The sequence below is a fragment of the Acartia tonsa genome, chromosome 1, assembly GCF_053477335.1.
Source record: "Acartia tonsa isolate MP-2025a chromosome 1, ASM5347733v1, whole genome shotgun sequence".
Taxonomy (NCBI): Eukaryota; Metazoa; Arthropoda; class Copepoda; order Calanoida; family Acartiidae; genus Acartia; species Acartia tonsa.
This window is the reverse complement of record NC_137260.1, coordinates 33,639,850-33,699,557: the sequence shown is the minus strand read 5'-3', so window position 1 is coordinate 33,699,557 and position 59,708 is coordinate 33,639,850. Positions and strand designations below refer to the sequence as shown.

The 59,708-nt window shown below is 31.0% G+C and overlaps 4 protein-coding genes across 4 annotated transcripts; 3 read left to right on the top strand and 1 right to left on the bottom strand.

Annotated features, from left to right (window-relative positions):
- The first annotated feature begins 6,517 nt into the window (after positions 1-6,517).
- LOC145317471 (acyl-coenzyme A thioesterase MBLAC2-like) lies at positions 6,518-15,154 on the top strand. Its single transcript, XM_080158569.1, has 12 exons — positions 6,518-6,604; positions 7,364-7,423; positions 8,298-8,356; positions 9,176-9,248; positions 9,529-9,653; positions 9,946-10,023; positions 10,317-10,352; positions 10,547-10,650; positions 13,557-13,620; positions 14,267-14,345; positions 14,476-14,540; positions 14,882-15,154. The coding sequence occupies exons 1-12, from the start codon at positions 6,545-6,547 to the stop codon at positions 14,982-14,984; spliced, it is 906 nt and encodes a 301-aa protein (XP_080014695.1). The 5' UTR covers positions 6,518-6,544; the 3' UTR covers positions 14,985-15,154.
- An 11,303-nt stretch (positions 15,155-26,457) lies between these two features.
- Positions 26,458-50,542, top strand: LOC145317441 (uncharacterized). The gene is made up of 31 exons (XM_080158540.1): positions 26,458-26,562; positions 26,757-26,796; positions 27,089-27,149; positions 27,334-27,383; positions 28,037-28,110; positions 28,511-28,553; positions 28,816-28,920; positions 29,149-29,237; positions 29,666-29,774; positions 30,007-30,086; positions 30,576-30,651; positions 31,114-31,244; positions 31,532-31,566; positions 31,768-31,833; positions 32,091-32,184; positions 32,763-32,916; positions 41,326-41,416; positions 41,837-41,915; positions 42,357-42,437; positions 43,011-43,079; positions 43,224-43,267; positions 44,275-44,407; positions 44,801-44,922; positions 45,378-45,457; positions 45,779-45,900; positions 46,146-46,246; positions 46,489-46,642; positions 47,429-47,479; positions 49,308-49,490; positions 49,745-49,837; positions 50,411-50,542. Exons 1-31 carry the CDS (start codon positions 26,483-26,485, stop codon positions 50,475-50,477), a joined length of 2,757 nt encoding a protein of 918 aa, XP_080014666.1. The 5' UTR covers positions 26,458-26,482; the 3' UTR covers positions 50,478-50,542.
- A 4,935-nt stretch (positions 50,543-55,477) lies between these two features.
- On the bottom strand, positions 55,478-56,884 carry LOC145317434 (uncharacterized). The gene is made up of 2 exons (XM_080158529.1): positions 56,053-56,884; positions 55,478-55,700 (listed from the first exon to the last, which is right to left on the bottom strand). The coding sequence occupies exon 1, from the start codon at positions 56,847-56,849 to the stop codon at positions 56,142-56,144; it is 708 nt and encodes a 235-aa protein (XP_080014655.1). The 5' UTR covers positions 56,850-56,884; the 3' UTR covers positions 55,478-55,700; positions 56,053-56,141.
- A 1,780-nt stretch (positions 56,885-58,664) lies between these two features.
- LOC145317427 (uncharacterized) lies at positions 58,665-59,457 on the top strand. The gene has a single exon (XM_080158515.1). It carries the CDS (start codon positions 58,704-58,706, stop codon positions 59,304-59,306), a length of 603 nt encoding a protein of 200 aa, XP_080014641.1. The 5' UTR covers positions 58,665-58,703; the 3' UTR covers positions 59,307-59,457.
- The last annotated feature ends 251 nt before the right edge of the window (positions 59,458-59,708 follow it).

The following is a 59,708-nucleotide window of genomic DNA, read 5'->3' as shown; positions in this document are numbered from 1 at the left end:
ATAAGGAAAATTTGCTCTCTTTAATGAAAACAATAGCTTTATAATCTAAAAATGTTTTATCTTGTAATCATTGGATCTGTGGAGTTTCCCTCTCTATAGAATCAGCCTCAAGGCTAGGGCGAAGCCGAAAATTTTCATACAACAATAGAAAATTTGATCTCTTTTGAAATACAATCTTTTTACATAAATATTAATTGTACATTTATGAATAAACAACCTCTTATATCTATTTAAAGGATATAAATGCGGAACAATCTATCCTAAAAAAACTTCAAAATTAAATATAATTGTTTAAACTACTTAAGTTTTACCTTCCCCAAAGAAAATTGCTTTAGAACCTTGGCATGGTTAGCTTGAATGTACATTCCTGAAAAGCACAGTCTTACCGGTTTGGCGGTGACTGGAAACTAAAGCTCTCTACGGATAGACAGACAAACAGATGTTGTTTTACTTTGTATTATATTTTTTAGAATGGTGTATTTATCTTTATATCAAAATATAAAAATCTCTGACATCCAAATTTCAAAGATCAAAATAGAAAAAGGTGTAAACTTAACAAGGATGACAACATCCATAAGTAGCGAAGCACAAAATCTATAATAAAATAGACAAACAGACAAAGTAATTTATAGAGCTGATTAACTGTTATCATAACAAAGAAAAGAAGGAGATAAATATGCAAAATCTTAAAATCATGAAACTTAGGGTTTATATCCATGTTGATGGAAATGTTGACAATAAATTTCAGCCTTTTCTCATTTACAGGAGCCAAGAAAATCAGTTTTGAAAATTAAAAGCGGCTAAAAAGCTGCTTAAAAGCAGTCTGACCGCTATTGATGTTTTATACTTAATAATGCTTCATATCAATAAGATTGTTGACAAGAAGTTTCAGCCTTCTCTCTTTTACAAGTGCCGACCAAATCAGTTTTGAAAAATAAAAGCGGCCAAAAAGCTGCTTAAAAGCAGTCCAACCGGTATTGATGTTTTATACATAATTATGCTCCATGTTGATGGAAATGTTGACAATAAATTTCAGCCTTTTATCATTTACAGAAGCCAAGAAAATCAGTTTTGAAAATTAAAAGCGGCTAAAAAACTGCTTAAAAGCAGTCTAACCGCTAACGATGTTGTATACTTAATTATGCTCCTTATTGATGGGAATGTTGACAAAAAATTTCAGCCTTCTATCTTTTGTAGGAGCTGAGAAAATCGTTTCAGACAGACATACATACATACATACAGACGGACATTTCAAATTATAGAGTAGCTTCGCTACTAAAAATGAAGTTAATACAAACACGGAGGAAATACCTAAAGACGAATATTTACTACCATAAGTAGCGAAGCTTATACAATTGATAATTATCAAAATCAATCTTAAGCAGTCAAGAAAGCAAAAATCTTCAACAAAACATAACGAATGGACTGACGAACTAACTATATGTAATATCAGCGAAACAAAAAAAAATGCGCTAATATCATATCATATGTCAAAAATCTACATTTGGCTACAATAATCGTAAATTCGCAAAGTTATAAGTGACAAGTGTCAAAACATGCATTCTTTCTGTAACAAGGAGGCATCGATAGATTCTATCGGTTGGTCGTCCGTCGGTCGGTATTTTACTTTACAGTCTTGTATGACTCGTAAAACACTAAAGGTATGGAAACACGACATTCTAGTGTATGTAAAGAAGTAAAAAAAAACTTCTTAGTGCCCGCTAACCATGAACAAAGTTGTAGCTCTAGAAAAAATAAATGAGCTTACAAAGTTCTATAGTTGGAATTTGGATTTATGATTTTTAAAAAGGAAAACAATTTTAAGAAAAGATCTATATAGGCTCTTTAGTCTGATTTCTTCTATTTTAAAGTTTATCAATCCGAGAGTAAAATATAAAAAAAACACTCAAAAAAATGTTTTGAAAGCTTCGCAGCAATTTTAGAAACTAATCTTAGATAATCTTTTGCGGTTGACAATCCCAGTCGCATGTATTGTTCAAAACATTGTTTATAAGTTTACATTTTTCATAAGGACAAATTGCACTTTCTTTTTATTTAATATCACTTTCAAATTATTTAATATCATGTAGCAGGCAGACGTTATTAAATAATCATTACAAAATTTTAACAATATCCTTATAGTATATTTAAAATGGATAATTTTACAAAATTTTACCTTTTTGGGTGTTTTTTTGTAATAAAACCTTAACCAAACATGTTTTTTTTTCATATCAACATTTAAAGAGTAACTTTATAGAAAATTAGTAATGGTAAAGAAATATTGCAGAGATGGATAAGTAAAAAAATATTAAAAATTATATCAGTGCCGTGCGAAAGACGGGTGTAGGGGCTGCCCCCCCCCCCTTAAATTTGAAATTGGAAAGGCCTTCGTTCACTTTATCATTCCCTACAGATTTCACATACCACTAGTTAATTATCTCTTATTAATTTTACACAAAAAATGGGTGCTTTATAAAAAAAGTTTTATTTAAAATACTTAGGATTGTAGGTTTTATACGTAAGCCATTGTATGTAAATTCTAATTATAAAACAGAAACATTAAAACTATAAGGTGCGATAAAGCATTATTATTAAAGTTGAGTTGTACTTTTTTTGTAAACTAATTAAATTGCATCTTAGTGCTAAGGGTATGTACGGTAATATATGACATAAACCACCCCAGAAACTAGGTAAAGCTTTCTTAAAATGAAGTTCTTGAACGGTGCAGTGGTTAGCTAGATTTTAAAGGATAAAGTGTTCAATATTTTATTCATTAAGACTTAAACAAATGTTAACAAAGGAACTGCATAAATAAAGGGGGGTGTTGTCAACCCCCCCCCCCCCTCCCCCATTCACAAGCTTGTTCAAAACTTTCACTGAAAATACTCATTTTAATTTATCACTGTCATGTTTGTATCACATTACATAATGTTAAACTGATCACAAAACCAACTAAAAAACCATTTGAAAACATTACATAAACACACAAACGTAAAAATTTTACTACCGAAAACCTTTTCAAATCTGCCCCATCCCCACAAATCCATCCTTCCCACCTCTTCTTTATTTTGTGTCTCCCTACTACTCCATCGTTTTTCTAATCACCGCACAACTATTATGGCCACTTTAACCCATGGGTTTGCCTACTAAATAACCAATGGATAAATCACAATCATTATTGAAACTAACATTGACTATATATTACTAGTCATCTCCATTGAATATATGTATATTATATAGTCCCTCAAAAAAATACCTGAACAAAAATCAATATTTATATTAACAGCAGATATGATATCTTAAGAAGATGTTCTGACTTTATTGTAATTTGGGCTAATAAACAACTTTTTTGTCAAGAAAGGTTGTTTTCTACAATTTTGTAATAACACCAAATTAAAACTTGTTGCCTTGCAGCTAAACAAGTTCATTTTATAATTTTGAAAGCCTGGTTTATCATTTGTCATGAATATAGGGACGGGAAAACAGAAAATACATTATTTATGCATAAATTGAGTAAAAACTCTTACGTTATAACAATATGACTAATTTTATTTACTAATAATGATTGTCATAACTATCATTTACCTTACCCTTTATTTCTGATTTTTTTTGTAGTATATCAAATTCCTTTTTAAAAATGTACAGTATATAATTGTTTTGTCGATGTCTTTTTACGCAATACTTTATTCCTTAAAATTCAACTATTTATTATGGTTGTCCTAAAAAATTTGACGAAGAAGGAAAATATGCTCAAGTAAATTTAAAGATACTGTTTTTGGTTATACTTTCATTTTAAGGACTTAGTTATAGAGATGCTTCGCTTTTAATATTGTACCTTGCTTTCCTAGGAATCATTACTCTAATAATCAGATAAATAGGATAGTTGTATAAAGCAAAAAAAATGGCGTTGCTACAAAAGACCTACTCTACTAAAGACTTACCCCTACAAAAGGTCTACTCTACAAAATACCTACCCCTACAAAAGACCAACTCTACAAAATACCTACCCCTACATAAGACCTACTCTACAAAAGACCTACGAATATATATTGTTATATAAACATCAAATTTATTAATAAAGGAATACATAATCAATACATGGCCGCAGCGCTCGGCCCCCTGGCCTGCCTAGCCGCGGGCACTCGGCCCCCTTGCCTATAACCTAACCTAAACTTACCTAAATATTGTAAAAAAAAATATTAAAATTTGAAAAAAATCTACCAACCACTTTTTGTAAATCAACGAAATTCTAAAATATAATTAAGTTAATGTACGATAAACATTCATACATTATTACATATAAGTTAGGTTAGGTTAGGTTAGGTTAGGTTATAGGCAAGGGGGCCGAGCGCCCGCGGCTAGGCAGGCCAGGGGGCCGAGCTCTGCGGCCATGACCTTCTAGCATTACGATTTTTTGTAGAGTAGGTCTTTTGTAGGCGTAGGTCTTTTGGAGAGTAGGTCTTTTGTAGAACCGACGAGTAGGTCTTTTGTAGGGGTAGGTCTTTTGTAGAGTAGGTCTTTTGTAGCAACGCCAAAAAAATTGCCAAAAAAGTAAAACATCAGCATGTTTAGAATGGACGTCTAGACCTGTTGACAAATAATTCGTAACTTATTGTTAAAGTTAAGATAATTTTAATACGCCCAAATCATTAATAAGAGTTATTCGATATTCGTTACAGACTTACGAACGGACAGACAGACGGTAGGACGGACTCAAGGACCTACCCTGATTAAAAAGAAAAATTTTCTTGAACTGGTTGCTCCACACCTAGCATCTAGGGGCTCTGTAATCAAAGATTGAAAAATAAAATAGCCTAAAACCAATTAAGGACCCAAATTGGAGAAGTCAGTCGATAAAGAAATCGCAGAAATCACAAGCTGCTTCAGACAAAAAAATATTTTGTTTTATAGCCAACAAATAGTATAAGATTGAATGCACTAGATACTACGTGAAATTCTAACCATATTTCCTTTTCTTTTTTGATAAGGTGTTAATAGTAGAAATTTTATCTGAAGTATTTAAATTAATAAGAGAAATATCTCATCAAAGATTAGTGTAATAAACGAAAAGTCTGCTATTGAATTGCACAAGCATGATTAGATAGGATAAAATTTAGATAATACAAAAATAATTATTTTTAAATAAACTAACCGCTCTTTAAAAACAAATATATTGCAAAAAAATTTAATTATGTAAAATATATTATAAACTGAAATTAGAAAACGTTTAAAAGTATTGAAATAAATGAGCACATCACATTTGTATTTGTTCAAGATATGATTTTTAAACACCTAGTGGTAATATTTTTAACTAAAAATATGAAATTTGGTCTCTGTGTAGATAGTTTCGAGCGTATGCTGCATATAATATTGATTAGATAGAAAAAATTTTATATAGGTGATATCCTTATACTAAAGTAACAGGATGTTTTTATGTGTGTCTGTGTATCTGTGTGTCTGTCTGTACCGAAGGATCTCGCTAACCGCTGAACCGATCAGGTTCTCCTTCTAACCCCCAACCCCCCCCCCCCCAAAAAAAAAAATCCCCCCCCAAAAAAAAAAAAATTTTTTTTATTTTTTAACTAAAATTAAAAATGAGGGGGGGGGGTATTTGAAAATTGTAAGGGATGTTATGTTACATAAAAAACTAATATAGTTTTGGCTCTAAGGGTACTTTAACGCCATTTACTCTAATATCTTTATACAACATATCTTAGTCAGGAAGGGAAGCAGAATCTTAATTATAGAGATGCTACTCATCTAATGATTTAAAATGTATCTTTTGAGAATGACGACATTTATAATAATAATCCAAATCTCAAATGGTTGTAAATCTCGATGTTTTATCTTTATTAAAAAATACTGGTAATTCTAAATGTGTCATGTGAGCCGGTACAATTAAATGAGAAAAATCTGGTTGTTTAGTCTATTAATGCTGTGTTATCACACAACATTTCTTACATAACCAAACACAAAAATCTTATTGTGAAGACATGATATTATACTACTATAGAAACCAATCTAGATAGATAAGAAGAGTTCAGTAAAGAAAGATTTGTGATGAGTTTAAGTTTTTAAACATTGATTCTTCTTTAAAATTTCAAGTTATATATCCATAATATAAACAATAACATAAACCTTGATACAGAAAAGTATAATAAAGAACAACCTGTTTTGATAATAACTAAACAGATAATTATTTAGATTAAAAATCGTCGTTCACTTAAAATGCAAGATGCTCAGCTTGTAACCTTGTTTCTGAAATTATCAATTCTACTATTAAATTGTTAGGGTGATTACTTTTTCAAAATGCGTATTTAAATATTGAAAACAATCTTCTAATAAGTCTTTTGAAAACGTAGCTATCTGCCTTATTGAAAAATATATTTTTCATTTGACAAATCAAAAATGATATTTCCCCTCATCTGAATATTGTCATCCTTGTCATTATCTTTAAGATAAATTAAAAGATAAGATTAAAAGATAAAAATCTAAATATTTTGAAATTATTTATTAAAATCTTTTAATTCTATAGTGATATAAAATGAGAAATAGATTACTTAGTGTGTTTTCAAGAAAATATTCATCGGCGTCTAATTCTAAGGTACTTAATAAATGTCAGTCACATTTAACCAAACAGCACCAGTGACTTATAGAAAAGATAATTAAAATTTAATATTGCTCTATTGATGAAAAACAAATAGTTATGCTGAAAATTGCAAACCAATTTTAAAAAAAATATTCATGTATAGAGCACACGCATTTAGAATCTATGGTTTTTAGAAGTTACTTCTCCAGTATGGCTCAGGCATAGTGGACAGATTACTATTTTTTTTTTTGGGGGGGGGGAATTTTCATTTTTGGGGGGGTTGGGGGTGTCCCACCCCCAAGAAAATAGCTTAAAACTACCACAGGACCAATAGGTATATACCCTGAAGAGTAGAATCCAATCGGTTCAGTGGTTACCGAGATCTTAAGCTTCAGACGGACAGACGGACGGACAGACGGACGGACGGACGGACGGACGGACGGACGGACGGACGGACGGACGGACGGACAGACATCAAGCTACTTTGTATTATAGATTGTAATTGTATCCTAAACTTGTATTTTTTATTTTATGACTTTGTTTGAATTCTAATACCAAAATAAATATTTTACGTTTAAAGTTTAAATCGATTAATATCCGCTGGAGTAGACTGAAAATTCATCATTAATAGTATCGTATCAAAGCCAATTTTTCACAAAAAATAAAATAAAAATTATAATCAAAGTGCTCAAATTCCCAGGCGAACAAAATTGGAATTAATCGTAAAATCTTTTTAATTATCCATTAATGCCATAACACACTATTCTAATTTAGGAAGCAATTCATCCCTTGTTTCAACTTACAGAAGTAGATACTAATGTATTCTTTATTCAGGTAAACTTCATTTTTATATCTCGTATCATTTCTTTTGAAGTTTTTTGTTTGAGTTAAGCAAATCTACAATTGTCTGTACTATGTGAAATGTAATTGATATGACTGCTATCAATTGAATACGGCTAAATCTCTTCTTTTCTACTAGCGGCTACGCCCAATAGAGGCCTCGAGGGGCACTTCAGGAGGGGAAAGTTAATTCCCAAAACCCATTTTTTATATTTTATATTTTTTATTATTTATTTTAGTTTTTAAAAACATATTTTTTTTTGAAAAGGGGGGGGTTGAAATTTTTTTTCTATGAGAGATTTCTCTTTTGAGGGTTATAAACCTTCCCGGGACCTATGAGAAGCTACCCCTTTAAGAAGAACCCGGTTGGTTTAGTGGTTAGCAAGATCATTTCGTCACAAACAAACAGACATCCTGTTACTTTAGGGATTTCTTAAAACATTAAGCATACTCTATTAATCACGTTTTCCGTTAGTTTGTGCAACATAGAATATTAATTAAAATATGAAACGTTGGTCACCTTTATTATTGCTATCATCCATACAGATTTTACGAGAACAAGGGTGACAACATCCATAAAAGCGAAGCTCTGGAACGGTAGGATTCTGCCAAAGGACATTCTAAGGAGCTTTTTGTTATGGTTAGATGGACGGACCAACCTTAATTAAAAAGCCTTATTTTCAAAACTATACAAAACCCTCGAAGGTGGCTTAACACGTATATTTCGATCGCCTTCTGATAGGTAAATGGTTCGAATCTTGGCCCAATAACGGTCATGACTAAAGACGTTAAAATGGTTCCTAGTGTTATGTCAGATTCACTTTACTTTGAATTCTAACAACTTAATCTTTATGAGATTTTTTTTTAGGAAAAATATTTTATATCATGGAATCTAGCCAATATTTTTTTCATCAAGGGAAAAGAAAGGTATTTGTTTCTGAATTATTTACGAACGAACAATTCTTTATAGGAGGAGGGGAGCTTCCCAATACCACTTTAATTTAGTTTTTGATAACTTACAAATACTACTTGACTCAAAATTTACAAAATTTAAGTCTAATACTTTAAAAATGTTAATTATTTTTAAAACTAGAGCTTTTTTTAATTTGGGCCGTATTGTACACCTATGCAAGTTAGAGTTTTCTTATTAATTCCAAACCTTAAGGACCAATAATAAAAGCTTCAGGAAACGTAATCAGCTGACTTCTTTTATATAATTAAACATCTTTTATATAATAAGCATCACATAATTTACTAATGATTGCTTGTCCTATTGTGATGTCACTGTTATTGCTTCTGTCATCTATAATACAAAGTAGAACGATGTCTGTCCGTCTGTCTGTCCGTCTGTCCGTCTGTCCGTCTGAAGCTTAAGATCTCGGTAACCACTGAACCGAATGGATTCTACTCTTCAGGGTATATACCTATTGGTCCTGCGGTGGTTTTAAGCTATTTTCTTGGGGGGTGGGACACCCCCAACCCCCCCAAAAACAAAAAAATCCCCCCCATTTTTTTTTTTTTTTTTTTTTTTTTTTTTTTTTTTGGTGAAGAATTCTTTTGTAGAAATATTCTTTTGAAGAAGAATTCTTTTGTAGAAGATTTCTTTTGTAGAAAATTTCTTTTGTAGAAGATTTCTTTAATTCTTCTTATTTTTTTTTTGAATTTTTTGTTGTTGTCATCTCTTGTGGCAAAGCCCCTAGAGGCTAGGGGCGAAGCCGCTAGTCCTTAATAATTTATTAATTCTAGGGATCTATTAATTGATACAGGAGTAGGAATCTACAGTTTACCGGCATATCTACAGTTCTCAAAACTAAGACAGGTAGAATGTGTTTTCTCCCATAACATCCTTTTTCTTGTATCTGTTAAACTTGGAAATCATCTGTTGTTAAGTTAATGGTTAATTGCAGAGTAATTTAGTACCGGTTGGACAACTTTTCTTTTTAAGGAAACTAAAAAACATGTAAATAATCAACAAATATTGAATAAACTATTTAGGAGTCCTTAGAGCACCTAGCTCTTTTTTATGTACATTAATTTGGGTGTATAATATTGGGTGTTTTTAATATAAAAACTTTATTGAATGCATGACTTCTTTCAAGGAACCATCCAAGCCCCTAGATGTGGTGCTTACTCACGCTCATTTTGACCATTCCGGGGGTGCACATCAGTTTGATAAAGTCTTTGTACATCACAAGGAAGCTGACACTGTTAGAAATGGTCACAGGTACCCTTATTTCAGTAGCTAAGCTGCTCTATAATTCGAAATTTCCGTCCGTCTGTCTGTGATCCTTGTTTGTTTATATTTAAAAATTGATATTCATTGTATATAAATAGGAAGTATCATAATAAAATAATTTTTATCATTCTGCTGAATGTATTATATTTGTGTAGAGCTCACACGTGAATCATATAACCATAAAATAAAATAAAATATCCTTGTTCAAGCTACATAACCATACAGAATCATATTCCTGCGGGGCTTTACTTCTCTGAATTAAAACAAAAGAATGATTTAGAAGATTAACTGCTAGCTGGGTGACTGCTAGCGAAGTTATACCCAAACCTAGTCAACCTTGGAACCCTAGGGAATACAGGTATGGACAGCTTCATGGATTTTGGGTTTGAAAAACTGTTTTGTGCCTACAATTTGATATAATTTCGATTGTGAGGTGTATGCTATTAAAGTACTAATGTAAATGCCTAGGCTTATAACAGAAGTAAAATTTTGTCAAATTTGAAACTCCTCGCAAAGTTTGTACTTGTTGATTCTCTTAAGTTGACATTATTATGATTAAAGAGATTGCTTATTAGTATGATTTAAAAAAAATCTATGAAATGAACTAAACTTTAAAAACTATTCCATACTATATTTGTTTTATATCTTTAGAGTGTTGCCTTCCAATGTTCTATCAATTGAGGACGGGTAAGCTATTTACTTTGACAACATGCAATAATAATTAAAATCTTAAAACATAATTATCAAACAACTGTTTTTTACTTATATGTTTAAGGAATTGATGTTTAATCCTGCATAATATGCACATTTCTTTAAATTTGAATACAAAAAATCATAATTCATATAAATGATTAATAAAATGAACACCACTTTCATTTCAGACACTACTTTGATCTTGGTGACAGAAAAGTTAGTGTTGTTCATATACCTGGCCATTCCCCTGGTTCTGTAGCTCTTCTTGACACTAGAGGTGTCCTGGTTACAGGTAGGTAGATCCTCTTGATTCTGTATTCTGGACACTAAGGTGTCTTGGTTACAGGTAGATAGATTCCCCTGGTTCTGTAACTGTTCTGGACACTAGAGGTTTCCTTATTACAGGTAGATATATTCCCCTCGTTCTGTAGCTCTTCTGGACACTGAGGTGGCTTGGTTACAGGTAGATAGATTCCCCTGGTTCTGTAGCACTTCTGGACACTAATGGCTTCCTGGCTACAGGTAGATATATTTCCCTCGTTCTGTAGCTCTTCTGGATAGTAGTGGTTTCCTAGTTACAGGTAGATATATTTCCCTCGTTCTGTAGCTCTTCTGGACACTGAGGTGGCTTGGTTACAGGTAAATAGATTCCCCTGATTCTGTAGCACTTCTTGACCCTTGTAGTTACCTGGTTACAGGTAGATATATTCTGGTTACAGGTAGATAGATTCCCCTGGTTCTGTAGCACTTCTGGACACTAATGGTTTCCTGGCTACAGGTAGATATATTTCCCTCGTTCTGTAGCTCTTCTGGATACTAGTGGTTTCCTAGTTACAGGTAGATATATTTCCCTCGTTCTGTAGCTCTTCTGGACACTGAGGTGGCTTGGTTACAGGTAGATAGATTACCCTGATTCTGTAGCACTTCTTGACACTTGTGGTTACCTGGTTACAGGTAGATATATTCTGGTTACAGGTTGATAGATTGCCCAGGTTCTGTAGCTCTTCTGGACACTAAAGATGTCCTGGTTAGAGGTAGATAGATTACCTAGGTTTGGTAGCTCTTCTGGATACTAGGGGCGTCCTGGTTACAGGTAGATAGATTGCTTAAATTGGGGACACTGTTTATGGAACTTTTTTTTTGTGACTTGATTATAAAGAAATTTGCTTCTGTTATTTTACCTTGTTTTCCAAAGAGTAGTTATTTTAAAATCAGAAGGAATATGTTTATGATATCACAAAGAAACATCTATATATAGGAAGTTAGAAGATTTTTTCTAGGATTACATAAATTAATTTATTACCAAAATATATTACTTTTTTTCTTCTAATCGTTTTAATTTATATGTTGCATGTTGATACACGATATCATTAAAATAACATGGCAATGTTTGCACAAGAATAACTATATCCATAAGTAGAGCAATCATGCCGTCCACGCTTGTCTTATTGAAATATTTACGTTTCAAGTTAGATTTTTTTGATAAAGCTAACTTTCGGAAAATTTCGTATAATTAGGATGAAACATATGTGACTAAACAAAAACAAATATTTTCTTCTGGTAAAACTCCTTTTTTAATTGTATGAATCATATGTTCCAACAGTTAATCTATTGTATAAACATTTCATAATTAATTGAATTAATTTTCAAGTAGTCTTAATTCGATTAACATTTTACCATAGACTTAGTGTTTAGTTTGTAAATACAGATCAATTTTATAATCGTTGCTACTCTATAATTGGGGTGTAATGTTCCTCACACATTTAAGTTATTTAACCCTTAACTGTCAGGCACCTTGCCTAACCAGGGCTAAAAATTTTGTGCATGTTTCCTGTTTGATAATGAATTTCCGACTATAAATGAGTCAAAGTCAATTTTCGTTTCCTTCACCCTTTTATTTAATAACCTTTGTTTTAGGGTCCTTTTTTACCTAAAAATTTCAAAAGGCTGTCATTTTCATATTTTTGAAGCTAGAAATTTTTTTTTCATAAAATGTTTATCTTTATGTAGATTTTATATAAGAAATCTCAAAACATAAATTTTGGCGGCCGCAGCTTTACTTAGCAATCAGTGGATCTTTATGGAATTTTTATACGTTATGTAGGAAAGCTTAAATTTTAAAGTCTCTATGTCAAAAATTGCAATCACAGGAGGCTTTTAAAGATTTATGGAGACCTGGAGGATCAGGACCTGCAGGATCATACCTGGAACCTAAAATTGACTTAAACACCTATATTTTATATAGGGATTTACTACTAGAGAATATTTGAATATTTTGTTTAGATAAAATGCTTTGTTTAAGTCAAAATAAAATTTTGCTCTTTACCTGCATGACCCTGCCAGGTTTGCTGGCGTCCTGTGCCCGCCAGGATGGATATTTAAAAAATTCCAACTCTCAGTTATGTGTGATATCCTTATTTAAAATGTCATTTAGTTGTAGCCCTCTATCTTTCACACACAGAAAATGAGATAGAAAAAACCGAAGGGATTAAAGATCCTCTAGCTTTCAAAATCTTGCAAAACCTTTTTTTTACTTTTTTATTAATCTGGAGTTTGCGATTTTGTTATTTCACTCAATCATGCCACTTCAGTTTTTTTTAAGCAACGTATTATACATTTTTTTATTTCTTAAAGTTTTTGATGCTTGTTTACCCAAAGTCACAGTTGTTCTTAAAATAGAAATAGAAACTTGGCTAATATTTACTTAATTTAATTTTGGACAAAAAACAAACATCAAACGTTTTTGATTATTCAAATAATATAAAGAAAAAACTTATATAAAATTAAATAAATTACGAAAAAGGTAAATAGTTAATTATAATAAACCAAATAAAAGAAAGAGGTAAATAGTTGATTATAATAAACCAAATAAAAGAAAGAGGTAAATAGTTGATTATAATAAACCAAATAAAAGAAAGGTTACTTCAGTAAATGTTGGTTTATTCTTTCTGTAAACCAATTCTAGATTGATAGAGGAACATTTGTATTTATTAATTCAATCGACGTAATAAATAACATGAACATGGATTTATTGAATTATAATACTTATCAATTGTTGGATTGTAATTTGTATGCATTGATTAGTTCACCTTACTTTATAACATACTCATATTAATTTTTTTTTTTACATAATATGGTACAAGTGGCTTTGGCCCTAGACTTTTTCATATATGTATAATGATAAATTTTATTTTTTAGGAGATACATTATATGCAACTGACCATGGATTAATTGATTGGTATCCACAGAGCAAGTGTTTAAAGTAAGTTTTATAAAAGAAAAATCTCATTTAAAAAAATCTGCTTGCTAATACGAAAGCAAAAAATGCCCTTCCGATTTTTTTTACTTCTGACCGACATTCAATACCCTTACAACTATCTTTATTAAGTAAAGACAATAATGTAATTAAAGTACATATGAATGAAATACTACCTTAAATTGTTAATGAGTCAAGGCTTTATTTATATGTTTATGTCATATGCATGATAAACTAACAGTACATATGGTCTCATTTATTTTGCTCGAATAACTTAGCAAAAATCATTAACATGTCTTTCTAAAGTTAAAGATAAATAAAATTGAAGTAAAAAAACGTTATTTTACTATATAAAATAACTCGAATATATATTTGTGTATAAGTTTACTAAGTCAGCCCAGGGAAAACATAACAGTGCACACTGAACCTAGTAATAGTGTCTAACTTTTTATCTTTGTGACGTAACAAAAATCGAAAGATGAGAGGGGAGGTGGGAAAGGAAACCCCTAAAAAAGAGATGGATTTTTGTTACGTCACAAAGATAAAAAGTTAGACACTATTACTAGGTTCGTGCACACTACAAAACAAATCTGAACACAAAAAAAATCCGCATACAAAATTTTCTATTGTTTGCAACTATAATATGATTTAGAATGAAAGAAAGTGTGGAAAAACTTAAGAAAATTTGTGAAGATAATAAAATCAAAACAATTCTTCCCGGCCATAACCAGGTATAGTACCATTTGAGTCTACCAAAAAATTCTGGCAACTCTGGTCATTAGATTACAAATATAGGTAATTACTTTTTGCCTGAAATAATTTATGAGAATTTAACCTTAAATTAGCTTACTATGATTTTAGGTTTTGACAAGAGAAGAAGGTTTATTGGCCGCTAAGCAGTATTTAGACAATTTTAATAATGCAAGGTAGTTTTTGATTCTAATTCCATTTATCATAATATTAGAAGATTTAAAAATATTTAAGGAGCTTTTAACGATAGACCGATAAATTTATATTCATCCCCAATTATCATAAATTAGAGTCCCCTTTGTGTATATAAAATTATTGGTTTAAAAATTAAACACTTCTAGTTTGAACTAACCAGTAACCAAGATTTATTAAAAGTACTCCAGCTTTTAAAGCAACGAAGGAAAGAACATGTTAATTTAATTTTGGGATCCAATAAAATATCACAAATATGAAATATTCCAACATCATCTTAAGATTGTTTCAGGGTAGGATTAAAGCTAATTTCTAAATATTTTAGGTGTATGAAAAAGATGTTCAGTAGAGCTCGAGCTAACACTTTTCTTTTTGTGAATCAATATTATTCTCTGCCAGAAGCTTGCAGAGAACTTATGGCAAATTAATATTTATGTAGGGCACTTTGCGTTAATCCATTTTTTGTGCTTCTCTAATTGTGAATGTTGTCAAACTTGTTTATAATACTGTTGTGATTGTATTATATGTATTTTATTTACTCATTTTTATTCTAATTGAAATATTTTTGTAATTTTTCAATGTATGTTGCATATATGAATTTTATTTTACTATTTCATTTCTTATTCAAATATATATTATTTGTATTATTTAAGATAAAAACTGACTTATCAAAATCTTATCTTACAATAGAATGCCAATTTTAATTACCGGATTTGAAAAGATGCATGAGAATTTTCATTTGCTATTTGTATAATAATACAAACTTACAGAACGGCTTGAGCATCCATTTCCGCTGGATTAAAATCGGTTTACGGCAATACTAATAAAACATGCTTCGTATCACGTTGTAGATAATAGTCCACAAAATTAGAATTAAAATCAAACTTATATTCATATCCTATTTAGTTAGTCCTGGGTCAGAGTATAAATTCCAGATTTTTTTTACTTTCTCATCCGTGGACAACTGTCTATAAATATGTAAACTTTTATTAGAAATAGCTTTCTATTATTTAATGCAATGGTGTTCAGGGGGGAGGCAGGGGATACTTTAATAATAATCAGTCCATAGACTCATTCCTCACAGAAAAGCTTTAATATCTTTTGTTTGTCAAAAAATCTGTTTTATAGTCTTCATTGAAATTTTAATATTACCTTATTTTTTTTACAATATATGATAAGTATAATGACAAACGGTTACTAAAAAGGAAGCGTACAAACTCTAAATTGTGTTCATGTAAAATTTACAATCTACGCATATTTTAAACACATAAAAAGCGTGTTCTTTAAAGCTTCAGATCCCTCACTATAAATGTTTGTTATTTAATACTTATATTTGCGGGAACTTTTGTTTAATTAAATCTTTCAATTTTTAACATTTACAAAACAGCCTGCTTTATTGCATCAAGATCCATGACAGATCTATATAGAAAATAAATGTCTATATATGAGCTCAAGTTTTCCAAGCGATAAATGTTTTAAACTCATAGTGCTCCAATAATCCGTAATAAACTCTCATTGACCAGAACTATAAGACCCATTATTTTACTGTATGAAAAATAAATTCATTTTTTTATTTCATGTTGCTATTTGAATTATATTGAAGTATTAGATTTCTATCCATAAAATAGAAAATTTAAATTTATAATAAAGCAAATAAAAGAAAACTTAGTTTTAAAATAATTTGATACTAGTGATACGTGCATAATGTGGTCAGATATTGAACTAAAATTAACAGTTAACTAAACATTTTAACTCTTTCAGGATGATAATTTAAAATAAAAAAATATTAAGATCCTAAAATAGTTCAAAGAAAGAAATCGTCAGGGAGAAAATAATGGAAGAATAGGGTTAATAGTCATAGTTCATATAACCAAAAGAAAGTAAATAAAACATTGAATAAACCTAGCCAATAGCGGCTACGCCCATAGAGGCCTCTAGGAACACGTGAAATTGATTCTTTTCAATCTATTTTAAAATCAATTATTTATGAAAGGCAAACAAACAGACAGACACACATCATGTTACTTTATTATAAGGATTTTTTATATGCTTAACATAATACAATAGAAGATTTTTTTAGCAAAGCTTTAACCTAAGAATTATGATTATTTATATTAATCATGCAAAAGAAATGAAAGAACAACTGCCCTTTTTTCACCAAAATCTAACCAATAAAATGGAAACAAACAGACAGACAACATGTCACTTATAATGATACTAACCTAATCATTCTCCCGAGCTTATTCATCCTTGAATAAACACTGGACCATTCCAGACCGAATATTCAACACTAAATACAATCCTTAGTAATATATCCGTAGGCTAAGCTTGCCGGGCGGTAGGGGACATTGGGCTGTAAATTACACTGGTAATAAAATATTATTAATGACGTATTATTCAGATTTCAACTGTAAAGTTACATTTTAAAGCAATCTGCCAATTAATTCATCACAAAAAAATATGTGCTAAATATTTATTCATATTCATATTTGTGTTTTGTTTTCATTGTTTACTTTTCATTAGATCTTTGTGAGTTATAACCGTTTTCAGTCTTGTTTGTAATATGGATGGTGTCATCCTTGCTACATATTTGCATATAAATATAAGGTTAAAGATGTCAAATATGCTTTAAGTATATAGAATAACAAGGATGCCAACATAAGTAAAGAAAAGCTTAACAAATCAGACAAAGGGACAAAACAAAATTTTAGATTCATGAAATCATTGGAATGGTTAAAAAGGGTAATACCTGGTGTCAAAATATAATGTCTAACAGCTCTCCGTTTTTTTATACCCAGTAACACCTTTAAAATTTTCGGTGGCATTTCAAAGATTTGAAAGAAGCATCAGAACTTAAGAGAAGAAGATTATAGAGTTGCTACGGTTTCATAATTGTACGTAACTGCTTTGAATGAACGATATAAGCTATCCGTTTATGAATGATGAACATAAGAACAGACTTACCCTAATATAAAAGCTTCCTTTTAATAATGTTAGTTTTAAAAAATACAATGTAGTCAAAAGGAAATATTCAACAAACAAAAATGTCCAAGTGCATAAATAGCAAAGCTTTTTCTTTCATTTAAAAAAAGTTATCTTTTATTAAAGCTATTTCAAATGATAAAATTATATAGTAGCTACTCTATACTGTAAATATACATTGATCAAGAAGCTTATTGAAATTAAAATATATCTAATCTAGATAAATCAAGAATATTTCAATTACTGTTATATTTATTGTAAAACCGCAAATTATTTGAATAAAAATAGAATTATCAACCATGTTTTTTTTATTAATGCAGCTTCTTTTTATTTGACCGTTCCTTTCATCCTTTGGTAACCATATTATGTAGGTTATTTATAGAAGATTTAAGTATACAAAGGTAGGGATTACCTATGTTAGATAATTGTACTCCTGTAATAGGTATGCATACATACTGTCTATGATATATGGTTCTAGTTATTATGTTTTTGGTCTATTATACGTTGTCTGATATAATGCAACTTTTGAAGTAAATAACGACGGGCCTAGAAGTAATTACCTCTATATTGCACTAAAATAAATTTCTAGTATAGCCTAATACTGTGCTGTCATTAACCTGTCCATAGTGACAATGAAAACAACTATTTCTAAAAGTACATGAGTCAGACGGAAACGTCAAGCTTCAATAACTTTTAAAATGGAAATTTTTCCTGTGCTAAAATGTACTACCAAAATTGTATGGAGAAACTAACCTATCGCGCACTGGTTATCCTGACCAAAATAAAAACAAAACAAAATGTAATTGTGATATATTGAATTTGATATTTTCAGGCAAAATATAACTTTAGCATATGTTATTCTATACGAAGTGACATTGGATTATAAATCTCACTAGTACCCAAAGTTTTATAACCACGATATCTAATACGTTTGCTCAAAATTGATTAGTTGATTCTAAACTTTTCAGCCAATAGATTTATTCCAAAGAAGGAATAGTTTTGTTATCATCATTGAAAATATATATCAATTTATCGTGAATTTTCTTATCCCTTAAGATCCCTACTATGGCAGTTATTATCAATGTTTTACGACAGGGTGGTAAAGAGAACCTTCATGCTTATATGGAAAAATCAATTCATTAATAAAAACCACTTTACACACAAAATTTATTTTTTACTGTGCGTCAATTAATCAAATATTTTTTTATTCGTGAATTATGAGTCCAAATTAAAATCTTGAAGTCTCTTTCTATAACAATTAATATTTACTTTAAGTGTTGAAAGAAATATAATATGTAATTTCATGTCAAGAAAGAAGAAATAGTTGAACCACCCAAATACCTAATGATCTTTTATATTATCAAAAAATCTAATTTCTGTAATGATGGTTCAATAAAAGAAAAGATATTTTAAATCATAGGCGTGCGAGAGGAGGGAAGTAGAGGAGTATGACACCTTCTCCTTTTTTCCCCTTTCAGCCCTCCTGAAAAAAAACCCAGTGCATACATCTGTTTTCGACAATTATCCATGAAAATAAGACGGTCTATCGAAAAAATAATAATCGTTTAATGGGCTGATATCAGGTTAGTTTAAGTTGGACTAATGATAACCCTGCATGGTTAGAACCTGCATGTGTGAGGACTTAGACTTCTATGGATAAAAAAAAACATTCTTTGAAAATTATAAAAATCTTATTTGTGAAGGTTAAAAATATTGTATAGCCAGATCAGTTACTCTTTTTATTTACTATACGTGTATCCAAATGAAAACGTAATCTCAGTTTGTAATTAGGGTGTGCTTCACTACCCGGTTCCCGGAACAGTCGCGCCCTTCAGTCACACTACTATGGCTAAGACGCAGCGCTCTCACCTCCTGTCACGGTCCAAGCTCGATTCAGTGAAACACTAATATCTGTCTGATTAGAAATACCATCCAATGAAATGACTATTTATACTCAAACCAAATCACTAGATAATAGATTACTAAACAGTAGATATATAATTTACCTAAAAACCCTATTCCGAAAATAATGTGTTATCAACGGTTTCAGGAATGTATATCAACGATCATACGTCTATTGGAGATCAAGCTTTTAAGTTATTGATGCCCTATAAAATTCAATTAAATATTTTAGGCCAAGATCTATAGAGTAAGATCCCCCTTGGTCCACGAAAGTGGAGGGTTCACTGACCAACCTGGGACAACGATAGGTTGTCTATGGTGTTATCTTAAAGTCTTGACATAAAATAAATACTCCCTAATATTTTATACTAAGGTTCGTCGAATAAGCCAGATCTATTTACCTTCGAAAAGGTAATCACGAGAGTGCAGACCCGGCTGACCAGCCTCGACAACTTTAGGTCGTCTGAGGTGTTATCTCAGAAACTTAATACAAAGTAATTGAGAAACAAAATTCCGTCCAACCTCAGAGTAAGATTCCCCCTAGTAGAGGTTCACTAACCAGCCTTTGACAACTATAGGTCGTCTTTGGTGTTATCTTATGGTATAGGAATTATACTGCTAAAGAAATAAAACCTGTCAGAGCCTCAGATCCATCAGGCGATTCCGAAATACGGATTCTATTGTGATATCTTAAGGTCCGAACAAATTTTATTCTTTGTACCTAATCTTAATAACTACCTATTAATATTAGCCCATAGGGGCTTAAACCCTATTATTTCCCCCCTATACCTAAAATATAAACAAAGTTTTTAATATCTCAGATTTTTATTTTTAAGGAAACGGAATAATTTTATTTAACAAAATCTATTTTATTTTAGGTATGTTTTTTGGCCAAAAATCTCAGAGAGAAGTTTACTCAAGCTAAGTTCTAGTCAAAGATTTTAACCCGACTTATCCCTTCAGAAATTCGACTGGTGATTTGGCGTGCTATATCACAACTGAGAGTAGAGCCCGAATGGGCTGCATTTTATAGGCCTGACTTCCCAGCTAACTGGGCAGAACCTACTATCCAAGCAAAGTATCACCAAATGCTTCTCCTTTTACTTCTCTTTGAGACATTTGAAAAATCATTGGGTGTTGTTACAAAGTGACAAGATAACACATTAAAAATTATAAAGTGATCACATTTAATTTCTGCACATATTAAAAATGGAATCAGTGATTTCAACGAGTTCTATGCTTGAGAAATTTAAGCCAATAACTGTTCTCGTGGTCTTAAAGAACTATTAAACTTGTATGAGATCCCAAGCAGAGACTTTCCGAAACCAGAAATTTCACACTATTGTTATTGTTATACTAGAAAAGTATTTGACTATTAATTTAAACTATTTCATTGTTTTGTAGGAATAACCATAAAAAGAGTTAAGTTTTGATTCAACGACTAAATGCATAAAGAGAGATCTTGAAAGGGAAGGATATTAATTTGCACATGTGGGTAGAATTATGACATGGGGAAAGGCATATTTTTTCATGTGTTAACTCGTGGAAAACTCTTATGGTGGCCTTCAGCTTATTGAATTCAAACTTAACCAGATGTTTTTATAGATATTTACTTTATTTTAAAAAGGGTTATATTTTGTTCTAAAATAATTTCATCATAAATAAGAAGGCAAAATAATAAGCATATATTATTGGTGGAAAAGTTATAGGCACATAATTGTTAATCATTTTAAACATAACTAGATTTATCTGGATTATTTATTTACTAGATGTTTCTTTGAAGAATAATATAGAAGTTAAATTAGGATCTACTTTTCTCCCTTGCAAGGCTACTCTACAATTTTCTGTATGTTGTAAAATGACTAAGAGGGTGAAATGTTGATCCAGGTGGGTAATTAAAGATCTAGTTTTCTTATAATTATCTTCTTTAAGGTTTTGATTCTGGATAATTATTCTAAAAAGAAAAGAGACTTAACACCAAACAATAGATGTGTTTAAAACAGCACTGAAGAAATTTAGCAGCCAAAGACGTAAAAACTGCAGTTTGAGGACACACCGTGAATTGAGAAAAGTGCCGCTGCTAAAACTGTAAAAGGAAGCATGCATCATTTCTCTGCAATCTTTACAAGTGTTCAATTTAATTTTAACCGTCAATACATTTAATTTATTAAATTTTTAGTCATACAGAAGAGTTTTCTGAAATATAATTATCCTTACTGCTTCGGTGATATACGGGATATCTCTGTTGTGATTGTACCTTTTCAATGAACCTTTCTATATCTAGTTGTAGTTTCCTCTTCGAATTTTTCATATTTTTTTAAATCAATACAGAATTTAGGAAAACAATTTACTATCTATGATAAAATACAGAATATAATATTAAAAAATCTGGAGTTTTTGTTCAGTTTATTTTTACCTTGTTATAGTACTTGTTTTTTTTTGTGACCAAAAAGTAAAGTTATAAAACTAGCATAATATAAAATCGTTAAATTTTAATAAATTTTGATTTTATTGGCTGACAGACAAGTTAGAGGGAAAATTCTTGTGCTCTGTAGTTATTTTGTAAAGTACATTATTCATAAAAAAACACACTCTTAAAAAGTTAAATTGATTTAATATCCTATAATGTATAATTATTAAAGATGTGAGGTCTTCCTCTGAATAAAGTTTTATAATTTATCTTAGAGCACAAATTTTCATAGTTTATATTGTAAGTATTTAGAGTTTTGAATACTTTTAACCGTAAAGTTAAAAATTGAATGAGATATAAAGTTTCATGTTTCTCAAAACAAACAAAAAAAACACAATAGCTAAATAGCGACGCACACCAACTAGATTTTCAGTTAACATTGAGAACAGTGTATCGACAAACAAATTACATAGTTTTTGTCATTTTTTTATTACAAAATTATATCATATTTTGTCTACAGTTCTTTTATGATAATACAATTCTTTTATTAATTTTATCTTAAATTTGTGATTCCTATAGCAATAAGCTACAAATGTATAACTTGGGCATCTCACCAACTGGGTTTTAAAATATCAATAATTTCAAAACAGGACGAATAATATTAAATATAAAACCAAACCTTTTAAAGTTAAGTATTGTTGATTTTTTTTCTTGCTACTGCAAAGAAATGTCATTAATGCATGAAAACCCGTAAAATTTTGCCTCCCTTTACGCCAAAACTCCTGAACTAACAATTGCATGGTTGAAAAGCTCTCAGTTTAGTTTGGTAGCTAGTCCAGTTAACATCTAATTTGCTCACTGTATAGAGCCAGTTCTATAAATATTTAATAATAAAAATTACATCTTTCCATAAGACTTCTACTGTGTTACCAAACTATAGTGATTTTAAGTTTAGAAACCATCTTAAAAAACACACGCACACACAAAATCAAACGCACGGACCAATCTAAGCAATTACAGGGAAAGCAAAAATATATATAACAATCTAAGTATATATAATGTATATTTGGTATTATTTTTACACTCTGGGCTATTTTTGACCGTAATACTATAGAGACACGATATTTTACTACATACAATATATATAGCTTTTGGAAAGTTACATTATAAAAAATGTTTTAATAGTGATAAAACTAATTACAGTGATTTATATAAAAAAAGTGATTTGTGTTTTTGAATTTTCTTTAACTATCCTGAAATTCTATCAAAAGTATAGTGTTGGAACTGTTTGGACACGAGGAAGACTCTGTCCATAAGTAGAGCATTAATAAATACCTAAAAATTATTAAGATAAAAATAAAGTATAATAAAATTCAGTTACAATAGAAGAGTTGAGTTTTTCTTGTCTATTTCCATTTAAAAATCATTATTTAGATTACTTATACATCTAAAGATTCTTTAACCCTAGATCTGAAGGGGGGGGGGGGGAGGTGGCTTGAAGGTCTCCACTCCGGCTGTGTTAGAAGATAGAAGCTATAATTATTGAATTTTAAAATGGGGTTACAAGACACAAAGAAATTAGAATTTTTTTAATTTCACCATCCTAGCATGCAAAGCATAACAGCAAACCTGGCAGGGAAATCAAGGTACAGGGCCAAATTATCATTTTAACTTAAACAAAGCATCAATGATTGTCAAAATACTACACACATCCCCCCCTCTGCCGAGAAGAGTATCCTTTCCAAAATTACTATTTCCATGCAACTTATTTCTTTCTAGTTTTCTATTTGTTCCACGGATGTTGTTATTCTTGTTAGATTTTAATCTTCAAAAAAAAGATCTTTTGTTCCCACTCTCTTTTGATAAAACTAAAATTTCAAAATTTTCCATGAGACATAAAAACAAGGACAACATATTTCATGTAAGCTTACATACTTTAATTTAGTTAAGCAACATAAATAACGTATCATAAAACATAAAACCATAACAATATTTTAGTTATTATTTATTATTTAACAATTATTGTCTCTAAATGAAATGTGTCAACTTATATACCCATCTAGATGTCCAACTCTACATATTCAACATACTTAGTCTTAAAGGTATCTAAAGCGTCCTATGACTGGTAAGTTGACGATCGAAGCGCTTTTTTTTCACGCCGCCATTAAAATTAAGATGGGTGGGACTTTTTTACCTTGACACTCCCCTTGGCTGTTTTAAGGGGTTGTATCATGGGTTTGTATACCCTTGTTAATGGGGTTGTGGTGTGCGGTAGGGGGTAAGAGTAGATTTTCTTCCTCTTCAAGTAAATTAAATATTTAGCAAAAAGATTATCTTTCTATTTGCAAAGTGGTTGTGATTTCACTTCCGCACATGTATCACATTTCAAGTAAATTAAACTGCAAACTATAACAACAGAACAAACTGTCCTTTTTATGTGTAGCTTTAGACACACCCTTTCCCCTCGTATGTATTTGTGAATGTGTCTTTTCGCCTACAATATATTGATTATACTATTTTCATTTTATGATGATATGCGGATGTTAATGAACACTTACATATTGGGTTTGCAATGATAAACTGAATGTTATCCAAAGGTTTTTTACTACCTTATAAATAAGGTATGTCAGTTATTCTTTCTATTTGTAATTAAAACCAGTCTGTGTGATCAGATCAGTAAAGTTATACAATATACATGAATAAATTTACAAAGTACATAATAATGAGAACTCAAAAGTTTATGACCATCGTCATGAAAATTTTGTTATTTAGTGTGCCTTTACTCCCGTAAAAATATCAACAGTTTGCATTTTATTTAAATGCAAATTTCAGAAGCAGAAAAATATTTTTGAAAATCGCTAAATATTATATTTTGTCTAGATACTTGGCTATGTTGATGTATCTACATTTTGCAGTTATTAGACTGTTTGCTAACTTTGTACTGGCCCAAAAAAATATATTATTAATCTATCTTGATTATTAGATGTATATATTTTTGTCTTACCGTAAATATTAAAAATTTGAAATATTGATGTCTGGCTTAGCTAGTCGGATTTGAGCGGTTTTAGTATAATGCTATTTATATGCCAAAGTGATAGCTCACCTGGTTATTTACACTTTCATTTGCTTGCTAATTTTCAATTAAAAAGGTTTCTAGGGCCTTTTCAAACCTAAAAATAAATAATTACCTTGACATAACCGTGAAAATGTGATGTGATTTTAGGTTAGAAATGAACCCAAGGACCTTCCCTAAATGTCAACTGAGTACACAAAACCTTGGTTCATTATAAAAACAATTGAGAATCAAAAAGAACACGGACAATTGTGCATAAAGGCATTAGCTGCGTATAACTTGTAATTCATAATATTGAAGAAAAAAAACATAAAGAAATGTGTTAATGATTTCAACGACAACTAGACTTAACTTTTCTAACGCGTAATTGACATTAGAATAGCTATCTTGTATCGTTGTTTCGAACCAGTCAAGCTGTATTTAAATTTGTGCCACATTGTTAAATTTTCATTAGAGTCTAAAAACGAACAAAAATATGAAGATTCCCTGCATCTGTTCTCATTCTTTATAATGTCATGTTTTTGGCTAAAAAGAAGGAACATCTCATCCAAGTCTAAGAAACCTTGCAATCTTGTGTGACTCATTATTTTCAGATTTTTTTTGGAGTTGTTTTCACACTTTAACTAAATTTATATTTTTATAGCTAACAGTTTAGCTATTTTAGGAATTCTAGCTTCACTGCAAAAAAAACGTTAGATCCACTCCACATACCATTTGATTTTTGTACTATAATAAAAAAAAGGGAAAAACTATTTTTCAAGTTTTAAATTTTTAGAGCCCATTTTTTTAGAAACCACAAATAATATAATTTTGATTTTAACCACCCTACACCTCACCCCATAAAGATGCCCCTGAATTTTTATTATTGAATTGGGTTAAAATTGTTCACTATTTTATGGATTTTAAATGGACACTATTTTACTTTTTTATATGGTTACAATTTACTCATAATGTAACAGGAAACAAGAAAATTTTAATTATAATTATAAAATGCATTTAAATTACCAACTCAAAATCAGTATTTAACAACTTACTAAAATAACATATACTGCAGTTCAGAGCAGACGGATAACTTGAGTTATAAAACAGATTTTCACTTTGCACAAAATCTGGAGCTCTTCTTGAAAAATGGTAGACATATATATAAGATAGCAAACAACGAACCCCTGTTTCTGTCTTAAGTCCATCTCCTCTAACACGAATTATACAAACCAACTGATATTGGAATCTTAAATTGAAATTATTTACACCTAAAACCTGGATAGCGGGACATTTGGAATTAATAGAGCAGCTTTGCTAATATAAAAAAAAATTACTTTCTCTAAAACTGCACAACAACAGCAAAACAAATAAAAAATAAGTACATAAAGTAAACAAATTAAAACCACCTTTTTGCTCAATATAATTGAAAAAGAAAAGAATACAAACATTTTTTCTCGGGTTATTATTATTTTTGGCTTACAGAAAAGCTTGAATTTAATAAAAGCATTGTCTTTCATTATGAACTACATTTAAACACAATAGTTGTTCCACAAGATCATTTTTCAGAATGAATCAAAATGAAAAAGATTCAACAATTATTGAAATCAGATGCAAAAGTAGATTCAACAGTCTTTTCTAGACGCTCAACTTATAACAGGTATTTGGTGGGACGGGCTGCCTCTTTTGTCTTCATGATTTAGCCTCTAAAAAAATAGAGCAATAAAGCTTACTCATAACTGTCTTTAAAGTAGTAAAATACTTACCACTTTTGACTCATTATATGAATGCTTTTCTTCTAAATAATTATAAATTATATTCTAATATTTTTAAAATCTTGAAACCTTTATTTAGAGATGTTGATTCTTGGACGCAACTCGAAAATATTATCCGGGTAAGAACTGTAAATATTTTCAATTATTCTTCATAATGTATAATGTGTACACGTCAATTTTAGGTTCCACGTATGATTCTGCATTCCTTACAGGCGGAAACTTTTTATTTAGCTTGCTGAACATGACCTATTTTAACTCATTGGAACTTTGTCATATTTTCGATCGCCTGTTATATATGTAATTGTAATTTTAGGGGTGAAGGATACAAAAGCTGACTTTGAGGCTCTTTAGTCTTCATATAATAAAAGGGTAAAATATATTGTTAATCAAAACAATGGTATATAAATTTAGAGAGGAGGAAGTTTGATTGACTTGGATGGTTGGAAGGAAAGACTTCTCAATTCTTATAAAGGTAAAATAACAGATGTAATTATTTTGAAAATTTTATGTGTTTTCCTTAATAGTAACAAAATTTTGAGTAGATCGACAAAGAAAATAAACAGTTGTTGTCTCTTGAACATTCAAATTTATTATTATATGCTTTATTTTATGCTTTTTTTCTAATTTACTATAAATTTGTATTAATATCTTCCTAGAAAATGTTGATGAAAATGTTGGTGATTATTTAAAACCTAACACTGATGAGGTAAATGATTTGTTTATTATTGGTCATTATTCATTTGTTATGTGTCTAATACTTAACCATCACAGGGAGGTAGTGGACAATGGACTGTTTATTATACTAGTCCCTAAAGGTTTATATTAACTTTTTCTTATTCGTTGGCTTAACAACTTTGGAGACTTTTATTTAATTTTGATTAATTCATCAAGTTGAGTGTTCAAACGTTTTAACTACTAATTTCAATCTATAGAAGGGATAATTTAGTTTATCATCATCGGTGATGTACATCAATTTATTGTTGATTGTCTTATCCCGTTAGATCCCTGTTACCATCAACATACAATACAACTTCTTATTTCTGTTATTCCTTATTGAGAGTTTCAAATAATAAATTATTAATATTATTTCTCGTATTCATTCGAATCCGGTAAATAGGAACCGGTTCTCATCCATACGAAAAAACTATGTCTAGCATCGTATTATATCCAGTTTTCTTCGAATATAGAAATGTACAATCATAAGATTAAAACCAGTTTTTTTAGCCGGTGCCTCCGGCACCTCGGGGCTAAAAAACTAGTTTTAATCTTATAATTGTACATTCTATATCCGCGGAAAGCCGTTTATAATACGATACGAGAAATAACTATTATGATGTTTCTTATTTAATGATTTTTAAGGTGGATGGTTTGATTGGACGAGAGAATGATTCTAACTTAGAAGATGACTTACTTCAACATCACTTCAATAAAAGGTAAATAAAAAGGATAACATTATCCATAGGTAGCCAGCCACAGAAACAAATCTAATAAAACAATCATACATATATATATATAGGGTTTTAGATATTGTAGAAAGAAATTGTTACAATAAATCTCAGAAACCTAAATCAGCAAAGTAAAGTATATTTTACCTAGATAGGAATAACATTACAGGCGCGGAAGGGGGGAGGGTGGAGTAATAGAGTAACAGAAAATATTTATATATTGGACAGGGAAAACATCTAACAAACATTACAGTAATCTGTCTTAAATAGCAGCCAAGAAAATCGTTTTTGTATAGACATAATTCTTCTAATCAAAAGATTTATTCGCCTAATCACATATATTATTTAATTTTTTATAGAATAATTTAACATATTCGTTTGAACATAGGCTGGGAGAGTTTGGACAAAAGTTTAGTCTCACTGCAATACAGGTAAAACATTTAATCTGAACAAAGTAATATTATTATTAGTAGCAAAGTTACTCCATAACCCTGACATGTCACAACTGTAGCTTAATATATTCAAATGCTCTAGCAAATGATTGAGCCGACTATACCAATGCACAGACACACTACATCTAAAAATTAAATGAGCTAATATAAACTTTTTATTATCTGTTACTTTTTTTCAAAGTTATTATTGCTTCTTTTAGAAATGTCCCTTTTATTAGATTTATTTTTAAAAATCATTTAGTATGCAATAATGGAAAGAAGAGCAGATGTTGTCTCCTTTTTATTAAATCTATTATCTAAAAATGGACTTAATCAAGCCCTGCGGACTATTATGCAACCGGTTAAGGTAAGTGTTTTTTCTAATTAAAGAAAATCACAGTTTAAAACTTCTATCGTTCATGCATTTTACAAACGAATTACCCCTAGCCTTCAGGAGCATTGTACATAGAGGAGTTTTTGGGCAATTCCATACATTTGATTGCCTAAACCCTTAAAATTAAGAGATATCCATGCGAATTGTAGAATCTGCAGTAATATAGTATCTGAGATCTTAATAGAGATAACTTTAATTCAGAAGGAGGAGGCAATATCACCCACCAAGAGAAATCTAAAACTATCCACAATGATAAATCTTGGTGGGGCTGCGGCTGGATTTCCTTTCAGGTAAAAATCACCAACATATGCAGACAGATATTAATTAACTTTGATGCATTGATGTCGTTAAATGAGAAAGACTAAGCTACATAACTTTTGTGTCACTTTTGAGGAAGACGATTCCTGAAAAGAAAAGGGAAGGGGAGAAGAAGATCTCTTTTAAAAAGATGGGAGAAAAGGGAATCGTCTTCCTCAAAGGTGACACAAAAGTAATGTAGTTTAGTCTTTCTCCGCTAAATTACATTAGGTAGAATTTGCCTGAAAATCATCTTAGAATATAAAAAAGGTTTCCAAAGACACATTTTTAAAAATAAGTACGGTAAGGTGTTGGTTAAGGTTCCCGCAAAATTTGTTAACAGTAAGATGAGAAAGAATTTCGTTTTTTTGTAAAGTCTATTTTTCAGACGGACCATTATCGAAATTTCTGTTTATCTTAGGACAGACACACCTGATGCACTACAGACAGGAAGACCAATAGATTGGGAAGATACCATGGAATGGAATTGTCTTCATTTTGCTGTTAAATATCATATCCAGTCTTTAGAGGTATTAAATTTAACAAATATTTTGATTAAAATGAAGAATTTTAGTTTTTACAAAAATATGAACATTGCATGAAAAAAATGGGATAACATAACCCCCCTCCCCCCACTGACAAATCTTGTGCACGCGCCTACCAGCAGGCATCAACATTTTCAGTCTTCAAATTTATCTGTAACTTTTTATGACTATTTAGATTAACTGATTTATTTTGTTTAAATAATTAAATTTTGTTTAGGTTGTGTTAAATGAAATGATAAGCAGACTCGACCGGGCTCAAATCATTGAAATTTTGGATTTCAGAGATTCTAAAGGAAGGTATGCATGTATAATATTTTTAAAATCGAAACTTTTCTAAAATTAGGGTCGGTACGTCCGTCCGTCCGTAACGGATAGCTTTTTTCGTTAATGTAGGCATGTTAGAATTGTCCTATCAATTTCAAACTTTGCATGATGATTCCTGTAGTAGTTAGGTACGATCTAGAAAGCGTAGGAACTCTATAATCGTTACCAGAATGTCCGTACTTTTAACTTTTTAGCAACAATTTTTTATGTGACATAATCATCCGATTGATCTGATTTTTGAAGTACTGATTCCTGGATGTTGTCATCCTTGTTTAACTAGATTTAATTATATTACATGTAACTTCAAGGTTTTGACAGCCAAAAATAATCAATTCGGACTGAAAAAAAGGGTATTATAAATAGGAAGTTTTGACCACTCATTTTCAGCCTCCACCTCTCCCTAAATAAAACCTAAATAAAAAGCGCTATTTTTATCCTTGAATAACTCACAAACCATTTTAGGTGCGTACTTCATCTGGCGGCCAAACAACAAGAGCATCCAGAAGCAGCTAAGATTATCTATGATGCCTACAACATGGTAAGGATTACATTTTCATTACCATTATTTAACATATAATAACTTTAAGTCATATCCTTATTAAAGTTAGGATGTCTGGTGTAAGATTTACAGCAAACAATTTTCATAAACCAAGCTTTTAAATTCTCAGTTTGATTCCCGACTTGATATGGGGTATAAGATTTTTCGGCTGCTATTCAAGATTTACGGCTAAATTTTTAGTGATGATTCCATATACCAATAATGATCATCCATTATATAATGTACTTAGTCCGTCTGTCAGTCATGCTACAAAAATACAAATATTAAAACACATGAAAGTCTTCTTCATATCTATAAATCTATTTTGACGACCAATGAACATTTCTTTTAATCACTTTGTCCGTAATTCCATCAATGATTTTTGCTTTGCTTATATGGATTTTGTCATTCTTAATAAATGTAAAAATGACCTAAAGTAAAATATATATTTAAAATGTTTAGTTAGATGAAGATCCACAAAACCTGGAGGACAATGATGGAATATCACCGCTTCATTTTTCCCTGAAATTTGGGAATGCACAGTTGGTTCAAATGTTCCTAGATCTATCTAATTCGTCTAATAGCAGTAGCAGGTACAAGTCATTATTTTTACATAAAAAAAAAATTAAATCGCATTTGTAGACATTTTTTAGTGATGGTGTTATATGTTGGTTAATTCATTAGTTTTGTTTGATAGTCGATAAGGTACTTGTGAACGCCAAAGGAAGATGAAACGCAATGAATGAAAATTTAAATAAGTGATAAAAGATCATAATTAAATGAAATTATGATTTAAAACTGTCATTACTGCATTTGAAAGTGTAGTGGATTGTTAGAAAGTTAGAATAATTAGATTGTTAATATTATATATATTTTTTAGGGATGATTCCTACCAACAGAGCTTTTTCAGTCTAGGTAAATTTTTAATTTAAAAGGCTAACATTTTCTTAATTTTTAAGAAATTTGTGAGACATAATAATAATAAGAAATATTAAATATAATTTTGATAGACAAGTGCTAATTGTCAAGTACAGAATTCTAGAAGAAAACTAATTTTAAAAAGTTTACTTCTGTACTTACGGATCCTAGTGCACTTTTAAAACAGAATTGTTTTAGATGATACAATAAACCAAAATGGAGAATCAACAAATGGAGTCACTAATAATGGATACGATGTTACAGGTAGAATTTTACAAAAAAAAATGTGTTTCTGGAATTTTCTAATAAAAATCTATTTTACCTGCTTAAGATATTTGTATTATTATTTGAACGAATATATTGACAGGGGAAAATTTGTTGTCAATTTAAAGTGCAAATATGAACTTAGGCGTATCGTTATTTTAGCCATCTGCGAGCATCACTTTAAGAGAATACACGAAAATCTTGTGTAACATCCAAGTAATAAGGTATCGATTATTATATTATTTATTTTATGGTAGATATTGGAATGACAGAAAGTTCTAAAAGCAAAGCCAAGAAGAAAAGAAGTGGAGAGAGTTTACTTCAATTTTGCTCCACTCCTGATATTTGTAGGTATGACCCTTAACATACAAATTAACTTGAGACCTCAGGTGGCTGAAAAAAAGCCGCGTGACGCCATAAAAGGGAGAGATGAGAGGAGAAGTGGGAAAGGAAACCCCTTAAAAAGAAATGGATCTATTGACGTCACACAGCTCATTTTTCAGCCACTTTGTCGAGTCTCAGTGGTAATGCTGAAACAAATTATAAAAGAGATAGTTATGACTAACATTCATAAACAAAATACAGCAAGTTTTGTATTAAAATTGTTAATTTATTTGTGGCAAGCGAGGCACTTGATATAAGGGGGGGGGGGCGGATGGAAGTCGACCCCTGCTCATTTACTATTTTAGTATGTTTAAAGAAAAAGTAAAAGAAAATTTCTAATGGTGATTTCTCTTGGGAGACAGAGACACAGACAGACATCCTGTTACTTTTATATAGGGATAATATAGAGAAGAATGAGGAAAATTCCTAATTAAACCTTACATTTTCAAATATCTACAAAAATTTTAACAGTTGTTGTGGAGAAAAATTATATTTCTTTGAAATCACATTAAATGATTATTATATATATATATTACAATTGTCAGGTTAATGATCCAACGAGGATGTAAACCTGACTTGAATGCTTTCTTGGCTCAATCCAGGGAGGACAACTCGGAAAACCTGGAGATTTTTCTACAAGATTCTCTGGATATCTGTGATAATTTAGTCATTCTAGACTTTTCTCTGGCCATGGAACAAGTAAGTAGAATACTAAATTGGTAAATCTCAAGTATTGAATGGTTGGGCAGAGATTCAAACCTGATAACGGTCCTGTTTATGAAACGTGAAGAATAAAAGTTATCTAAATCTGTCTAAAATCATATTATAACAACTCAATTAAAGTATATTATGGCAGAGAAAAAGTACATTTTTATCTTATACACAATCTTGACTTTAATATGCATTATTATCTTATCTGATTTTAAGGCATAGCAATTTTTATGCATTTATTTTTACATACATATGATCACTATAAAATAAAAAGGACAATAATACCCAAACACAGTTACAAAACAAACTTAAACAGTTAGGGAGTTGAATCCATTTTTATAGAAGCAGAACTATAATCTATGATTATGGTTTGGACCCTCTAAAACTATAAACTACCCTTCCACTTTCCCCTCTCTTGGTGAAGATATCTTCAACGCTGATACGATTTTTGAAATATAAGATTCCACTTTCAATAGGGGCGAAACTGAAATCATACATTCATGTTTACATATCAGCGTATTCATAAACATTGATTTCCTTATTTATATCGACATAATAGTAATGTATCATTCTACTTTCAATAGAGCCAAAACTGGAATAATACATTCAAGATAACATATCATATCTTTGAATCGACATAGTAGAAATGGTACATATTAGTTAGTTTTTTTTTTATATTTTTATTAGTTTGAAGTTTTTAAGAAAAACCTAAAAATAAAGGGTGCTAACACTTAACAATCAGGCCCATTTCCGGACCTTTATCGTTCAACGCTCCATCCCCCCCCCCCCCGTCCCCCCCAACATATCATCTCTGCCCTTATTAGAGTTAGATGGCAAAAAAAATTGTGCCTGTTTCCTGTTTAATACTAAATTTCCGACTTTAAGTGAGACAAATTCATTTTTCGCTTACTTCACCCTTTCATTTAACAACTTTATTTTTTAAGGTTAATTAAAATGTTAAATGGATGTAATTACCTTTTTTTGAAGCTAGAACAATTTTTTAAAGAAAATGTTTATCTTAAAGTAAATTTTATATTAGAAATCTCAAAACATAAATTTTCTTATTCGTTGGCTTAACAACTTTGGGGACTTTTACTGAATTTTGATTGGTTGGTTAACCACTACTATCTATAATACAAAGTAGAACCATGTCTGTCTGTCTGTCTGTCCATCCGTCTGTTGCTTAAGATCTCGGTAACAACTGAACCGAACAGATACTACTCTTCAGGGTATATACCTATTGGTCTTGTTGTGGTTTTAAGCTATTTTCTTGGGGGGTGGGACAATCCCCCCCCCAAAAAATGAAAATTCCTCCCCCCCCAAAAAAAAATTCTGGTGATGCCCATAAATTATGGTTGCAGCACCAGATTTTTTTTTATATCTAGAGGCTAGGGGCGAAGCCGCTAGTACTTAAAAACCTAACCATTCAAAATCCAATAAAAGTCCCCAAAGTTGTTAAGCCAGCCAATAAGAAAACTTTGGGGACTAGTGTAATAAACAGTCCATTGTCCACCTCTCTTTCTGCTAGTTCCCAAAGTTTTATAATAACGTTTTCATTTTTGTTTGCTTAACATCTTTGGGTACTTTTACTGAATTTTAATTGGTTTGTTTATTTAGTATAGTGGCGAAACGTTTCAACCACTGATGGCAAATTACAGTAGGGGTATTTTTGGGAATGTACATCCATTTATCGGCTATTGTCTTATCCCTTTAAATCCCTGGTGGCGATAAACGTGAATTAAAGAACCTAGAGGTTTTGGACCAGCTAAGAAGGTAATTTCAGTCCATTGTTCCCTACCTCCCTGGGTACAATAACAGTTGTCTACAGGGAGGGGAAAATGGACGAAAAATTAAATAAATTCTTTCTATAATAACATGAGAAAACAGAATGAGAAGGACAGTAGCACCCTGTAATCGTTATCAGAAAGTCCTGAATGTCCATTTAAAACATTTTACAAAGTTTTTTATATTAAGAGTTATAACAATATAAATTAATAAGATACATACAAAATGTTATTGATTCTAAGTGACGTTTTCTACAAAAGGGTTGGTAGAAGTCTGTATGTCTAAAAAAATCACTCTTATGGTTTGCAGGTTTCTATAACTATGTCTTTTTAATATGTTCACTCTCAGCAAAATAAGAGAGGGTTTAAATTTCAGTAGTACCCAAAGTTTTATAAACATTTGTTGGATTTATAAATTTGTTTACTTTTATTTAATCTTAATTGGTTGATGAAAACTGGCATTGTCAAAACTAAATAGACAAGATTAATTGTTAATTGCATCTGTTTTCCAGTTTTGTTAGTCCTGAAGGGGCAAAGGCCCAGTCTAACAAAACTGGTGTTCATATTACTACTTTTTAGTTTACTATTTGTAGAAAAATGTCTATAATATAATACAATACATGGTTTCAAGTATGGATTAGACGGGTCTGATCCAGCAGATATTAATTGGTTTCGTAGACATACTGGAAAATCATAAAAAATCATGGACAGAATGACGGACAGGCAGAAAAGTGAATTGTAGAGTACCATTGCATTTTATTCTTTCTTAGTTAGTATTTGTTTCCAGAGAGGGAGGAGACAATTGACTGATTATTACAATAGTACACAAAGTTTTACAATAACGTTTTCTTATTCGTTGGCTTTGATTGGTTGATTAAATTGTGTTTATAAACGTTTGAACCACTAATTTTAATCTACAGAAGGGGTTATTTAGTGCGTCATCATTATGGATGTGCATTAAATCATTAAAGATAAAAAAGGGTGTGTAAAAATGCAGACATTGAAAAAATTCAAACTGCTTGGCTTGTGTGAATAGTAGAAAAATGCTATGTATATGTAATTATATCGTTAGAACCGACATAAGCTCTATTTTTTGAAAATATAAGTACGATTTTTGTGCTATTTTTAGTTTAGAAGCTGTATTGATAAATGTGAGAAAAGTGGAAATTTTTTTTGAGTTTTAAGTCAGTTGGGACATTCCACCACATAGCTCATAAATTAGAGCGCAGTGATATATCAGACATTAAACTGACAATTAAACAGAGAAAATGGAGATGGTTGGGGCACACTCTAAGGAAAGGGCATGATGATATAACCAATCAAGCCTTGACTTGGAACCCCCACATAGGAAAGAGGAAACCAGGTAGACCAAAATCAAAAAATAGACTTCCTAACGGTTCTAACGATATGCGTAACATTTTTCTACTATTAACACAAGCCGCGCAATTTCAATTTCAAAAATGTCTGCATTTTTTTTGCACACCCTTTAGCTTTGCTTAAGTGAAAGCTTTTTATTACATTAAGTTTTAAGTCTTAAGTATGTATTATAACATATAACATAGGCCAAAGTTAAACTTTATCTAAGAGTGATAGGACAATGGCAGATTGGTTATCATACCTTTTTACATAAAAATGAAATGGTTTGGCAAGGATAATTAATATTCCATTGTCCTTTACCATTATCCCAAAGTTAATTTAATCTATAAGGCCTTTGAATCTAATATATTAAGCTATTTGAAATATATCTAAATCTATTTTTACAGTTTTAAAGTCCTGAGATAAGAATTACCTTTACATAAATTCAATCCACCTACAATGAAAGCCAAAATAGACAGGCAAATTTCTGGATTCTATTTTGTACTTCAGTTTGAATTTTCATTGGTTTGAAATAAATGCACATTCCCATATAAACAACCCCTTAAATAGTGGATGTAAATATTCATTTATTTCCCGGGTATGATCATTTATATCCCTGGTATGATTTTAGAAGATTTTTAATTTTTTTTGGAAGATTTTATAATTTTTATTAATTACTAAAAGAAAGAAAAATTATACCAGGAAAATAAATGAAATTTAAAAACCAAAATTAAACCATATTTTACTAGCATAAAAATTAGTTTTTGTTTAAATGAGAATGATATTCCTGTCCAGTTTTTTGTTTAGGAAAAAACTGGACAGGATTTTTTGGTATCTGTGTATATAAAAGGAAACGGCATTATCCTCTTAGGAATTTTTTTTACCAATTTTGAAAATTTGGGTACTCCCCCCCCTCCCCCCTCCTAACAGAGTCTGAATTCAATCTAAGGCAAAGTCTTGGTGAACTAGACTTTCCTTTGACATTTTCTCCCTTGCCCCGTCCAGACATACAGAGGCAAGGGTAATAGTAGGGGGGGATTGAGTGTAAAGGGGAAGAAAAGGGGGAGGCGGAAAATGTTTAAATTTCGAGTGCTGTGGCCAGAGATGTTCGTTGTCGGGTGGGTACTCAAAATTTCATAAAACTATTTTAAGTTAGGTTAGGTTAGGTTATAGGCTTAACTTTTTTGCTTTTTATTTAATTAAGATAGCTAGCCGGTTCTTTTAGTAAGTAATAGATGTAAAATGGTCCATAGAATTTAGATATGCAATCGGTTTTTATGAAGACCTCGTATTTTTGAAGTAATTTAAGTTTAAAAAAAAAAATAATTAACCCATTAGTGCCGAGCGCCACTTTTATGGGCCGATCGAGCTGAAAGTTTTAGGGAAGCTTTATAATGGTCAAAACAAAATTCGTATTTTTTTGTTTTGCTCTAGTGGCGTGCACAGGAAAGTTGCAAAAAAAACCGGTTTGGCTCAGCCATAAATACCAACCAGGCATTATTACCCGTTTTTGGTGCTTTCCCCCGGCGTTAAAACCCAGTTTTGCTGTAAAAACCCGGTTATTTCGACCAAAAATCGAAAAATGTAATTTTTGAACGCCAAAAGTGAGATGAACACTTTTTAGAACTTTGATACGATCCGTAATTGAAAACTACACAACCTCATGTAATCTATAGAGCTACAAGTATAATACAAAGTGATTTATTTCAAATTTAGTGTTTAGCCGGCGATTTCGGGTAAAAAAACCCTGTTTTGTTGTTGTTGTCAAAAAAGATCTATTAGTGAAACCGGGTAATAAAAATTTAAGACTCCAAATGGAAATGCCGAACCGGGCTTATATAGGGCGTAAAAAAACGATAAAAAATCATATAAAAAATAATAATTTAAATAAAACGAATTCACAAATAGATGTACTTGTCAATAAACTTTAGATTTAACGAAAAAAATCAGCAACTTTACTATAAAAACAAAAAAGTTAGATGGGGTATTTTGAATTTTCATGATTTTCAAACTTTGTTGATCTATACCGGCAAACGGAAGTAAGCAAAACTACCTGCTCCAGGGGGAAATGAAAGCCAGGGTAGTAGAGGGAGGATTCATACTGAGAATGATGCAATTATGAAGCCGAAAACCGGTTTTTTTTACATTTTCTGGAACCGGGTTTTAAAACCCGGTTCGGCACTAATGGGTTAAGTCGGTTTTAAGGTACTAAAACGCAACAAAATAAAAGAAGAAAATTGCCAGTATGAACAAAAATAGTAAGATCATTAATTTGACACCTTACTTTTAAAATTCTGTTGAGTAATTATTGAAAAAATCTATTTTTTTAACCTCGGTTTTAATAAAAACTTTAAACCTAAATATTTTCTTAAACAGACAAAAACAATATGGGTTCATATATCAGAAAAATATTACGAATCCATTCTAAGCAAAATTGAAAAAAAGTAAAAAAACTTAGAAAAATAAAAATGGCCTAAAATATTATATTTTTACAGGCAACACTTAATTTTAACTATTAAACTAGCCAATCAAAAATCTCAAAAATTGACGAATCAGGAAGCTTCACCTCAAAACTTAACCAATAGAATTGACAAAAAAAAAGGGTTAATGTAAATACAACATATACAATAGATACAACAATAAAAATATTGATACTTACATAACATGTAAAGAATGAAAAAGTATGAACAAATATGCTTCCGTCTGTTTATAAACTTCAAAACAATGCAGTTAAAAATGCTTTATTGTTTCTTGTGTTAAAAAAATATCTGTTACAGTGTATGTACATTTGTTTAGGTTTTGTTCAAGTCAGCCCTTTAAAGCCAAAATTATGATTCTTAAAATAAACTTATATTTTTTATTATAGTTTTATAAAACTTTTTCAATTTTGCTTAGAATGGATTCGTAATATTTTTCTGATTCTGAAGGTATATATGAACCCATATTTTTTATGTCTGTTGGAGAAAATATTTAGGTTTAAAGTTTTTATTAAACCGAAGTTAAAAAAATAGATTTTTTCAATAATTACTCAACAGAATTTTAAAAGTAAGGTGTCAAATTAAAGATCTTACTATTTTTGTTCATACTGGCAATTTTCTTCTTTTATTTTGTTGCGTTTTAGTACCTTAAAACTGACTTAATTATTTGTTTAAAAAACTTAAATTACTTCAAAAATAAGAGGTCTACTAAAAAAACTGATTGCATATTTGAATTCTATTTTACTTCTATTACTTACTAAAAGAACCGGCTAGCTATCTTAAATAAAAAGCAAAAAAGTTAAGACGCCTTCTTTCAAAAAACTATTTTAGGTTAGGTTAGGTTATAGGTCAGGGAGCCGAGCCCTGCGGCAAGAAATGTTTGTTGTCGGGGGTACTCAAATTTTCAAAATTTCAAAAAACTATTTTAGGTTAGGTTAGGTTAGGTTAGAGGCTAGGGAGCCGAGCGCTGTGGCCAGAGATGATACAACTGATACAAGCAACTTTTACTATAAATGTCTAAGGATTTATTTACTCCATCCACTTTTAACTCACAAATCAGACCAAATTGTTCAGTAATTGATCAGTAATTTACCACAAAAATGCACAATTAAATAAGCAATTAATCTCTTAGTGCTTACTTACACGGTGAGAGATTACTAGGGAAATATTAAGAAGAAATAAATTGAACAAAAAAATTACAAATATATACAATTGAATTAATTAATAAACGACTTTTTAAATTTTGAATACTCATTTGATACCCTTTTTAAAGTATTCTTTTAAAATAAACAAAACATCTTTTATATACGCTCTTTGTATGTTTTGTTTATTTAATTAAGAATATATAACAATGTTTAAATTATATATAAAATCTATGCTTTTTTTCACAATTGACATAATTTTGAAATAGTATGGTACATTTCTATTATGTCGATGTTAAAAAAGGAATGGAAGATTACAGAAACATAGATATTAAAAAAGTAAACCATGATTCCAGTTTCGCCTCTATTGAAAGTGGAATCTTACATTTCAAAAATCGTATCGGCGTTGAAGATATCTTCACCAAGAGAGGCAAAAGTGGAATCTTAAATTTCAAAAATCGTATCGGCGTTGAAGATATCTTCACCAAGAGAGGGGAAAGTGGAAGGGTAGATAACAGTTTTAGAGGGTCCAAACCATAATCATAGATTATAGTTCTGCTTCTATAAAAATGGATTCAACTCCCTAACTGTTAAATATATATTAACCCTTACAGATCGGGCCCCAATTCCCACCTTAATAGATCGGGTCATATTGACCCCCCCCTCTATCTCGGCTCCTGTTACAGATAAAGACGTAAAATTTTTCTGGTGGTTCATGTGTATTTTTAGAGAAAATTACTTTTTCTAGTCATAGCAGTCAGGCCGCTCCTTAGCCGCTTTTTAGCTGCCAGCCGCTAAATTTTAAAACAGCTGTAGAGCGGCTAATTTTGCAGCTAGGATGACCAAATTTTAGGACGAACTTTTATTTTTCATAACAAAAAAATTACTTTTTTTGATCATCGCCAAAAAACGGCAAATAACGGAAACCGCCATTTTCGGCGGTTACGGCGGTAAAATGGCGGTTGGCGCCGCCAATTTATATTTCTATCTGTTTATTGTTGCTCAAGGATTTACCAAAAAAAATTATAGGTCTCTAGCTGTAATAGAAGCCACGATATACATGATATATGTCTGTAGTAAAAGCCGGACAAAAATCGGTCATAATGTCGGTCAGGGAGCGGTCAAACGGTCATAACACCACTTTTCCCAGAAGGTCATTGATATCTAAGTATTCACCAAAAAAAATTTAGGTTTCTACCTTATACACAAAAGTCATAATGTAGAAATTAGGACTTATTTAGAATTTTTTTTCTAATTTTGGTGCTACCCAACCGACTTTGACCGGACGCCACAACCGACACAGACCAGATATCCTTATAAGATCAACTCTTGCCGACGTATAATTACTAAACTTAAAAAGTCATGAAGTCACAACTCTCTATCTTACCTACAAAAAAAATGACATTGAAAAAACTAGAGGGGGGGGGGTCAATATGACCCCCCCCCCCCCAGATCTGTAAGGGTTAATAAAGACTAAAGTCCTTCTTACAAAGTATTTAAGATTCTACCAAGTATATATGCAAATATATCAATCTAAATGAATATATTTCAAATAAAAGTAAAAAAAAGAATGATAGAGATAAGCTAAGTAATCGATCTTATTAAAAATTTGGCATTTACAAAAAAAAATTTGTTTAGGATAGAGACGGTAACCTGAGAACAGATGGTGAATCTTTGTTTTTGCACAGACTTATGAACCATGCAAAATTATTGCAATCTCCAATAGCAGGGATGGTTTCATTTAGTTTCCATAAGATAGCGTAGTTTTCTATCATTTTCATAATAAAATTGTTTATTAAGTGTGTTACCTAATTTTATTCTCGAGAACTTTTTTAAAATTAAAATGAAATTTTAAATTTTATTTGCAACTTTTTTCGTAGTTCAATTGAATCTTTTTATGTGTATTGGTAACAAAAAATACATAGATATTCCTGCATTATGGAAATTTATTATTTATGTTCATAATGCAAAGATAATGTTACTTATAAAGAACAATTCTGTTTCTTACAAAACTCATATTTACATTTTGACATGAACCAAGCCTTTAATATATTTAGCTGCCACTGCACCTGCAGCTTTGCTGGAAGATATCTCTTACCTTACCCATCCTCCCCTTATCATTTATAAATGAACCTGAATATTGGTTTAGAATCTCTCCAATCAATGAAATGGCATGTGTGTAAGAATATTATATTGCTGGATCTTCTTATTTACTTTCTATTCATCAGGATTGTTGACAAAAGTAGAACTTTTAAAATGAATTAGTAGCACAAGTGCTGTATGACTTTGGCATGTCAGAAGGGACGATCATAAACAAAGTTTAGCAAATTCATCTTATTAATCCAGGACGTCTTGTCCAGAGGATATTGGGCTAAGTAAACCCACCAAAAAATTAGGGTGGTGTGGAGACCTCCACGAATAACATAAACTTTTCGACATACATCAGAATGTAATCCAACTCCCCGCCCCCTCTTTATTGAAACACCGAACACCCCCCTTTTTCTGTGCTTCATAATTGTTCTTTTGTAATTTTTTGCAGTTAAAAAACAATACTGATTTTTAAAATAGCTCCAACAAATTTCTGACAAAAGTCTATTCTTGACATGGTTCCAAAATTAAATTATTTCTATTGCAAAACACTACTTTTGATCAACATGAAAATGTTAAAGTTGTCTGACGTTAGTGATCAGTTACAGTACCCCAAACCTGGATGGACCAGATGTGCCACAATTGTCACCGGTGGAAAAAGGAATAATTAATGTTTATTTTTAAGTTTGATTATTATTTGGGTAAATTAAGTAAAGTCCCTATTAAACATGGAACAGCATATTGACATACAATTTGAAGTGGTCAAACTGACAGACATTTTAAGACCATGCTTGTATAATGTCACTAATTGTAGACAAAATGGCTTTTTATACAAGAAGTGATGTATAACATTTATTCAAAGTAACATTATTCAATGCCAGTTAAGACTATAGTATTTTGCTGACAAAATAACAAAATAAAGTTTAACAGGATAGTAAGCTTGTCTTTATAAAGAAGATTCGGGTATATTCCCTTTCGTGACAACGCCTCTTATTTCTAGCCCCTGCGGGGAGCGCTAACCCTGCGTGGCCAATTCCCTAACACTGCGGGGCAATCACCTAGCTTAACTTAACCTAACCTAAAATAACCTATTAAAAGCTACTATAAAAATAACGACTAAACGCCCCTTAAGAGGCGTGGTCACGAAAGCGACTATACCCGAAGATTCTTTCAAATTAAAGTATCAAAATACAAATCCTAAAAAAATACAAAAAAACATGATTCATAAAAAAAGGTCTTATTGACTATGTGATAAACAACTATGGAGATTATCTTGAGTACAAAGGATGGCAGTATATACCAAGGCGGCTTTTCAAATTATCATCAAATTAAAAAATGCGCTAATTTTTCTGTAAGTCAAAAAGCAGTCTTTTTCAATATATTGTGCTACTTTCTTTGCTTTTAACGTTTCTAGAAAAAATAGATTATAATTTAAAAATCTTCTCTAGGAGTACATCAAGTTTATTAGATCCATATATTTATGGGTATTCAGGAAGGGAATTTACACATTTAAATTTGTCTATTCTTTATTGTGAAATTGATTCCTTTATCTAAAAGAAGAGGCAGGATGACTGAGTGTGCTTACATTTACAATATATTCCAAAATATTTCACTAACCGCTGATCGGATTTGAATATCTCTTCAGGGATTGTTAGTGTTATAATAGTATTAGGTCTTTTTAAAAGTGAAGCTTTTCTATAATTAGGGTCGGTCCGTCCGTCCGTAACGGATAGCTTTTTTTGGTAATTTAGGCATGTTAGAATTGTCCTATCGATTTCAAATTTTGCATAATGATTTCTTTAATAGTTAGGTACGATTTAGAAAGCGTAGCAACTAAATAATTATCACCAAAATGTCCGTACGTCCATTTTAAACATGTTGATTTTTTTACTTTTTTAACAACAAATTTTTATGTGATCTAATCATCCGATTGATCTGATTTTTGGTATATTGATTCCTGGGACAACAAAGTATAATGCAATAAGCGAAGCAACTCTATAATCAAGTCCTAAAAATGTAAGTATGTCCATAAACATTATCCTGAGTCAAGCAGTTTATCATCAAATTTACTTACAATTTTGCTTTGACTCTATACATTTATATTATGATAATTCAGTTCTGACACTATACAAGTGTTAATGTCTGTTTGTCCTACCGTTTCAGTGCTTCGCTTTTATGTATGTTGTCATCCTTGTTTATTTATAAATTGGGAGGGATAAAAAATTGTTCCTTGAAAAGTTGGCTCTTTAAGATGCTCAGTGAGGCCTTTTGTGCACAGCCGCTCTAATTATCAAAAAAATCTTTAGTTTGATAGAAAATTAGTAAACTTTTAATCATTGGGATTAAAAAAAAACACTTTATTGGGCTATCTATGCAAATGGCTGCACGTTTTGACCATGTACAGACACGGCAGACATATTACTGAAAAATCACATATTTCCCTAATGACCTAAAATATCAAATAAGCGTAAAATGTGTAAACTGTTAAAAACTTGACAGAAAACAACATAACAGCCACCCTAGTGCCATTGGTTCTAGAAACATCCAGTGAACAAGCAAAGATTGAAGAATTTGATAATTTCTTTATTCTCTACTATTTTACCATCTTTCTGTCTGTCATCTTTGTTCTTAGGTATGTTTTTTATTTAATATTTTGGTAGCTAATTCTAAAAGTTGAAAAACAACCAAAAAAATGACAACACCAATGAATAGTACAGGCTAAACTCCAAAATGAATTACAATTTTAACAAAAGATCAACAAAACGATGGACAAATGAAAATACAAGCTCATACTGCCGCTATGATTACATTTTCTCCCATTAAATCTTGCCTTTTCCATTCACTTTTTGACGGACAGACATTTGGACAAAGTGAGCTAACGTGAAAGAGTGGCGGGCTAAGTCATATTTAATCCACCGAAATCCCATTTATGCCATGACAATTTGAACCTTTAATCAAATCTTATTTTATATAGTTTGTCAGAAAATTAGCTGTGTCCTTTAAATATTTTTTTGTTTTTGTTTAGAGAACTGTTGGAGTTGAAAGCCCAGAGAAGAGATTACTTTAAATCTGTTGAAAATATTTTTGAGATGTTCATTATTTTTCTCACAATTTTGTGTCAGGCCTTTGTGTATTCATATTATCCAGGTAAGTACGTTATATAAATAATGCCGTAGCTACTCTATGATAAGGATATGTACGTTCATACACTTCAAGCTAGAGGCAAAGTAAATCATGTACAATATATAATATTTTTTTTTATAACATTACATTACATTTCCAAAAAGAAGAATTCGTAACCGTAACTGAATTAAGAATTAAGCTAAGCGGCTACGGAAATAATTTTCTCGTATTCATTCGAATCCGGTGGATAGAAACCGGTTCTCATCCATACGAAAAAGCTATGTCTAGCATCGTATTATATCCAGCTTTCTACGAATATGAAAATGTACAATCATAAGATTAAAACCAGTTTTTTAGCCGGTGCCTTCGTCACTTCGGGGCTAAAAAACCTAGTTTTAATCTCATAATTGTACATTCTATATCCGCGGAAAGCCGTTTATAATACGATGTGAGAAATAACTATTATCATCTGTTTTTAGAGAATGTGTATTTCTATGAAATCCTACAAGTTGTAACAGTGTTCTTCAGTTGGCTCGGGCTCACCTTCCATTTTGCTAAGGAATCATAATAGATAATATATTTATCAATATGACTCAAAATTCTTAACTTACCCATCCTAACCTAAATTAACCTATCTTATAGGTAGCAATTTGTCAGGTCAAGCAATTCCGTGAGAATGCAATTCCAAGTTGATCTGTATATGTCCATATACCTATGGAATTTAAAACTTTCCAAAGTATTTAGATTCAAAGTTTATTTTGCATAACAAACTGTTTTATGCACAGATATGTACATTCTTACTCTTAAAATAATTTTACTTACTTTTAATTCCTTAATCCAAAAATTGTAACTAAAATCTGATTTTGATTATCTGTACTAGTTGCCAAGTATTGGAATCTACATAAATCTGGCCATTAAAGTATTCCAGAAGCTAGTTTTATCCCTGCTTATGTTTACAACGATATTATTGGCCTTTGCTTTGTCATTCCATCTGGCTTTGAGGTGAGCTTTTGTTTTACATTTTACTTCAATTCCATGACAAACAAAAGAGGTTTGTTGTTAAAAACAATAATGTTTTTTTCTTTACTGCCAGTTTTACTATTAACAAAATTAACAGTAAAAACTAGGATATCCATTGGTTAACATTAAAAATGTATCTATCTTTTAATTTTTTAAGTATTTTTTTTATTATTTCCTTAAGTAATGTAATGTAGTGTTCTCAAACCTCCCAATAACTTTTTTTTAAGGAAACATGCTGTGTTTGACAACGCCTTTACATCATTCCTGAAAATGATTAATATGATGGCGGGAGAATATAACTTTGATTATAACTTTACATTTGAATCAGGTAAGAATGGGAGTGGAGAAGCATGGGTATAAAAAAATAGGATATATAGAACACAATTTGCTTCTTAAATGAAAGGAATTTCAACAGCTAGGTTGGAAACACAAAAATGAGCTAAAAAACAGAAATTAGTTTGGACATATTCAGTACTTTTTGGTTGTTTAGAATCATAGCTCATAAGCAATGAATTGGTGCAACTTTTGATGTGTTAGATAATTGTTTGTAACAATAACTATTATGTTTAGTGCGTGCTGTAGGAGGAAGTAACGGGGTGGTGCAACTTCTATTAGTTGGATTTATATTTCTTGTGACAATAACTATAGCAAACATGATCATAGCTATTATTATTGCGAATATCAAGGAGTTACAAGAAGAAGCAGAACAAGATCAATTAACCAGGTAATCATTTGAAAGTAACAGGATGTTTGTCTTTTAGTCTATCTATGTGTAACGAAAGATCTCGCTAATGGCTGAAGCAATATGGTTCTATTTTTGGGTATAGTCCTTTCCACGACATCACTCCATAAGGAGCGATTCTTCGTATTTTTCACAGCATCTTTTCTCCTATTTCTAGCCCCTGCGGGGCCAATTACCTAACCCTTTGGGGCAATCACCTAACACAATATAACCTAACCTAACCAAAAATAACCTATAAAAAGCCATTTTAAAAATACAAAGAATCGCTCCTTATGGAGGGATGTCGTGGAAAGGACTATACCCCTACTTTTTTAGTGAAGCTTCTCAAAGAGTCCTGGAAAGGCATATAATTATTATGGCAGAGGGTTCTTACATTCTCTAAAAAGATATCACCCATAGAAAAATTATCCGCCCCCTTATTTTGATAAGTTGAAGGTTAACTCCCCCTCCTTCCCGCAAGTGTACCTAGAAGCCTATAGGAGAGTAATCGCTAGTAATAGATAAATTGTTGGGTCGGTTATAAATAAAAAAAGAAGAAAACATTCATAAATAGCGAAGCTCAAAAAATCATAGATGGATAAACGGACAAAGTAAGTTGTATAGCCTATGTTTAGTTGTCTATCTTAGATAACAGCCGTGAAAATCATTTTTCCTTCATAACATTATGGATAAAACACTTAGAAATTATCAGTTCAATAAGACTTACATATTTAAATACTGGAAAATATAAAACACTTCACACATTATCTTCATTAATTTTTATTTCAGAACAGTGAAAACTCTGTCAACAGTTCATAATGTAAAGCAGACTTTAATCAGGTAGCTTTTTAAATTAAATATTTGAGTGAAATCAAATTAGGAGTCCAAACAAGGCAATTTTTCTCAGTGCAAACTATCTTTGAAAACTTTTGGAAGCTTTCACCGGTGTCCTGGATAGGAAACAGGTTTTTTTTGACATACCTCTCACAAGACCTACGTAGCCATGACCGGGAGACGATGACGGTTCAGTACATGACTTTTGTTAAATCACAGCTGATCATTTTTGTGGATTTTTTTGAAAATTACTTTTTTACCCAAAATTTCATAGTTTTTCCCCAAAAAATCTCAATTTTCTCACATTTGCTGCCTAGTTAGCATAAATTTATGCAAGAAAAGTATTATAAGTAACAGCTGTACTGTAGATTGTGCTATCACCTATAACAAGATCTTTCAAAATCAATGGAAAAAGATTTTTAGTCAGAAATTGAGTAAGAGTTAATTATTTTGAATTAATGTTCAACAATAAATTTGCACGTCAGAACTGCTTCTGGCCTCCATAGGCTTTCACCTGGCTTCAACATGATTCAATCTATCAGACTTTGCCTTTGACTAAGAAACTAAATTTTTTTTGCCCTCAACTTTCTTTCACAAAAAGGTAGGTTCACCTATGAAAACCTTGATAAGACTTTTACTTAATCTAAATAACACAGTTTGAACCACTTGAAACTCTCTTGCTTCAAAGAACAAGAGTGTCTACGACATTTAATAAGTAGTAAAGACAACCAGTGTGTACAAAGGGCAGAGACTCAATCAAGACCATCTATACTAACTTTCTGCAAGCTCTTTTGAACCAGGGACTGGTAGTATTTTTAATTGTAGCCTTGTATAAATGGTATTTATGGACATAAGTTATACCCCAAGCAGATATTGCTTTGATGTTGAGACATTAAATCAGCCAGGAACCAATATTAAGCAGGATAACTTGTTAATATTTCAAGGAAAACTTGGAACAGAATCATTGCTGTTTCTGAAGCATGTTTGTATTAACTTCATGAGTGGAACCACAGAGAGTGGTCTTTTCACAGTCAGAAACTATGTTTTAACAATATATTATGTCATGAGGCATGCAATAGGAACATGAAATATTTTTAAAGATAATTACAAAAGCTGTTTAGACATCAATTCAAATATTAACTTCAAATAACTCTGATTTCATTTCTAGACTACAAATCTTAGATTCTTAAAGATTTTGTTATTGATGATAACACAGTCTTTAGGTTCAGCTGTATTTACCATACTTTTCTTGCGTAAATTTAGGCTAACTAAGCTGCAAATGTGAGAAAATTCATTGATTTTTTTGGGAAAAACTATGAAAATTTGGGTGTAAAAGTATTTTTCAAAAAAATCCACAAAAATGATCAGCTGTGATTTAACGAAAGTCATGTACTGAACCGTCATCGTCTCCTGGTCATGGCTACATAGGTCTTGTGAGACGTATGTCAAAAAAAACCTGTTTCCTATCCAGGACACCGGTGCTTTTTCATCTATTGAGCTCTGTTACACACCCTTATTTCTTTTTGAATAAATTGAAAATAGAGGAGGTTGGTATTTTTTCCCTATGTTGTACCTAGTACCTACCCAATAGACCAAAAACGAAAAGCGGCGGGTTTTTTTTCAATTCCCCCCCCCCCCCCTCCTTTCGACAGCGACAACTATTTTAGGTTAGGTTTTAGGCTAGGGAGCCGAGCGCTGCGGCCAGAGTTGTCGCTGTCAGGGGGGAAGGGGGGCTCAAATTTTCAAAATTGAAAAAAAATTTCTAAGAGAATATTACCCGAAAAGCTATCCCCCTCTTTTTATTTTAATTTGATATTTATAGAATATTTTTTAGAATATTCCCGTGTATGAGAGGAATATTTGCGCCCACGCTGCACGACTTTGTGGGCAAGACGTGTGTGTTGTGTGTACAGATTGACCGACACAGCCCAGCTCTTCCATGGTTCTTCAAGCTACAGAATGCATTGAGTTCATCAACAACCTTCTACCCGGTTTATACTTTTGATAAACAAAAAAGGTACTTTATAAAATACTAGCAGCTGCTGTACTTAGTCGAAGGGAGAGGGTGGGGTGGAAACTAAATGAAGAAGTAAATCGGTTCAATTTTCAGCGGTATCTTGACAGACAAACAAAAAACTTCACTATTGATTTAACAAGCAATCACGATTATGTCTAATAGTTTCGGTATTATTATTGAATCTTGATCACAAATGAAGAAAAAAGACTTTTATCAACCTATATTCAATCTTAATAAAGTATTTTATTTCATAGGAGTCTTGGTCGTGCTACAGGACTTGTTCTACCCCACAAAGTTGTTAATTTGGCTATTAACATTTGTAAGGAAAAACGTCAAAACTCTGTGAGGTAATATTTATTCCCAATTTGCATCAGTGTATTTTTTAAAAATGCTTAGGTACAATAACCATAATAACAACGTTCAATAAGTTGCAATATTTTTAATATTATTTTGTGCAGAAAAAAAATTACAGGTTATAAATTGCCTGAGAACAGGTTGCTCAATATTGAGTTTTTATCTAAGAAATGGTTAATTAGAGATTTAATAATGTACCATATCGTCCATGTATCCATTTAAAGGGTAATTCAGTAATTAACTTTTTGATATAGAATAACTAAAAATCTAAATGAGGTACCTATGGAATTTCTGCCTATAATTACAAAATTTACACACTTTCAAAAAAATACCTAATTTTTACTGGAATCCTTATACAACGGTTGAAATCGTGTAATTTGTCAACATGTATAAATTAATGCTCAGAGACACAGTTAACAATTAGCAGTAGACAGTCGTCCCTAAATCTAGTAACTAAAAATTAAATCCTTGTTGAATAAAATTCTTCACAAAATTATAACTTTTACCATTAAATATAATAATTTTTGTTACTCTACCCTTTTATGAAAATGTTTTATATTTTTTAGGATATCCAAAGATTTGAACAGCTACAGATCTGACTGGCTGCAGAAGAATGCAAAATATTTACCATAAATTTCCTATTTATTAATTTGTACAAGTTTAATTTTAAATTAATATATATTATATACTTATTCCAAATATAATTTTGTTTTTGTTCTGTACTTAAATTTAAATATCCGTCAGTCAGTTTGTCAAATTAATTTGGGAGAAATTATTTTTCATACAGATAAATTATGTTTGGGGGATTACCCTGAGCAATAGCATTCTTTATATCATTCAGTTTATCTGGTGCCCCATAAAATATCCATACTCTGACCTGTAATATAAATTTTAACTAACAAAAAAAAACATTTTAGTAGAGTAGGTACCTAATATTTTCTTGTTTTTTTTTGTTTGAAGAAAAAACTCTTTGAAAATAGCAGTGTTTCGGAGCCGGGAGCAGCAACATTTTTGGTGGAGCCGGATCCAGAGCCGTATTTTTCGTTAAAAACGGCTCCGGCTCCAGATTAGCTAAAAATGATTTTTTTTAAGTAATATTATAATTTGGCAACGGTCTATTTCCATATAATAAACTGAAAAACTATTGCTACTTAACAAATAGACACACATCCTTCTACTTTTATATAGCTTTAATCAAATAAAAGCAAAATATTTTAAATTATTTTTTTATTTTATCAAATTCAATAATGAACAAAAATTGATATATTAATTTTAAGGTATGTAGGATCCGGAGCCGGAGCCGTATTTCCAGATACGGCTCCGCGGATCCGGAGCTTCATCAAAATTAAACGGCTCCGACACCCTGGAAAATAGCCTTAAAACAAACCAGAAATTAGAAAGCCACAAAGGCTCTAGCTACTTATAAAAGCGGGAAGTTTGTAAATATTTTACTCAACACACTAGATCGTTACAATTTTCATGAGAAATACGCATTTTATAAGGCATACAAAACGCTCTAATTTTCGTTCTATTTAACGTAATTTTGTAATTTTTTTTGCTGGTTATTTCATTTTACATATACTTTTATCATTTTATCAAAAAAAAATTTATTTTTTTTCATCATTTTTTGGAGAAATTAATGCTTAAACTAAGGGTATCTTTAAACGCAAAATTGACGCACTTAGAATTAATAATGCGTATTGGGTACAAAGGGGGGATAATTTCAAGACATGCATGTTCCAAAGATATCTTTTTTTCCATAAAATTTTAATGTTTAGTCCACCGGAGATTACCCTGAAAATCATACATCAATTTAGGAAGATAATTTTTGTAGAATAGTTACTGAATTTACAACTTTATGTACTTTAAAAGTATAGTTAAGATCAAAGGCGTGCAAAAGGTTGGTATAGGGGTTGTTTACACCACCCTTGTAAAATTAAGGGGGATGGATACACCTCCCTAGGTGTCCACCCATGTCCACCCTCTTGACAAGAGCCTACACCCTCAGATACACCCCTCTATAAATTCCAAGGGGGTATAAAGGAAATAAATTTACACCCCTTAAAATAAAGTGGGGTTGGGGGTGTTTAAGGAGGGTGTATTTAAGCAAGTCACTGATTCAGATAATTCTATGCTATCTATTTTTAGGCAAATTAATTACCAGACTTTACTAAAAAAATCTTGCAATATTCTGTACAACTGTACTGTACAACTTTTAATTAGTAAATTGAGACATAAGGAAACTCTCATACATATGTAGGGGGGGGGGGAGTTAATGCAACCATCCCATAATCAATTAATCCAAATTTTGTTATGAAAATTGGCATGTGTAATCCTTAGTAGGTCTGTTTTTCAAAATTTAACAAAAAGTTAAGCTTAAGGGGGGGGGGGGGGGGGGGGTTAAGGCAACCATCATGTAATCAATGCACAAATGGCACCAAAAATTCGAATTTCATTACAAAACTTGGCATGAGTAATCCTTGGTAGATCTTTTTTCCAAAAATGGAACAAAAATTTGGAAAAGTAATGGCTAAGGGCTGTTTGCTCAGCTGTTTAGCCAGTTTTGGGCTATTTTCAGGGCAAATCCAGCAATAATTACGTAGGAATCATCCATTAGGGATAGGTTTTAAGGGGTGTTGAGCTGAAAAATACTACCAAAAATAGTGGCAGCTGGGTAATGGCTTATAAGGATATAAAAAATTGAATATTTCCATTGAATTAAACTTTTCTTAATTAACATTATAACTTTATGTCATGGACAAGGACATATTACTAAAAACACTTTTTTAATTTCTAGATTTCGCTGCCAAAAATGGCTGAGAACAGCTGTCAACAGCCAAAAGTATATATTGTAGATTAAATCATCCCACCATGAAAAATTTTTTGCCCCCAGTAAAAATGTGGTTGATTTAAGCAAAAAAATGACCCATGCTAAATATTTTTTTCTGTGATGCAATAATTGTGACCTCACGAGCACTTCAAAGTTTTTGAAATCTGCAAAAAGAATGTTTTTTTAGTTCTTTTGTGTGATCTCAATTTTAAAGATTTTTACAAAATTTCAATTCTAGTATGTCAATATAAACCTGAAATTTACCAAAAAAATGGAGCAGTCTCAATAATAACATATGAAGGTGTAGCAAGAAATCTGCAAAGTCAAATTCCATTTTTGCAGTTTTTCTTACCTAACTTAAAAAAAATTTTAATTTTGTTTTTCTTTTAGATGCAGTAACTACTGGACCAGGTAGTTTAAAAATTTTAGCTCAATATATATTAATTTTGCCCACCCTCCAGCACCAAACCCCCCTTTATTGATAAGAAGACCATTAATTTTATTTTATTAACTTTTAAAATACCACAAAAAAATTCATTTGGCAGCTTGCTAATGGCCGCAGCACAGCTGGGAGCGGCCAAGAGTAGAATGAGTAGATAGGGCTTGTGACGTGTCTCTGGGTAGGTTTTTAACAGTCTGTGTAACAGCCCCAGCTGCCAAATGGATGGACCCCCACTATTTATAGTAGTATTTTTGAGCTCAGTAACAATAAAAACCTACCCCTAGACATGTCACAAGCCCTATATACTCTTCATACTCTTAGCTGCTCCCAGCCAGTTTCAGCCAGTTCTAGCAGCTGGTACAAGAAATTTTAAAAATGGATATTTAAAGCAAAAATGTTTCAAAAAGTTGATTCCTATGCAATTAATGATAGTTTCGCCCTGAATATAGCCCAAAAACGGCTAAATGACTGAGCCGCCAGCTGTTAGCCGTCACTTTTGCAACTTTTTGTTCCATTTTGGGAAAATAGATGTACCAAGGATTACCCATGCCAAATTTTGTAACAAAATTCGAATTCTAAGTGCAATTTGTGCATTGATTACAAGATGGTTGCATTAAGCCCCGCCCCCCTCAAACTTGAGTTAATTCCTTTAATGATCTTGATTGATATATGTTTATAACTTTTAATATATTTTACAATAGTTTTTAAAGTTAATGTTGGGAGGGAGATATATCCCAATCCTCTTTTTATCAAAAAAAAATTTTAAAATGTAATAAATTTCTTATGTAAAGTAGGTTTGGTAAAATCTTAATAAAATCACCCTTGATTTTAGTTAAAGGGGGCTGTTAAAAGTCATAAGTGGGGTGTCAAAAAATTTAGTTGTTAATAAATTAATGGAATATAACCTGATATTATAAATTTGAAACATATTTTTGATGTACAAAGAGAATAAAGTAACATGTATTACACTTTTTTTCATAGAAGAAATTGAATCATTTTTTATTTGTTTTTTTTCAACACAAGGTTATTTGTGTATCTCTTGGTACAAGATACCACTATATTATTAGTTAAATCTAATTTTTTATAAATTAAGTGAATAAGTCTGTTAGACCAAGGGTAGAAACTCAGTAGATAGACAGACAGACGGGCAAGAAGAATTATCAAAATTTTACAAAAATAGACAATTAATTAGATAAAATCCAATAGAGAACCTGTGAATGATCAGACAGACAGAGGGACAGACAGACAGACAGAGGGACAGGTAAATAGTAACAGAGAGTCTTTGAGGCATTAACAAATTACAATTAGGCTATGCTAGATGATTCATTGAAATCCAAAAGAGAGGCAGTTAGACAGATAGACAGACAAGTGTTGGGACAGACAGACAAAAGGACAGACAGACAGAGGGACAGACAGACAAATGGGTATTGCCTAAAACAGTTTGGCTGCTATATGAATCATTAAAACCGACCGTAGAAAAGAAATTTACATTAGTTTCTTATTTCGATACTCAACGCCCCCCCCCCCCCTCAAAGGGGTTTATTATTTCTTAATATCAATAAGTGACTTTTCAGCTTAATAAAATTGAATGTACTTTTTATTTCATCAATTTATCTTAAATAGAACGAAAGTTATAATCATTTTATTGTCTACAAGATATATGCTTTGAGTAAAAATCAACATAATTGTCAGTAAAAACGTCATATTTATGCATATTTACACAGTAAATAAATTTTAAAATTGTATTTTACTGTAATGAATAACTTAAGGGGGTTGTATGAAATATCAAAAACCTAAAAAAAACCTAATTTGGTTAAATTAGTCCAAGTAATGATTGATTTAGTACAGTACGTATGAATAAGTTGTCTATTTCCTACCAGAGTCCTTGTGAAGCAGATACATTTTTATTAGTAACGAAGCTACTTTATAATTCACGTTGACTCTTGGGTCTCTGTAACGCTATAGGGAAAATGTGAATTATTCGGCTGATATTCAATATAGATTCCCTATACCAATCATCATAAATTATACAACTTACTTAAATTGTAAGTCTGTCAGTAATACTACAAATTATGATTACCAAGCATATGAAAACATATATGAAAGATTTATGCTTGATAAACGTAACTTGTCAGCAAAATATTTACTTTCTTCAAATTAGAAGGTGAAACAGATAACATTTAATTTGTATAGGTAGCCCTCCAAAAAATAGCTTTAATCATACTCTAAACAAATACAAAATTGCTAGGTATAAAATAAGATTTTATCAGGCGTGCACTTTTAAATATCTTAAAATAACAGCTGAATAGACTTCCTACTACTTTAATATGTTGCAAATGTGATTTAACGAAGATAAAAACATTGGTTTAAAAATTTATTTTTATTTCATTAGGTAATTTCTTTAAAACTCACAATTTTGGCATATCTTACAATTATTTTGACAATGAAAATTGAAATCAAAATATTTCATCTTTTTATCTGTATTTTGTAATAGTTAGGTAAAGGTAATTTTTTTGACAAATTAGGTTAGTTTAAAAAGTATCACATCTGTTTCAATTCAAAAGATTTATCTATTTACAGAATACTTTTACATTTACGCAGAAATACATAACAAGCCAAGGACGTCCACGTATTGGGGGAGGGGGGGGGGGGGAGGGAAGGTGAAATGGAGGTAACATCCCACAAACCTAATAACAAAATAATAAATTAAGCCTCCTCCGAAATAAAAGAAAAACCTCTGAAACCAAATTTTCTTTTGCGTCATAGCTAAAAGCCATTAGTTTTTATAAATCAGGCAATTTTTTACATTTAAATACAAATTAAATATCTGCCCCCCCCCCCCCCTAAACAAGGGGAAATTTCAAACTCCCCCCCCCCAATAACAAAAAAGATTGATAATAAATAAAAAGCTTGGACGTCCTTAGACAATCATATACCTAGTCGTCATTTCTTTTATTTTTTAACTAAAACAACAATACTTATGTGATGGTTTATACTTTTAAGTTTGTAAGGACATTAAAATTCTTTAATCTTGAAGTTCTTCTTTTATTTCCTGTTTTATGGTTTCTTCAACATTTTCATCGTCCATCTTAATAAACATAAAATCATTTGCATCAACATCTTCTTTAATCTCTTGTTTTACACCTATTTCAACATATTCAGACTCCAACTTTATATTGTGAGGGCCTACATCTTCATTTTCTTGGTTAACTGAAACTTCACTACAATCAGCAAAAGTTGTGGGAGCAACAGTGGTACCTTCTATCTTAACAGATTCTAACTTCTTTAAATGTTTTAAAGTTTTGTAGTGTTTAGACAAGTCTGAGTTGGAGGTACAAGATTTTTGGCATAGATCACATGAAAATGGTCTTTCACCTGTATGAATTCTTAAGTGTATAATCAAATCAGTACTGGTCTTATATGTCTTTTTGCATACAGGACAAGGAAATGGTCTCTCTCCCGTATGCATTCTCTTGTGTCTAGTTAGATGACTACGTTCAGAAAATGATTTTTCACATGAATCACATTTGAATGGCTTTTCGCCGGTGTGTATCCTTTTGTGGGAGTTCAAATTATTTTTCTGTGTAAATGACTTCTCACATACATCACATTTGTACGGTTTCTCATTTGTGTGAATTCTCATATGAACTATAAGTTTACCCCTGTTAGATACCTCCATGTGACAATAATCACAAATATGTCTCTTTTCATCTTGATCTATAATTTGATCCATAACTAGCTTTATATCTGAAAAATTGTATTAATTCTTTCTATAATTTTTTAGGCAATAGTTTTATTTTTCAATGACAAAACATATCGTGTGACCTGTCTAAAAATGGACTGTCAGTTATACAATATAAATAAAGCAACTGTCAGCAACAATAAAACAAGAACATCAATCTACATAAGTAGGAAGCACAAATAATAATAATAGGACAAGCAGACAAAGTGAGTTATAGAGCAATTGTTAAGTTGACATTAACAAAGAAAAGGGAGGATATTATTTAAAAACACAAAGAAAATCATGAAACCTGTAAAAAAATAAGATTTAGGTATGTCTTTTAAAGCATAACCTTCAATCAGACAAACGGGCAAAACTTAATGTAAGGATTAGAAAATCAAAGCGATGAGGACAGACAAAATTGTTCAAAGAGTAGCTTCACCACTAAAAATAATAAATATACAGAAAAGTAACTTAGAAAAAAAGCAAGGAAATTATCTGCTGCTAATCACGAAACAACATTGAATGTACACTAAACCGTATCCACGCATCTTCAATTTGTATAACAGACTACAGTAGTGACCTTTGTAACTTAAATGTTTTCTTCTATAGGTCCTAGGAAAGGTCGATAGGTATCTAAATTTAATATAAACAGATGAAATTATATACAAAAAGGTTTATGATATAGAATAATTTGTTAAGAAAACTAAGTTGAATGTAATAATTGTAATAATTAGAGTTTGATTCTTTTCTTATTTCATATCAGAATCGACCATAAAAATATTATTTTTTGTTTGTAAACAATGTAAATAAATGCAGAAATGATGCATTAATCAATAGTAAACAGAAAAATGTCTTCTTTGTATACACATTATTTTAGTCGTTTTTTCCCATGGCAAATTTTTACAAACAATCTTACTTTTTGGTAACTTTATTTGCGCACTTCATGTGCTTTAAAAATTTTTTAAAAAAACTATACAGTTTTAACAAATCAGTCAAAGTTGACCGCTATCCACTTTTTGAAAAAAATTTTCCTTAGGGATGGGAAATAATTTCAAAGCAGAATTTGTCCAAAAAAGAGTCCCGTAAAAGTTTCATCGGGCAAAGACGACATTTCGAAAATAAAATTAAGTGCGGGATTCATACAATGTAAATAAACATTTATTTTTTCATAACAATTAAAAAAGATAATTTTTTCCTTCTTTAGATATATTTCTCCTTTATGTTTTAACATTTAGATATTCCTGAAACTAAATTCATTAAGTATAAATATGATAAAGCTGTATAAGATGAATTTTTCCCTAAAATACTGCGGGTTATTCTTTATTAGTTGATAATTTTTTTAGCACACTATTCAGAAAATAAGATAAATGTCTAACTATTCTAGTAAATAATTGCATTTAAGATAAGAAAGGCTATAAATTTTTGTTTGATTTTTTTTGTAAAGGCTCGGAACATTATCAACATACATAAAAGTGAAACCTACCAGCTATGTTAAAATATAATTAGATTTTTTGTTTTTGGTTAATTATACTAGTATATACTGAATAAAGTATATAATAATTATCATGAATGATATTCTTTATCAAAGGTATACAACATAATTTGATAGTTATATATTTGTTAATTTTAAGTGTAATTATCCTACCAAATGTTAAAAAATTATTATAACATGTATAATTTACACTTACACTTGAAGCTTACAAGCGCGCGGTTACATTTAAAGAGGAAAACCATATTCTACTTGTAGAGAACGAAACTCTGCTCTTTATGGTTATAACTTATGTTCAAATGTTATTTTATTTTTAATTACCTACTTAATATAAAAGAATACTTTAATGTTTCAGATAAAAAGGAGATTGAATAATGGAGGGAACCCACAGCAACATGGCGACCTGTGAATTATGCCATAAGCAGTTTCTAACAAGCAGTTCTCTGAAAGTTCACATGCGCACCCATACAGGAGAAAAACCTTATCCATGTAATTATTGTGGTAAAGCATTCTATGTGAGCAGTCATCTAACTTCACATGAACGAGTTCACACAGGCGAGAAGCCATACTCATGCGAAGTATGTGAAAAGAAATTTTCTGTTAAAAGCAATTTGAACGCCCACATGAGAGTACACAATGATGAAAAGGAATATGCTTGTGAAACATGTGAAAAAGAATTTACATGTCTGGCTAATTTGACAACTCACGAGAGACTTCATACAGGGGAAAGGCCATACAAATGTGAATTTTGTAACTTATCTTATATATCCCAATCAAGCTTAACCAAGCACTTCAAGTCAGTTACACATCTGAAGGGTCACAGGTCCAGGAAGAAAAAAGGTCGATCTTCTGCCCCGCCTACCCTTTCAAGTTTGGTTGATGTTAAACTAGAAATTGAAGATGAAGATGTTATTGACGAGGAAATGTTGTGTTTCCAGTTTAAAGATGAAGAAAATATTAAAGAGGAAAAGGCCTAATAATTCTAACATGGTTTTATTTGTGCAGCTGCTTGATAACAACTTAGGTTTTGTCCGTCAGACTGAATTTTTGAAGTTTACTCATACAAAATGACTTAACCTTTTTTAAAATGCATATTACACCTCTCTCTCTACGCATTACAAACACTTCCGTACATAACCTTACACTACTATATTACACATATCCTTGCAGCAATTGTTATTTTTTCTAATAAGTTTACAATCTAAACAATCCTTTTCCTAAATATTCCATGGAATTATAAGTTAGTATTTTGGCTAACTTTTCTTTTTGTGTCATCTAAATTTTGCCAGCTTACTGTTTGCTTGCTACGTACTTAGATAAAGAAAGTATTTTTCTTTGCTAATAATAAATTTTAACCAATGCTATTTTAAATATCCTAT

Excerpts from the sequence above, each read along its gene's own strand:
- LOC145317471 (XM_080158569.1), top strand. The coding sequence starts at position 6,545 with ATGAGAAATAGATTACTTAGTGTGTTTTCAAGAAAATATTCATCGGCG. Across the intron at positions 8,357-9,175 it reads TTCATCAAGGGAAAAGAAAG|GGATCTATTAATTGATACAG; the intron begins GTATTTGTTTCT and ends TATTAATTCTAG. Across the intron at positions 9,654-9,945 it reads ACTGTTAGAAATGGTCACAG|AAGATTAACTGCTAGCTGGG; the intron begins GTACCCTTATTT and ends AGAATGATTTAG.
- LOC145317434 (XM_080158529.1), bottom strand. The coding sequence starts at position 56,849 with ATGGATCAAATTATAGATCAAGATGAAAAGAGACATATTTGTGATTAT.
- LOC145317427 (XM_080158515.1), top strand. The coding sequence starts at position 58,704 with ATGGAGGGAACCCACAGCAACATGGCGACCTGTGAATTATGCCATAAG.
- LOC145317441 (XM_080158540.1), top strand. The coding sequence starts at position 26,483 with ATGAAAAAGATTCAACAATTATTGAAATCAGATGCAAAAGTAGATTCA. Across the intron at positions 28,111-28,510 it reads CAACATCACTTCAATAAAAG|GCTGGGAGAGTTTGGACAAA; the intron begins GTAAATAAAAAG and ends GTTTGAACATAG. Across the intron at positions 30,652-31,113 it reads TCTATGATGCCTACAACATG|TTAGATGAAGATCCACAAAA; the intron begins GTAAGGATTACA and ends TAAAATGTTTAG.